This window comes from Panicum virgatum, chromosome 2N (assembly GCF_016808335.1).
Source record: "Panicum virgatum strain AP13 chromosome 2N, P.virgatum_v5, whole genome shotgun sequence".
NCBI lineage: Eukaryota > Viridiplantae > Streptophyta > Magnoliopsida > Poales > Poaceae > Panicum > Panicum virgatum.
In genome coordinates, this window is record NC_053146.1 from 57420806 (window position 1) to 57489026 (window position 68221).

The following is a 68221-nucleotide window of genomic DNA, read 5'->3' on the forward strand; positions in this document are numbered from 1 at the left end:
TTGGGCTGCCTATGCTGTGTCTGTTAATTCTTTTATTTTCCCTTTTTCCCTTTTTATTTTTTTTATTTTTTATTTTTCCTTTTTTCTATTTTTGTGATGTAAATGCATTTTTTTGTGCAACTAATTTTTTCGTAATGCCAAATTATTTATTCATTTTGTAGATTAAATTGTTCCGTGATGTTAATTTATTTGTTCGCAGTGTTCACGATGTGTAATATTTTATTCGTTGCATTATTATTTGTTCGTCATGTTTAACTATTTTGTTCGTAAAAAATAATTATTTATTTGTATTGTTAAAATATTTATTCTCGTAAAAAAACAAGCCACTTATACAAATGCAATATCTAAATCACCTGATGAGGAGACAGATTTTTTTTAAGCCTCTCTGCCCAATTTCGCACCCGAAAAATCTCGCCAGAAATTAGAATTCCTTCCACCTTTCTGGCTCGCACCCCCCCCCCCCCCCCCCTGTCTTCTCTCCGAGTCCGCTCCGATGCCGTTGCCTCTCTCCTCCACCTCATCATAAACGCCTCCGGCTCCGACGGCCTCTTCCCGGACCCAAACCCTAGCCGCGCACTCGCCGACCACGCCGAGCTCGCCGGAACCCGCCCGACCCGAGCACAATTCCGCTCGGGTCGCAGCCGATCCGGCGGCTCCCCTCCCGGACAGCCCGGGGCCGTGCCCCCCCGCGGATGCTAGCCTGATCGCGTCCCCACGGTCGATGGGTTCGCCGGGGTCCGCCAATGGCAGACGCGGCGAGTACGTGAGGATCCCGGAGGAGGTGGAGGTGGCGGCCAAGGGGGAGGCCGACACCGCGACGGCCCTCAAGGCGGCCGCCGCGGCGGAGTGCCCGAGGGTGCTCCGCTGGCGCGCGATCCGGTGGTGGGCCAAGGTCGCCGTGCTCGGGATCTTCCTCGCGGGGGCCGGAGCGGCGGCCGTCGTATTCCTCGGCCCGCTCGTCATTAAGAAGGTGCGCGCTCTCGCCCCGTCTCTCCTGCCCCCCCGTCCTCCCACCGCCGCCTCGATTGCTTCCGCCGCGGATCGTGCGGAGATTCGTCGCCAACGCGAGATCTCTCCTCTTTCTTCCGATTCTGCTCAGTTTATGTCCGTCGAATCGTCGATTCCGACGTGATTTGCGGGGTTGTGCGTGAATGTTTGGATATTTGCTGATATTTTTTGTTTGTGGTAGGGACATCTTCATTGTTCCATTTGTATTGTTATGGGTGTTTTTTTTTCCGTGGCTAGCTCATAAGAATAGGCGACTAATTTTCGTTTAGCCAATTAGCCTATATTATCAGCTGGAGGATCAGGTTGTGGAGCGTTTTAGGATCTCAATCTTTAGCAGAATTTAGAAGAGCCAGCTCTTTGAAAGTGGGAAGGAAGTTACCAATAGATTTCGTTTCGATTTCAATTTAGGATATGACTGGGTCGGATGGGGCGTCGCTGTTCAATGTGTGAATTTAGCATTATTCCCAGCTGGAATATGGGAGACGGAGAAATTCTTTGCCAATTCAACAAGTTTTGACATCGGCCATGCGTTTCACTAATATCTAGTGGACCAATATATGTGGGGTCTGCACTCTTGGTGCTTCGGTAGTTATATGCTTTCACTAAAAGGTGGATGGATAGGAATAATCTCACAATCCAACTGGTTCTTGATTTTTTTTTGGTTGTAAAGATGTGGTACTGTTACTCCTAGTTGTAAAGAACATCATGTTTTGCAATTCTTCCATAGCATTTTAATTAAAAGAGCTCACTTTGGTGAAGGAAAGCATGTCCATTTACAACAAGCAATGGCCCATGGAAGCTTCCACTTGAAAGAAGTACAGCGTTTCCTGGTGTTTGGGCTCTGGACCCACTTGATTATGGTCTTGCTTGGAAGCAAACTCTATTGTGAAAGCCATTCCCAGAAGTAGTTGTATATAAAATAGTTTTCCATTATTTTTCCATGCTCCTGTTATTATGGATTTATGGTTAATTCATGAGGAATGTGTTAGAAGTCCTTTTTGGCTTAACATTTTGGTTGGGTGTTGAGGTTGGCAATACAAGTTGTGTTTTGCTAGCTTATTTTTCTGTAGTGTGTTCAAAGATCTTAATTTATTATGTCTTGATAGATCTCTTTGGAAACCAACTTTTGGGGGTGTCCGGATTGGATGAGGATGTCATTGTTAATGATTAAAGTCGACTTAGAATTCTGCTACTGCTAGTGTGCATCAACTCTTGGAAAATAAGAAACATCATACACCAAGGAGCGATGGCTTTCTGTTAATGCTAGCCATTGCTTGTGACTGGCTTTTATATTTAAGATAGGGACCGGTGCTGTGTTATTGTCTGTGCTTGCGATACCACTTTTTATAAAAGGATTGGAATTGTTGTCAAATTCATGTTTACAACACGACCCATAATTGGTAATTAGACCTTATCATCCCTTCCAAAGGTTTACAATATCAAGTCAGATCAGACGCTTATGTACAAATAGGTCAATAGCACGTGGAAGGAGCAGCCCTAATTAGAGGTCATGTGCTTGTCAACACTGCTTGTTTGCGACCTTCAATATAAATTATATGGGATAGAGTTCTCCAAGGAAGTTGATGATGATAGGCATTATGCTAAAGGTTGGACTCTGACATCTTCAGTTCGGCAGACTAGAGAACTTACAGTATCATTCTGTTGAATCAAGTGAATTGGTTGCATCATCTATTTATCTGTTGAATTCAGGGTGACCACCTCATAATCCACTAGAGAACTGGTTACCTGGCTTACTTTAGTTGCTTTCAACACCCTATTATCCCTGGAATTATGTTCTTAGTTTCTTGCTGACCTTTATTTTCGTGTTGGCATTGACAGGTTGTTGCACCTATTCTTTACTGGGAATCAACAACTTTCAGCAGACCAGCTATTGCTCTAATATGTTTTGGCGCAATTGCCTTGTTCCCAAGTGTTTTGTTACCTTCTTCACCATTCATGTGGATTGCGGGGATGACTTTTGGATATCTTTATGGGTTTTTAATAATCCAAGCGGGGATGAGCATAGGCATGTCATTGCCTTATTTTATAGGCTCTGCATTCCACTGTAGGATACATGTGAGTCTCTTACTATCACCTTTTCTTCCTCATGTTTATATCCAAATTGAATAGCAGACTGATTAGCAAATTACTTGGTTTTGAACATTTGGTTGGTAATGGTTCTGCAGAGATGGTTGGAGAAGTGGCCAAAGAAAGCAGCTTTTGTAAGGCTTGCTGGCGAAGGAGATTGGCATCATCAATTTAGGGCTGTTGCTTTGCTCAGGATTTCTCCATTTCCATATATAGTTTTTAACTATGCTTCTGTGGCTACAAATGTCAAATATTGCCCATACATAGCTGGTTCAATGGCTGGAACCATACATGAAACTTTCCTTGCAATATACAGGTTTGTACATATCTCTTGCCCCTTCCATTTTTTTTATGCTGTGGTTGCTATCTTATTTCTGCATTTTGTGGAGCATGCCTGGTATCCAATGTGGTGAATTTGTGTTGTTATTAAATGAATATGCAATACTTTGTAAGCAACATTTATCATGTTACATCTGATGTACTTTTTTGTGTTAGCTGTTTTCGTAATCACCCATCAATTGTTTTTTCTAGTATTTATATATGATTACAGTTTGATGGTGTGGAAATATTGTCAATTAGCTTGTTCATGCATGAAACTGGAGTCATGGCGTGCATCCTATTCTGTACTATTTTGAGCATAAACTTTGAAAGTTGAGCTGCTGTAGTATATATTTTCTGTTTCTTGTTGGGAGAATCTAACCTCTTTTAATTTTCGAGAGCAGTGGGAAACTTCTTCAAAGCTTGGCTGTAGCAACTAGCGAGGGGTCCTTCTTGTCAGTGGATCAGATTATCTACAATGGAATCGGCTTCACAATCGCTGCAGCTTCCACTGCTGCAATCACTATCTATGCAAAGAAAGCGCTTCAAAAGCTCCAAGCAGAGGATGATATATTCTGAGCGCAAGAGGCCTGTGCTCCGGACCAAACTAGTTTCCAGTCAGATGTACTATATATAAACATTTGCTACTAATCTGGTTTCCTGTGTCGACTACCTGACTACAACCATCTGAGGGGATGAGAGTGCTGCAGCAACTGTAAAGAAAATAGAGATCCAGAGAACACTTATGTTTTCTGTTTTTTTTTTCTTGTTTTGTTTTCTGTAGAGAGAACCATCAACTTCGTCATTGTATTGCGTTACGCGATGTAAATTCCTATGGAAAAACTTACTTCCCTTCCTTTCACCAACTACAAAGATGTGCAATGCTTCATGCCGGGGGTAGCGTTGATATCCTGCCTGCAGGCACGATTCGCGTGCTCCATTGTGATGCATCGTTATGCTCCTGCAACGTTGGACAATGCATTTGGCGTTCGTTCCATGCTTGCAGAACTCTCGAACCGATACCTTGATACAACGCTCGTCCCACTGGCCCTCAAATTCAATGCTACGTTATATTTATGCAAGGACAATTGATTTTGAAATCAGGCGTCACCATCTCAATAAAGGAAGAAGTACCAGGTACAGAAATAAATCTAAATTGTTCCATTAATGATGTACGATCTCCCAAATCAAGCTTCAGTTTCACTAGATGCACGAACAAGGCAATATGGCACCATGTTTCAAAAAAAAAAAAGCTACAACAGGAATCTCTGCCAGTCCACCCAAACAAAACTGACATCTAATTGTGCAACCCAGAATTGGTTGCTGACATTCATAGATCAGAATCACTGCTCACATCCAAGAAGTTACCGAATCTCTCCACAAGGCATAAAATTAAGGATCTTCCACTTGTTATACAACTGACAAATCAGATAAGCGCACAGGCCATCAAAGGTAAACATAAAAAAGCACAGTATCCAGTCTCACAAGTTCTTCCATCGGCTTCTTGGATCACAATGCGATATTGTCAGTTCAGGGAGGATTTATCAGATCATGCCGCATCGCCTACCTGAAGGCCGAAGGCACGACAACGCTAAATCAAGCTATACACCTAAGAGTGAAATTTTCTGTAACAGCTAAGGGAAGTTCTTGCATCTTCCTCGCAGACACTGCGCTTGCTTAATGAGGTTATAGCTAAGACCACACTACAGTCTTTCATGGATTACATGCAATAAGAAGAGGGCGCTAGTTGCTAGCGCTGTTATGCTCTTTCTGCGACTACTAATGCTGCATCAATTATATAGACTGCACAGCAGCAGGTGCTGCCACTGCAAGCTTCTTGTTACTTGGGCTCTTGTCATCAGCCTTCTTGGCACCTTCAGTAGCCTTGCCAGCAGTGGTTTTTGATCCTGATGCAGAATCAGGCTCGTCGTCCTCGACAACAAGCTGTACAGGACGCTTGCGACCACGATGCATATGACGCTCACAGTATTTTTCGTTTGGGATAGTACTTCTCCAGCATCGCCACTTTTTACCATCTGTTCGCCGGCATCTCCCAGGTTCCGGCTCGGGGTTCTTCCCAAAGTCCAAGCACAGTGTTGCCAAGCCCATCACTGTTCAATCGAGTTATACAGATATGTTAGAATGCCTAAAATAACTCATATATAAGAATTTCCAACTTTATGCATTTTGTTTAGTAAGATGCCCTAAGCCTAATTCAACCAGGTTCCTCCATTAATCCCTTAGTAACATGTGCATCAAATTGCATTTCATCTTAACCTTGCTTAGCTAACAATATGAATTAACCTATACAAACAAGGACAACTTGAAATGACATTGATAAATTTATCTCTTGTACTGCCATACACATTGCAAACAACTAACACTGATATCTGGTGAACACTTGGTGAAGGTCCACCAAAAAATTCATTAGATTTTCACAAGAGGAGCACACAGATGATGAAACAGGTTAGAAGGCATACAGGTAGGGTACTTCTGGGCGCCTTCAGAGGATGCACCAGTTACACTCTTCCATATTGGAAAGACGAGATGAGTAGGCACAGGTACTCGGGCAGCCATGTATTGATATACCCGGGACTGCTGCTCTAGCTCCTGAAGTTGCATCGCTGTGAATGCTGCGCCAGCACCACCAGGGATCGATGCCACAAGCGCCTTCATTTCCTCCTGAAGTGCTGCTGTTGCTGCAGCTGTAACAGAATAAAAAAAAAAATCTCAGAGGCGCACAGGCAAGAATTTTAAGGGCAAATAGATATAAATACTCAATATGTAGATATATGCTCGAGTAGTTAGTTGGAACAGTGAGCACAAAAGCAGACCTGATTGGTTGGACAACATTAATAAGCTTCAAATTCATGTTCATTCATGTTCACTGTATAAGTGAAAATCAACATAACAGCAAAGGGAGTGAAAGGAAGGTCTTCAGTTTTCTAGCGTGGCTACAAGTCAAACGAACCTAATAAAGGAGCTAGAATAAAACAAACTACCTTTTCTGAAGCTTTCAAGCTTTAAGTAACATAGAGAATTAACAGATTTGTACAAGTACAACAGCAATAACTATTCCTCTTCAGCCTATGATGTTTTGCATCTATCCTCAACAATAGAACAAAGCTATGAATACAACTAGAACAAAGCAAGAGGAAACCCCCTGAAATCCCCTCGTACTTGACAACAAAAGGCGCTGTTAAATCTAGAAACGACAAGTTACAGTGTATATACACTGAACAAATAATCCCAGCCTTGCCAGATGAAACAAAACAGCTGTTCAAAATTTATTGGCAAGTAAAGTAACAAGCACCCAAAAAGAATATTTTCTTTTCTTTCTTTCTGTTTCATGGCAACTGTTTCAGTAGGGAAAAGACGTCAAGAACTAGCACTACCGTATCCATGCATCTGACAGGCCATACACTAGCAGCGACTAGTACCACGGCCATAGCCGGGGAGAACCTCTGCAGGAACAGGCACCGTACCTTCCTCCGGATCCTCGACCAGGACCAGATCTCTGCACGCGCCGTCGTCCTTCTCCCCCTCTCGATCCGCCTTCTCCCCCTCCGGTCCTTGCCCCGTCCCTTGCGCCGCCGCCACTACCGCCTCCCCCTCAGCCGGCGCCGCCGCCGACGGCGCCACCTCTACCTGGGGGTTATCCACTCCTCCTCCTCCTCCGCCGCCGCCGCCGCCGCCCGACGGGTTCTTGGCCTCCCCCTCCGCCGCCATGGTCGCAGCAAAACGGCGGCGCGGGGAAGCGGGTGGGAAAAAAGGTATCTTTGGGGGCGCGGATCGGAGGGGGACGGAGGAAAGGCCGGTGATAGGGCGCTCTCGCTTTGACGGGCGCGGGCGGGTGGGGGGAGAGGGGAGGAGGGAGGGACAGGGCCGTGCCGAGGGAGAAAAAAAAAAGATGGGGGCCGTGCTGTTTGTTATCAGGTGCGGCGTCCCGGGGGTCGGGGAAGCTCTCGAACCCAAATCGCTAGGCGCACCCGGGCGTTTTTTTTTTGGGAACGGCGCACCCGGGCGGTTGGGTGGGAGTATCAAGTATGGACCTGGATTTTGGGCAATCAATGGTGGCGCGTTGCAGGCTTGGCAAGGTTTTAAAAGGACATGCTTTCTACTTCTGGAGGTGCTGTGTGCTTGTGTGAGCATCGGTTTCTTTTCTGTTTTTCTTTTTCCATCAATCACAGTGCATTAGATTATTTGGTTGAGCACCAGAGTTGAGGATGGAGGCTGTACGGATTTCTTGGACTTTCTTCTTTTTGATTGATATATAAAATTGCGTGAGATTGTGTCCACCAATTGTGTATGATTCTTAGTACTAGTTTCATAAACTTTGGAGCTACCAACTGTGGAAATATAAATATGTGTTGGCCAATTTTTTAACACCTTCGGCATTTACCTCCATACTTGTTGGGCTAATATTTATTCTTTCTACTTAAATTATATTTGATACAAAATAGTTTTTTCTTAAAAATATGATACTCTTTTTTTTTGCAAGCATGATAGATAGAAAACCATGGCTACTAGCACATTTTTAGTATTTGTGCAATATGCACAAAAAACAGTACTTCCAAAAGTTTTTTTTTTCAACATTGGGCATATGACAAAGCACATTCTACTCCTGTAACATCATTTTAGTTTTGAACACAAATAAGAACAATAGCTATTAGTATCGGTAAACCGTATTCCGTACTTCTTTTCTGGAATTTAATTGCATCTCTCGGCTAACTTACAAAAGAACCTCCAATATTGCAAAAGGGACCACAATAATTGCGGTTGTTCGCTTAGCAATATGGTTCTAAGTTATGTCATGTCACATGTATCCCTAGCTAAAACGCAACAAAGCACATTAGCACTTGGCATGTAGCAATGTACATCCATGTAACTTGGATGTATTCCTATCCAACCAACCTTTCTTCCCTAGAACCCCAATTTTTAAATACTTTTACACCAATTGTGTGATGGTTCAAATTACCATACAAGTGTCACCTTTTATATATGACGTGGAAAACATAATACAAACTCCATAATTTGTGGTGTTGTATCTATGCTTACCAAACTGATGTTTCGTCTACGTCAACCCAAACTTTTTTTAAGTTTTTTGCCCTAGTTGTTTGATGGTTCAAATGACCATGTAAGTGTCACCTTAGATGGTACAGAAAACATATCATTGACTCTATAATCTGGAGGTATGCCTAACAAAATGACGCTTCTCCCACGTCAACCTGAACTTTTTAAGAGATTTGCACCAGATGTTTGATGATTCAGTAGACCATAAAAAGTTTCACCTTGCATGGCTTAGAAGACATATCACGACTTGACAATCTGGAGGTATGCCCTAACGAGTTGATGGTTCTTCCACGTCAACCCCAAGCTTGTTAAATTGCTTTACACAAGTTGTCCAATGGTTGAAATAGCCGTTCTTTGGAATTAATTTACTAATAAAATTCATAATGAATCCAAGCAATACAAGTCCATAAGTTAATGTTTTTTACATAATTTTTTTCAATCTGAGAAATTTTTTAGATGTCTCGACTCACACTTAGTTTAAAGTTTTTTAAATTGAGAGTACTAGTTATTTGGTCAGCTGATATGGAAGTGAGATAAAAAAAAAGAGTATTTTATATTATTGGACCCACATGCTCCTCTCACATGTTCTTAGACTACGTAAAATAGATTAGTTATTTGCTCGTCACTAGTGACTACTCTTTTTTTTTGCCACTGTACTATTAGACCCACATGCTCCTCTCATATGTTCTTGGACAACGTAAAATAGATTAGTTATTTGCTCGTCACTAGTGACTACTCTTTTCTATTTTTTTGCCACATCAAATCTAACTGTTCGGCTGGTGGCTGGGTGGTGGGAGTGTGTGGTACTGTAGCAGCATCCAGATGCTACAGTACTACGTGAGGGGGCTGATCCAGCCAGCGCTGGTGTTCGAGCCAGCCGAACAGGACCGTTGAGCCTATTCGGCTGGCAAGGTTTGGCTGGGCTGGAGCCATGGCAGGCCAGCCAGCCAACAAGCCACGGCCGGTAATCTCAGACAGGAACAGCATAGGTGACTGAGAAAGGAGCTACCGCGGAACGGCTGGATGGCTGGCTGGGCTTAAGCCCAGCCAGAATCACCCATCCGAACAGGCCTTTTTTTCATTTTTATATTTGAAAAAAACAAAATTTCAAAAATAAATGTCGAATAGGGAAATTTTCAAAAATGGGTGCCTGTCGCCCATCCAGTGGGCGACATGAACTAAATGTTAAAAAAAATTATATTTAGGTCCTGGCGCACAGGGCCCATTAAACAGTGAACTTGTAAAATCGATATAAAATCATATAAAAATAGGAAAAATAGAAATTCAACTGTTCTAGATTCTATGAAATAATATCTATAACTTTTTTTATATAAAGTTTTTTATTTGATCAATGTATCTAAATCAAGAAAAATAGTTCTTGTACCTAGAAAAATCTGAAATAATTCATTTGGTCTAGTTGTGCTTATCTAAAATTTACCAAACTTTTTTATAGCTCTTAAGAAATAAAATAATGGTACTGTAAAAGTTATGGCTTTTAATACTTATAGCAGCATGGATATATAACCCATTTAAACTAGACATATTGCAAGATCTAATTTAAAAACTTATTCTAGAAATGTTTTCTAGGCCTACCAATTTTTACAAGTCTATGCTCACCATATGAAACACTCTGACCAAAGATGACATGCATCCAAAGGATGGATCTTGAGATTTAAGTAAAAGTGCATTAAACTGGTATTTAAAATAGAGCAATATACATTGATCAAATGAAAAACTTTATGTAACAAAAGTTGTAGATCTTGTTTCATTGAATCCAGAACAGTTGAGTTTGTATTTTTTTTTATTTTTCTACAATTTTATATCGATTTTACAAGTTTACTATTTAATGCGCACTGTGCGCCAGGACCTAAATGTAATTTTTTTTACATTTAAGTCCTGTCGCCCACTGGTTTTTGAAAATTTTCCTATTCGACATATATTTTTGAAATTTTATTTTTTAAAATACAAAAATGAAAAAAGCGCTCCCGAACAGAGCGGTTGCTGCTGCCACGCGTGTGCTCTCTTCCTCGAGTCCTCCTCCACTCTGAATTTCAGCTTTAAAAAAAACTCTGAATTTCTGAATTCTGATGACCGTCACGGGTACTTCTCTGTCCTGTTTATTCTTTTTCCGGCCTTGAAGCCAGCAGCGATGTATGGAAGGTGAGGACTTTTTTATTCTCTTGGCATGTAATAAAAGTTTTAATAGAAAGATTAGTTTAGTAGTGTATAAAAATATCTCTTTACTAAAACACGTACAATAGCCCTTTTAGTTTTGGCTTGGCGACTAGCCGTGCACACGCCACGCTATGCATGCTGTGCGGCCTGGTTAAAATTAGGCTGCTCCAATTGGGTTTTAGAAGTTAAGACCTGTTTGGTTTCCAAAAATCCCTAGACTCTCCAAAAGTCTCTGGGACTAAACTTAAAACTCTCCATATTTGGTTCCAATAATTGAAGAGACTAACCTCATTAAATAAAGTGCTCAAAGGACTACTTTACCCCTAACCTTGCATGCATGCATGTGGACTGGGTAGGATTATGAGGGGTAGTAGGTGGGAATATGGGGCAAAAGTCCCAAAAAATTCCTCAAGAGAGTCTTATCTAGTTTTAGTCCCCAACACAAAAAAATTCCTAAAAAATACCTCATGTTTGGTATTTAAGTCCCATAAATCCCAGAGACTTATAGAAAAGTCCCACCAACCAAACAGGATCTAAAACCACCAACCTAATTCATCAGTGTATCCCAACCCAAAAAATGAAAAATATCAAATTTCAGAAAAATGCTTCCAAAAGAAAAAGAAAAGAAAAGAACAGAACAGGTCGTCCATCTGGGGCCGCCGCGGCTTGTGCTCGCCACACACCCCAAATCCTCCGCAGGCGGCCACGCACACACCTCCTCCCGCGACTTCAACAACCCAAAGCCATCCACAACAACTCCCAGCCTCCCACCAAACCAGCCAACAACCTGCTGGAAGAAGACCATGGCGACCCCGTTCTGCGCCGCCGCGTGCCGCTTCCCCGTCGCCGCCCGGCCCAGCGCGCAGGCGCCGAGGCCCCGGCGCGGCGTGGTGGCCGTGCGGGCAGAGGCGGCGGGCGCGGGCGGCGGGATAAACCCGGCCATCAGGAAGGAGGAGGACAAGGTGGTCGACACCGTCCTCACCGGCGAGCTCGCCAAGCCGCTCACCGCCTACTGCCGGTACGGCTAGCTTCTCATCGGATTCCCTTTCTCGGTTTCTGCCGCATGTCCTATGCTTCGCTAGGCGCCGAGGGAGGGAGGGAGGAGCAGAGGACCATCGCGTGTGGTGTGCTGGTGTGGTGTTGTGGAATTTGGATGGACGAGTAATTATTTAACCTTACTCTGATGGCATGGTGGGTACTTCTTCATTCTTCTTATGCTGGGGATGCGCGCCACTTGCGAGTTTGCATCCTGTTCGTTAAAATGCACAGCTTTAATACTTGATAGAATTGCTAATTTAACCTTTATATCTTGGCAGCCTGTTCAACTCAGCCTCAAACAATGCATTTCCATGATAACTCGAAGAACAAATCGATAAGCTAGAGTAGTTCTTCTTGTTAGCATAACAGAGATACTGTTTGCAGCTCCACGTGCTTGAAATCACTACTGCACTTTGATTCGTTTTTAATATCCTAAATGTGCTAGGGATCTTAACAGAAGCTTTAAATAAATAATTCTCTGTAGTCCCGAGAGGAGCTTAGAGAAAACTCAGAACAAGTACATAAGAAACATATATCCATCGTACTTCTGAATTTGTTATATTTAGTTCAATGCGACACCAGTTGTGCCGCTGAGGCGCTGAACCGGACTGTGTTCAGTAATAAATATTGAACTGTCGATGCAAGAAAGAACTAATCTGGAGCAGTTGATTCCTTGTGATCGACTAATACTTTTAATGCTCTGTTTTGCGGTCCTCACTCCTCAGAACTCTCTGGAATTTATTGTGCTAATATCAGAGATGCTGTGTCACAGAGAACAGTAAATTTGATCACATAGCATACTAAAGGCGTAAAAAAAGAGAGTATTCCACTGGAGTTAAAACATCTCTGTACACGAGCACAAATGCAACCATATGAATGATATACTGAGCCATACTATATGGAGTTGTGACCTAACTGCAGAGGAACTTGCACTGACACCATATGCAATTGTAAATACAGTATCTTCCAGTGAGAATATTTGCCACCAAAAAACAATCCAAACCAGGGGCGGAGCTAGGTAGACTCCGGGGGATGCCCGGGCACCCACGCCGAAACAAAAACTCAATACTAATCATCAAATTTCCACCTTATAAATTAGAGAGCTAGCAGCAAAACCATAGATAGGGCACCCCCCTCGATTCAGTTCTAGCTTCGCATTCCAAACAAGTTCTCGTGTCTGCAGTGGGGGTCATACACATCTTGCGAACACTTTATTTGTCTAAGTGAACTAACAGTGCTTATGATATTACCATGATGCTATTTTTTATATCAGATGGGCATATTTTGACCCCACCTGTCTATACATGAGCATGCCTTGCCTGGCACAAATTTGCATCAATTGAACCCAGTTCACCATGGATACTTTTACACAAATATTGAGCGGATTTTCATACTGCAGAGTACAGATGTACGCATGTTCAGAGTTCTGCCCGGTTTTAGTTATTTTGATTACAAACTTCATAATTATTCTTTAACATTGCATTTGCTCATTTTCAAACTGTTCTGACCTTGATTGCTTTCTTTGTATTAAGGTGCTGGAGATCAGGAACATTCCCACTGTGTAATGGAGCCCATGTGAAGCACAACAAAGCAACTGGTGATAATGTGGGGCCCCTGCTCGTTAAGAAGTAGATGGAGTTTCTAGTTCTAGGGTTATGTTGAGCGTTGAGCTGAGTACTATCCGTGTGTCATGATATATGATTTTTCTTAAAGTGTACAACTATAACATCCTATCACGGCTGCATCGATCCTTCAATCAGAAAATAAAATGAGTTGCTCATGATACGACAGCTTCAGGTCTGTGGAAAGCGTCGATGAGAGATGAGATGATACATGTAGCCCCGAGAGATGGATAATCATCGAAATATGTAGCACTCGGTGATGGCCAATGAAGTTATGAGCTTGTGATTTTCCGTTGTCCTGCTGCTATCTTGCGGTTCTCCTGGTGACGAAGTTATGTTGCTGATACATTCTCCTGATGGTTGCGTTACGATTTTTAAGGCCTAGGAACATCTAAATAACTGCATGCCTGTACCTGCTGCTTGCAGGAAGTTCTAGTACAATTGTACCACTTGTTCCTGGCATCTTGTAACGGCATTTAATGTGCCTTATTGCTGAATAACATGTGCTAGGAGGGAAAGGAAAAAAAAAGGAAAAAAAGAAGAAGAAACGCACGTAAATTTCAGGTACTCGAGATCTGCCGCAGTTCTGCACTTGTACCTCCAATGTACGGCGCTCAAAATAAAACCCCAGTCCTTACAGAAGCAAGCACATCTGTAGTACTGGCCATCTGGGCCGGAAGACACGCATTCCTCCCGCATGGAAAAAAAAAGTTGTTGTAATAAAACCCCAGTCCTTACAGAAGCAAGCACATCTGTAGTACTGGCCATCTGGGCCGGAAGACACGCATTCCTCCCACATGGAAAAAAAATTGTGGCATGTATTTAATTTTTCTTCCATCAAACAATGATATTATTTATTTTCTTTCAAAAATAATACACATCTTCTTTTTTTCATAAAACTATGATGTCAATTAATATCCTTTCAAAACCATCAAGCAACAATGCCATTTATTTTTCTTCTAAAATAATATACGTCTTTTCTTTCCTTCCATAAACAATGATGTCAATTATTATCCTTCCACAAAAGAAAAAATAATGTGAATTATAGGTCAATATATGTGCAAAGAAAAATATGTGTATGTTAAAGGAAAGTAATATATGAGTACAAGAGGTGGGTATAGAAAATTATTGATGTAAAAAGTAATAGAATTTGGATGGAAAACATTGACGAAACCAATCTCCCCCTCCCTTTCGTCAAGCCTTTTGGCCTGACAAGTGGGGCCTCTACGAGGGGCATGTTCGTCAAGCCTTTTGGCCTGACAAGTGGGGCCTCCGTGAGGGGTACCTTGGGTCTAATCTTGGTGAAAAAGAGTCTCAATTATTTCAACTTTTATAGTATAGATAGATTTGGCCAACAAACGGAGCCTCCACGTTCGCTCTCAAGGCCTATAAATTACCACGTTAATCAGAGAAAAAAATTAAAATTAAAATTACCCACTACTGCCATTACAAAAAATTAGCCTAAAGTACCCATATATATGTTTATAAATTACCCACCAGTGCCATTAAAATATATCTATATTTATTTATAAATATAAATCTATCAATTATTTTGCATATCAAACTACATATCGTGCATACCTATAGGATACTAGCTACACAAACAATTAACATGTTTTACCACACGTATCTTATTATATTACCAAAATCTCAAATGCACCGTCACGATTATATTATTATTAGTCAAAATAAATAAAATAATTCTAAACTTTGCACTATATTAGACTACCACACTTCAAAGATTCATTGCCGACATTGCGACAAGACACTACTGCACCTCACAATTAACACCACAAGCTAAAAAAATAACACCACAATCAGATCAGGAACCAGGACAATATCGATCAGGCCATAATTGGTATAGTAGCTCATCAGGCTTAAACATGAACATAGGTTGCTGAAAGTCTAAACGGAATCTTGTGCTCTGCACTACGGAGATTTGTTGGCTTCCAAAAAGCAAGAAACTTGGGTTGATTATTCCTCAACAGAAACTAGGCCATAGAAGCATGACGTCATACAACAGACGACAGATTTAAACATAGTAGCAACAGACGACCAAGAGAATCATAAAGTAGGGAAGCTAGCAAAAGAGCAGTGGATAATATTATTGCAAGGGCTGGCAGATAAGAAACATGTTACTATTACTACTACAACAAATGGTAGTAGCTAAGATCGAGAAGATAGGCAGTCGTGACAGGATTAGGGCTGTGCGCTTGCCATGCGGGCACATTACTGACAAATAAAGATGTAGGCAAAAGGAGCCACCACTGCACTAGCAGCAGAGAAGCACTCTTAATTACGGAAGCAAGTAGTATATGATGGGAAAGATTTAAATTTATGAATAATAATTAGATAAAGAATTAAGATATATTTAGAATATCAATACTAGCTACGAAAATACGCGGGTCACCTCACTAGTTAAAGATGAAATGGGTATCGTTGCACAGCAGCTGCAAGCCCACAAACTGCACATGATAGCTGAATCATCAGCATGGCAGCTCAACGTCTTCCTATCCTCTAGTGCAATCTATATATCATATATAGATATCACCCACTAACTATTTCTCTCTTCATGCAAGGTGTCTACATCATTCTCCACTAAGTGTCCCACTAACTTTCAACTACCTTATTAATTACAAAAAATGTTCATGTCATCTCTACAATATGCAATACTTTTAATCTTTAATTAACTAAAGTAAAATCATATACATACGCTATTTTTTCATCACCTATTCTTCTATAATGTGATCAAATATTCTATTGGTGTTTCTTCTTTTAGCTTATCGATTTTTACGAGATTCAATAAACAAGAAAATGTTCATATGATCTCTACTATATGCAATACTTTTAATCTTTAATCTATTAACGTAAAGTCATATACATACTCTATTTTTGTAATACTTTTAATCTTTAATCTATTAACGTAAAGACTCATATACATACTCTATTTCTTTGAGCACATATTCTTTTATAATGTGATCAAATATTCTATTGATGTTAGTTTATCGATTTCTACCATATTTTGATAAAAAATAACATGCAAGTAAAATTCATATCAACTATATAGCCTATATAGATGACACCTACTAAAATTATTAACTCTATTTCTCTTAACATGCAAGTTATCCGCATCATATAGGAACCCATTATATCAAATGTCACGTCAACGTCCACTAGAGTCATCTATTTATGTTTTCCATCGATTTTTTTTGTATATGTTGCCATACAATCATCTTAATTTTCTACTTTCAAATTTCACGTTAAAATTTAAGAAATCCCGCACCTAGTACATGATGTTTTCCAAGTCTGAGATTGTCGGTGTCCCGACCAAGGGTTCCGGATCCCAACTAGTAAATGTTGCGTGTTTCCTCGTCCCAAATGATGATGCAAGAGGCAACACAGTAACACACGGTTTATCCTGGTTTCGGCCGCGAGGCCGTACGTTCAGTAAAGGGGGCGTGCGAGAGCACTGTATTATCTTGCACCCGGAGTGCTTGAAGTAGGGGATACAAGCGAGGCGAGAGAGGGAGGGAAGCTCCCAAGTCTCTGCTAGAAGAGGGGTTGAACGTGGCGAATAGGGATGTCGGGGCATCTCTCTTAAAGGGTGCCCGCCTCCTCCTTTTATAGTCACAAGAAGGGGCGGCGTACATGAGCAGGGGAGCGTGGAAGTCGTCGTTTTCCCCCGAATCGCGGGGGGTACAGTGGTCGGACACTGTAGAAAGTACAATGTGGGGCATGACGACTGGCGAGGCGGTCGTCCTGGATATCGTCCTTGGTCCCGCGGAGTTCGCGCCGGTATCCTGCCAGCCCCTGCAGGCGGTGTGGTCGTCGCTGTCGGGTGTACGGTCTTCCATATGTGGTGCGGTCGCGTTCTGCGGGCCCTGCAGGTCAGTGGTCTTGCATGCACCAGCAGTAGCGGGGCACGTGGCGGTCCCGGACCCCCTGGACGGAGTGCGGACATGCATAATAAGAGACCCGGGAGACATGTGGAGGTCCCGGACCCCTCGAGGGGGGTCCAGGGCTCCGGCTGCGGGTGACGGGCATCCCTCTTTGAGGGGCCCGTGGCGACACCGGACCCCCTCCCGAGCAGGAGGTGGGCCTGGGGCCATACATATGATGAGGTGGAGTCCGGACGGCCGGAATTGGCGGAATAGTGTGGGGAGCAGTGCTGAGCCTGTCTTGTCCCGCGTCGCAGGTCCCACAGTGATGCTACAACGTCCGTGATGGCGGAGCGGTGACCCCGGTCACATCCACTGTGGGGAATGGCGGCCTGACGCCGCCTGTCCGGGGAGCCGTGGAGGAGTGGCTGGCCTTTATTGCCTTCGTACGACGGGCGGGTGAGCGGCAGGGTCGTTTGTCCCTTATGCCGAGAGGTGGTCTCGAGCGGGGCGGAGATGAGGTGCCCGCTCGAGGGTAGGTTCGTTACTCTCGAGCGAGGCGGAGATGAGCTGCCCGCTCGAGGATAGGTTCGCTACCCTCGAGCGAGACGGAAACACGGGGCGCAGTCGAGGGTCTCGATGGGAACCCTCGAGCGAGGCAGAGATTGCCCCACGGGTCCGAGGGGGATGCGAATGGGCCGTATGCTGGGCTTCTTTGAGTCCTTTATTTTCTTCCAGACTGGAAGGAGGCCGTGGGCCTTCGTGGGCCCGGTTGCCTTAACATGTGTTTGCGTTTTTCAGAGGGATCTTAGTACCCCGGTTAGAGTGTCCCTAATCTGGTAACCGACAGAGATTGACGCCATCTTAAATCATGACACCTTAGAAAAAGATCACAGACGAGCTTTTTCCAAACAAACACGACAACCGGTGTCGCTGGATTCGTTTCACAAGACGCCATCATCCAGACAATAACAAACCATCGCTACACGTCTGAGGATCTGATGCCTCGCTGTGAATGTGATAATGTGATGTGCGAATCTGAACCAGCGTGCCCGGAGGGGGGGGGGGTTATTTTTATATTTTTTATATTTTCGTTTTTTACAAAAATATATTTTTGTTTTCGAAATTTACAGAAATATACCCCGGCCGCCCCGCTGTAACACCTCAGGTGTTTAAAAATAATTAGCAAGGTCTTTAACCATGTCATCATGCATAATCATTAAGATTAAACTAAATAATACATTTCTTGTATGTTTACAAATGCATGTGTATGTATGTATGTGTGCAAGTATAGTGTGCCTTGGTAACTTTTTATAAATAACTCAAAACAATAGCTAGTAAAATGCATCTACACATCCCTAAGTACAGGGTCTACAAAAGCCTAATTGACATCATGATCAAAATAATAATGACTCCTCATAAAATGACAAGTATTTTTGAATCATAGTTTTTGAAAATTTAAAATAACTTTCAAATTATTGCTCAAATGAATTTTGTCCTGAAAGGAAACTTGTAGGATTTTGAATTTTAAACAACTTTAGTGTTCAAACTTTTTCGAGTTTCAATTCAAAATTTTGAATCAAGTTGAGTCAAACCTCGGTTGACTCTCTTTCCTCTCTCTCTTTCTTCCTTCTCTCCCTCTGTTTCACTGCCATGGCAGGCAGGGCAGCGCCACCTGAGCCGGGGCAGGCAAGCTGCTGCTGCCACCATCACCGAGCTCCCGCACGCCGTTGACAAAGGGGTGGAGCAGAGTAGCCTGCCGCCGCCGCTCGTCAACGCCGCCAGCTCTGCTCGCTGCGCTCCACTCATGGCCTTCCATGATGAGCACGCAGCTCGCCCTGTCCCGTCGCCGCTGCGGCGCCCCCAACCCTCCTCGCTGCGCCCTGACCCGGCCATTACTGCCGCTCGGTGAGCACGCAACCGCGACGCCGCACGCGCCGAAGTTGCTCCACTACTACGCCCCCCTCCTGCCGAGCTCTCCCCTCCCCATTTGCTTCGCCAAGAGGCGTTTCCACCCTCCCTCTCCACTCTCCTTCCCTCACAAAGCCGAGCCGAGCAGCCCCTGTGCCAAAACAGCGTCGCCGCCCAACATGGCCGCCGCCATCACCTTAGCCACTGCGGAGCTCTCTCTTCCGGCCCCCCTCCGCCCGAGCAAGCCCCCTAGCTAGCTTCTACATGGCTTGGTGAAGCTCTCCGACCACCCCACTGCCGCTTCCCCTCGCCGGAGCGCCGCCGCCGCGGCCTGCCGTCGCCGCCGCCCACTGCTCGCCGCGGGCAGCACACCTCTGGCCATCCCCAACCTCGTTTGAGCCTACAAACGGGTAGAGCTCAGTCTCCTCTAGCTCCTCCCCCACTCCCCCCTCGCCGCCGGCGACCGGAGCCGCCGGATTTCAGCAAGGAAAGGCCGCCCCTACCCACCCCTTCTTCTACCTCCGGCCAAGGGCCTGGTTGTGATTTGTTTTTAGATCCCAGGGGGTTTTGCGCTAAAGTCAAGGGCCTGTCTGCAAATCTCGTTTTTCAGTTTTCAGTTTCTAACAGCGAACTTGTAAATTCGTTTAAAAATCGTCGAAAAATCAAAAAAATTCAAACTCAACTGTTCTGGAATCATTGTGACTAGATTTACAACTTTTGTTACTTACACTTTTTCTTTTACTCAATATTTTTTGCTTTATTTAAAATACAAAGAAAATGTAGCTTTTATTAGATCTCAAGTTACATGCATGATCTGTTGGCCATTTTTTGTCAGTGTGTTACATGTTAGATGAATAGCCTTCTGTAAAAGTTTCGTGGCATTTGACATGCCTAGCTATCAGTTTATTTAAATCTTGCTTTGTGTCTTGTTTGATTAGTTTTGTCTGTACATGTTATATAACTTGGTTTCATGAGCTCAAACTTTTAAAGAATATTTAAAGGGATGTTTAGATACTGTACAATTTTTTTGAGAATTTTTAGATAAGTGGAACCTTCCTACTAATTAATAGTATCGATATTTACACTTAATCAAGAAAAATAGTTCCTTTGTATATAAAAATCTGATATTTTAAAAAGAGCTGTTATTTGAGTACTGTATATTTCTGGAAAATTTGAACCTCTGAAACTCGGTAGAACTATCTGTCGAAATTATTTTTTTACTGTAGTTATAATTGTACTATTTTTCATGCCCTGTAAAATGATTGTTTAATTGTGAAAAATTTATGGCAAGCTCTTCTTTACGTAGGTAACAGTTAGTTAAAATTTCATTACCATTACTTGCATATTTTGCCCTGTAAAAATTCATCTTATTTTCAGCAGAGGCTAGGTAAAAGATTTTTCATGGTGTTTCTGTTGCAAGAAATGGACTGAAATTTTTATGGTGGATTTATTATAATGAATTGCCTGCTTTGTAAAAATTTCATGACTAGTGAGTGAAGGAAACTATAGATTTTGATTTATACATGGATAACTAGTGTAAATAAAGTATTTTTTGAGTTGCTTGGTTGAGTAGTGTTTTGTGGAAAACCACCCCGGTTCCCTGTGAACTAAATCATGTTAGTTAATACCCGATAAATGATTGCCCCGTGAGATGATTTTGAAAATGGTTGTTTCCAAAGTTGGGTTTTGTTGGATTACAACTCTATAGTGAAGAAATGAATAAATCATTACCACTAAAATAACTCACGCATATGCATTCATGTAGATTTGACTACTCTCGCTGACGGTACGTACGAACTGGTGCCGGAGTCTGAGAGTGAGCAGCGTGAAGCTCAAGTTAATCTAACTGAAATTACTGAAGACCTGAACCAAAGTTCAGAAGAGCCCAAGGCTAGCTCCGCTCAGGAAGACAAGCCCCGGAGCATGTCCTATCTATTTTAAATTTATGCAACTGCTTATATTCCTATCTATTTGTTCATTTAAGTTTGCAGGAATTGTTTGGAACTCTAGTTGCATAATCTTAAGTACCGATGTTTGAATACTAGCATGTATAGGTCGCTAGTTGGCTATGCTAATGGTTCGGTAGAAGTCGAGTGATTTCCTGTCACTCGCGAGAATTATAGGAGCTGGATGCTTATTACACACTGCAATATAAGGTTTACGGGCGGGGTTGTTGTACTTGTGATACCCCTTCTATTTATTGAAAATGGATAAGGCCGCGGTGTGTGGTAGTGGTGGTTAAGCGTTTGAACGTACTAACCACATGTCGAGAATATGGTAATCGGTAAGCTTAAGTACCTGATGGAACCGGCTGTGGAACATACTCCCCACTGTCTGGTCTTTGGTCACGCACGGGTGCAGGGCACCCTAGAGCGGTGGGCCTGTTCCATGCCCGGGAAAAAAGGGGAAAAGTCGCGTGGGTGATTTCATTCCCCATGCGTGTGTTTAGGTCTGCCTGACCAGGTTAATAAATTTGATTCGAATCGTCCGTCTCTCACGGATATTGAGACTGCTTAACCCTTTTGCAACATAGAGTAAGAAGTGTAATAATGATGATGAGGAATATGGTTGAATGATGAAAAAAATAATTGTTTTTCACCATGTATGCTATTGGATAGATGCTAATGTAGAATGGTTATTCGAACTAGAACTTGAAAGCTAAAATCTGAAAATAAGGACTTACTCTTTGTTGTTTTTCGGCAAAAACAAACCCCTCAAGCCAAAATCCTTGCATGTCTAGTTAGAGGGCTAAATATATCCTAGTCGGGTAAGCTTTGCTGAGTATTAGTATACTCAGCCTTGCTTGTGGCTCAACTTTGTTTTCAGGTGATACGTTTGAAGATCAGGTAGCTAGCTTGACTTGGCCGTGTACTTTACCTCCTGGTTGGTCGGTGGAGTGGGATACGACTCCGGCCAACGATGACAATGCCGAGTGATGTTATGTACGGGCTTCATCATGACATCTTGTATGGTTGTTTAGAACTCGCTTTATTTCTGCTGCAGTTGAACTCTGAACTACTTTCAATTTGAATTTCAAGTACATTTCTGAGATTTCGAACTTGGTTTGTAATAATTAAGTTAAGACTCGGTAATGTAATATATTTGTGAAATGTTGTACTCTCTGGACTCACCTTCGTGTGAGTTGCATGTAAGCTTTGGGTTCGATCGACGCTCAGGTGGATTCTTCGGGACTTTACCCGACAGCACTGCCGGATTACTCCGTTTGAAGTGCGTGTTAGCCGGGATTACCTTTAGGGTGATGGTTAGCGCACTTGAGACGGATTAATTTGGGCGGTTCTGCCACACCCACTGCCGGGCGACCGGGACCTGGTCGCCCCGCTGCGGGGTGGTAGGGGCTTTTCTGCAAAAAAATCACGAAAATTTTTGCAGAAAAGCCCCTGGAGGACCGGTCGCCAGGCAGCGGGGCGGCCGGCCCCCCCAGGCCGCCCAACAGCGGGGCGGCGGGCCGGGCAGCTGGGCGACCGGCTCCCCCACCCTTATAAGGGTTGGCTGGTCCCCCACCCCTCATTTGCATCACTAAAATTCCAGAAGTCCTGCCGGAGAAAGGCGACGCCCCCACCCCTCCCTAATTATCAATTTTGGCTCATAATCAATTTTGTCGATAATCACCCATACATCTTCTTGGCCACAAAAGTGGATGTGATGTACAAAATCCGGCAGGGCTTTGCCTCTCTCCCTCCCTCTATCTCTTTTCTTGGTTTCTGGAATTTTAGTGATGAAATAAGGAGTTGGGGGACCAGCCAACCCTTATATAAGGGTGGGGGAGCCGGTCGCCCTGCTGCCGGGCGGGCGGGGCCGCCGCCCCACTGCTGTGCGGCCTGGGGGGCCGGCCGGCCCGCTGCCGGGCGACCGGTCCTCCAGGGGCTTTTCTTCAAAAAAAATTCGCAGAAAAGCCCCTGCCGCCCCGCAGCAGGGCGACCAAGTCCCGGCCGCCCGGCAGCGGGGCGGCCGGGGTATATTCCTGTAAATTTCGAAAACGAAAATATATTTTTTTGTAAAAAACGAAAATAAAAAATAAAAAAACCGGGGGGGGGGGGGGGGTAGCTCTTTCGAGCCTAGCCCATGAAAAATATAACACGGCCCAAATATAGCCTCACGAAGCCCAATCCGCCAAAGCACCATAGCCCACAGCAGCGCCGCCGGACGGACTCCGCCGGAATCCTGCGGTCCTCGGCCTCCCACCCCCGACTGCCTCCACCCCTTCTCCCACCGCGCCGGCGGCCTCCTCTACTCTCCGTTCACGACACGCCCCCCCTTCGTCGCCGGCGTCGACGGCTCCCGGCAACTCCCCCCCACAGCTTAGAAACCCTAAACCCCCGGAACGAATTCGCAGCCCCTCAAGACCTCAGTCCTCAGGCGATGCATCTCACTCTCGAATTCGGGTAATCCGTCTCCCAGCACCTTTCGCTTTCCTCCCGATTCCTCTTGCCTTAGCGCTTTAGTCTGCGAGCGCGCGGTTCCTGAATCCTGACGAGCAAAGCTTGGTTTCGGGGTTACAGGGGCGGGCTGGAGCTTCTCCTGGAGAACTCCACCAAGGTGCACAAGGTGGAGGTCCCGCCCAAGGACGGCGAAGGCAAGGTTACGATGAAGGGTTTGCTCTCCTGGGTCAAGGCCAATCTGATCAAGGAGCGCCCGGAGATGTTCGTCAAGGGAGATTCCGTGTATGTATCTGCTTGGCCCCCGTTTCTCTCTTCATCGATTCGTGCAGTTGTAAATGATGATATCCAATTGCTATCGTTTATCTTATGGATGGATGACGATTTCCTGATAGCAGTAGTGCGGATTCTTGGGAGATAATGTGCTCTGATGGTACTCTAGTTCATTCCAGTTATGTTTGCTATTCACTTTAAGTTTTGATGCTGTTATGTAGTCCAATTTTTTTTTTGTACCTCTCTGTGATTTCATTTGACTACACACACAAAAAAAATTTGACACCAATTAGACAAGGCTTTAACTACAGCCAGATGTTAGCCTCAAGATTAGAGCTTCATAGCACTATTACCCATTTGTAAAACAAGAGGTCTTCTCATGGACTGTAGTTGGTGCAGAATACCTGGGAGACCATTCAGCCCTGAGCTAGGTAGGCTTTACTAGCTGTTGTTATTTCTTTCTAGTTGCTTATTTCGAGAATGTTCATGCCGTGTGATGTAACTTATCTACATGTTCCTTCTTTGTTACAAAGATGCTCAGTCCTCCCATGTATTCATGCAAAAAGTAAGAAAAAGCAACCAAACTTATTTACGGAATTTTAAAAGTTAGCATTCGCATAATGTTCATCTAGATGTTAGCTTTCACTCTTCTGTTTAAGGAGGGGCAAATATAGATATAAAGCCAACCCACAAAGCTGTAGAGCATTAGAGCTACCTGCCAAGCACAACTAGGTGTTGAATTTGGATTTCGGAGCACAGGCACAAGCAATCTGCTTATTAAGATTTCAGAGCACACAATCCAGTGCCTAGCATATCAGTAACCAGTACAGTAGTAGAGGGCAATACAGCATGTACAGAGGCACAAGCCAGCGTGGGGTTGGAGGCAGAGGACTAGAGGAACTGCAAAGCTTTGGTGAGGATTTACCGAAAGGCAACCCTAGGAGCATCCAGAAGTATCCAACTGAGATGTCTAGCCATTTCTTGACGAAGTTTGACCGTCTCGTCAGTCTAGCTTTCTAGCATTCTAGCTCTACATTTAGCCCCTAAACTTGTTATGGACACGCTGGCCAGTGATTAGTGACCCTCTAGATGATAGGCAGACAATCATCCAGGTGAACACTGGATTAACTTCAGCTCATTATTTCATTTTTTTTGTTGCAAAAAAAGTGAGCAGCCATGAAAAATGATACCTGACCTCCTTTTTCAGTTATTTGTTTTCCATGCAAATGGTTTGGTAGAAATTTATAGGTTCCTTTTCTTGCCCATTTAGAGGTGTGTATGCTTTGTCAGTTCAGTAATGTTAGAGCGTATTCAACTATTTCAAAACTAACAGTAGCCCCAGGTATTTGGCTCTCATGGTTTTTTCTTTGCTTCATGCGTGCAGGAGGCCTGGGGTTCTTGTCCTTGTAAATGACTGCGATTGGGAGCTGTGTGGTGGTCTTGATGCGGAGTTGGAAGAGAAGGATGTGGTGGTTTTCATATCCACTTTACATGGTGGTTAGTTTAATTATCGGGATGTTACATCTTATGATTTTTCTGATAATCGCATCTTGTATCATGTTGGAAAAGGATTGCAAGTCGTGGAACTGAACCTGATGATATCAATATCATGAAACTATAGTTCCATTTTCCTGATTGAAACACAGTCACGGAATATTGTACACAACTGATCATGTATTTGCAATACTGCTGCGCTACTCCTTGTATTGCTGTATACATATGTGGATGGTCAAGTGACCGTATTTTAGCACTGTTCCTTCATGACTATGGAGTTATCCTAAAAGTGAACAGTTTCGATGTACGGACATGCTATTACTTGCGCTGATGCTGTTTCAGTTTTAAAGCTAGTGAGTACTCTTCTAGGGATAATTGCTCATGTTGTTTTGTATTTTACTCCTGAGCGCCATGGGTTTATTACTGGTGCGGTGGTGCCTATGCCTCAGTTATGAAGCAGGGTCAAACACTGGACAACCTCTCTGCAATGAAGCGTAACACGCTGAAGTATGGAGAATGTGACTCGCGAATTTGTTCATATTTGAGCATGATTTGAGAATCAGTTATCCTGTACTGCAATAAGTTCAACTGAATTTAATCTTTGTCATACTGTTGACTGTCGTGCAAAATTATTGTCATGGAGATTGAATAGTAAACGACGAGACCGGACAATGCAAAGAGATGGGCACAAGATGAACAAAAGGAGTTTATGATACAAAGTTTTGGATTCATACGAGCACCCGCAGTACTAGAACTCGAGAACTCCCTGGTGGGGAGCTTCCTCTTGACGGAACACAACTACTAGTTATTTCGTTGCTCTTGGGTAATGAAATTTTGGATTCGCCCTTGTTTTGGAAAGAAGGGGCTCTCTGGTTGAAGCAGACTCAGGTTGAGATGGTGGGCAAGCTCTGCTCGACCGTCTGAGGCAACAACTGCCTTGAGAAACAGAAACGCACAAGCTGACAAGATTGTATTGTTGGCAAGCTAGGAATATTCACAATTTTTTTTGGTAAAGTTCATTTTTGACCATTCATAGTTCGATTTTGGTTATCTAACTCTAAAACCAGATATTCTTGACCATCAAACTACAAAAACCATTCATATTTGGCCATTGGACGGTTTTGCTAGGTGGTTTGAGTGACGTAAATACCATGTGGTGATGGGCCCACCTGTCAACCTTCCTCTCTCTCTCCTGCTGCAATGTTTTGACGTGAGCACTATTCTCCCAGGATCTTCAGCACCAGCGGGCGTAGAGGAACGTGGGACGTTGTCGTCGTCGTCCTCATCATCGTCAGTGTCGGGGACGCGCTGCTTAGCGCGGAGGAGAAGTTCGCGGGCGGGGAGATTGTGGCAGCACAGCGGGCGATCGAGAGGGTGATGAAGGCGGCGGTGAGGCCGGTTCCAGCGGGGGTCGTGGCTAGGGTGGTAGCCAGCTCCGACGGTCGGGCGAGCTGCAGCTCTACCACGGACCAACGCAGTCGGCTGGGTGAGCTTGAGCTCCGCCACTAGCTCCAGTTCCGTTGCGGGCCAGCGCAGCCGGGCGGGCGAGCTGGAGGCGTGGGGGAGGGCGGCAGGCGGCGCAGAGTGGGAAGAGAGGGAGAGGACAGGAGAGAAGAGAGGGGAAAGGGAGAGGAGAGAGGAGGGCCAAAAGGTGGGCTCTACCGCCATGTGATGTCAGCAAAACTACTACTACATGGCATCCAAGTCACCCAATAAAGGGTAAAGTCCGTTTTTCAACCCTGAACTATCACGATAGTCCGATTTTGGCCCTTGAACTACGAAACCGGACATCCTACACCCCCAACTAACGAAACCGTTTGAAAAACAATCCTGGCTCAGCCAAAGGCGGTTTTGCTACAGTAAACCGCCTTTGGCTGAGCCAGGGTTGTTTTTCAAACGGTTTCGTTAGTTGGAGGTGTAGGATGTCCGGTTTCGTAGTTCAAGGGCCAAAATCGGACTATCGTGATAGTTCAGGGTTGAAAAACAGACTTTACCCCCCAATAAACCACCCAGCAAAACCATCCAATGGCCAGATAAGAATGGTTTTGGTTGTTTGATGGCCAAGAACACTCAGTTTTGGAGTTGGATTACCAAAATCGAACTTAGATGATAGTTGGGCGGCTAAAAATGGAGTTTACTCTTTTTTTTCTTCTCGAATACGCAGGAGAGTTGCGCATCTTTGTATTATGTAGAAGAAATAGAGTTTGTTACAACAGGAGGATCACAGGCTCGCCACGGCTATGAACACTCACAAATTATGTACTTAAGTAAATAATATATAATCATAGTCGTGTACATTTAGCCATCGTGGCACGCGGAACCCGTGCATTTAGCACTTATTTGACCAAACAAAAAATAACCAAATCTTTTTGTATATTTGGAAAGGACTTTCGATCCACACGCTGAAAGGGTATCAATCTATCCTTCGATCGGTGGATAGTAGGAATAAAAGCAATTAGCTAGGTAAGGAAATTAATAGTGTAGCTTCACGCAGGAGCATCAGGTGCTAACCATGGGCGTGCGCAGCCAGCCGATGATGCATAGGTGGCTCACTTCCACATCATCCACGTTTAGGAGCGTTGGCGATAGTGGGCGAGGTGCAGGACTTCTTGCAGGTCTTGATGCGAGAAGGGTCTGTCTCTCCCGTACCACAGATGGTGTGGCACGCCTTGATGATCTCCGCAAGTCCAGCCTCGTATTTTTTTTGGCATCCATCCTCGCAAGCCTTGATGGAAGGGGGTTCCTTTAGCTCAGGGCATTTGCTATTGCACGTGAAACCCTCGAGGAACACCGCATTGGCCCGCTGTGCAAGGCTGCACATCTCAACGCAATGGGGGCCTTTCTTAGCTTTGTCCTTACAAAGCATGTCACAGACTGCTAATAAAGCGGCCTCAGCTCCTCCTTCACTAGTCTCTTTTGCCTGCAACACTTTCTCTGGGTACGATCGAGTTTTCTTCCAACTAGCACAATGCACGCTCTTTAATTGATCTTTTATTGCATTTGAAGTTTGAATTTACGCTCGTTTTTTGTTCGATGTTTTGATTTTGTTTTCATCATCAGGAAATGATATTCAGAGGCGCCGACACGGTGGCGATCCTGATGGAGTGGATCATGGCGAGGATGGTGCTGCACCCTTCGCCAGCCTCCCCTACACCCAGTGCATCGTCAAGGAGACGCTGCGCGTGCACCCTCCCGGGCCGCTCCTCTCATGGGCGCGCCTCGCCGTCCACGACGCGCACGTCGGCGGCCACCTGGTCCCCGCCGGCACGACGGCGATGGTGAACATGTGGGCCATCGCGCACGACCCGGCCGTCTGGGCCGAGCCGGAGGCGTTCCGCCCGGAGCGCTTCCAGGAGGAGGACGTGAACGTGCTCGGGGGCGACCTCCGCCTGGCCCCCTTCGGCGCCGGCCGCCGCGTGTGCCCGGGCAAGATGCTGGCGCTGGCCACCACCCACCTCTGGACCGCCCAGCTGCTGCACCGGTTCGAGTGGGCGCCCGCGGCGGGCGGCGGCGGCGTCGACCTGTCGGAGCGCCTGAACATGTCGCTGGAGATGGCCACGCCGCTGGTGTGCAAGGCCGTGCCCAGGGTCCAAGCCTGACCAGCCCAGGCCAGCCGCCGCCGCCAGGTCTCCGACGATCCACCTCCATGCATGGAGTGGTCGCCATGGGTGCCGCTGAGTACCTCCTAGTCCTTTATTTCGCATGCACCCAGCCGCTAGGTTGTGGGTGGTTTGTGTGCTCTGTCGTGTCCGACAATAATGTGGTGTGATCGTTTGTGACCATGATTGTATGGCTGAACATGAGCGGCAACATTATGATAAAAATTTGGCCCCAGTCCCATTTCTCTTTTTTATGTTTACGTCTATAATTCGTTGATGGTTCAATGTTCCTCATCCTCGCGCATGCAAGACGAAATGCAATGCATCTGAAATCAACAAATAAATCCTTAGCATTTTGTTGAGGGGTTCTTGCAAGTTACTACAAGGCAACATGCATGCATGCAAGACGAAATAATGCAAGCAGCTAGCATGCTATGGGACTTTGCTGAATTTCTTGATGGGAAAAACCCAACCTGCAACAAACTAAGGCGGCGTTTAGTTCCAAAGAACTTCCTACAATACCTGTCACATCAAATCTTCGAACGCATACATAGAACATTAAATGCAGTCGGAAAAAATAATTAATTGCACAGTTTAACTGATTAGAATGAGAAAAATCTTTTAAGTCTAATTAATTCATAATTAGATATCAATTACCAAATAATAACAAAATGTGCTACAGTACTCAAACCTAAACTTTTTCACCAACTAAACACCCCTGTCGCCACAGTGTTCATATCTTCCGTGCCGATCGAATCCTCAAGAATCTAAACCAACAACCCCACAACAAACAGCTACGATCACATCCAAAACCACGAGAAATCTAACAAATTTTATCTGCACGGAACCATTTCAACAGAAACTATCTTCTACTCGAAGCATTATATAAACACGCCTGTGGACGGAGGTCGCACGCCCATCGCCCCCATACACGCGCACCAAGAAGCCTCCGCAGCAAGCAGCCATGGCGTCCTCGAAGCTCGTCGCCAGCCTCTTCCTCGCCTTGGCGCTGGTCGTCGCCACCGCGCCAGGGCCCTCGCAAGCCGCCAGGGCCGAGCCCGGCTGCTGCGCCCCGTCGCCGGCGCCGTCGCCGTCGCCGGGCGAGGAGCAGGCGACGGCGTCGTCGTGCGTGTCGTGGTTCATGGGGATGACCCCGTGCCTGGACTTCCTCACCGACGCGAGCGTGCCGGCGCCTTCGAGCACCTGCTGCAGGGGCCTCGAGTCGCTCGTCGACGGCGCGGCCGTCTGCCTCTGCCACGCCACGAACGGCGACATCGACAACCTCATGCCGGCGAACACGGACTTCACCCGCGTGGCGGACCTCCCGGCGACCTGCGGCGTCGCGTTGCCGGTGGAAACGCTCTCCAAGTGCCAAAGTGAGTTGACTACCGTCTAGCTATGCCCGTGTCTTGCTAATTAAGCAGTTTCATGTTTACACACACACACACACACACACACACTCACTCACACACACACACACACACACACACACACACACACACACACACACACTGTAGCATCTAATCTGTGATGAACATTGGTCTCATTGATCAGCGGAACCGGTGCCGCCGTTGTTGCCGCCTAGTCCTGCAACATAAGCATCTCACATGGTATTGATTTCTTCTTCGTTTCAACTAATTTTTCTAGCTAGCAATTGTTATCGTGTGATGCCAGGGTTGTTAGTGTTCTTATCGAACCATGTATGCTTGTTATGCTTTTGCAGGAAAGCCACCGTACCACCAGTAGCAGCAGGCGGTTTGGAATAGATTAGCTTGATTAGATTGGATGCGTAGATTAACTGCAGAATTGCAAATAATGCCGGAGGAAAAAAAGAGTTAGCAGTTATATATCTAGTGTATTATGAATAAGAGTTAGCTTTGTGTTAACAGCACGTGCAGATTGCATGATATGATAAAAAAATAAATTGCCCTAAGTTTATCAGATTCGATTTGGATTCTCTTAATTAAAGATGATTACGCATTTACGCTCGATAATAGAGATGCATCTGTGGTGACTGTCGATTTACGTTCCGAGGTTCTTATAGGAATGGGCCGGGTCTATGCAGATATCCTTGTGGTAGTACTAATGTCATTTTTTTTGAAAGGAACTGATACTGGTGTTTTTTTTAGAAATATAGAGTTAAAACGTTTCTGCCATTTTATCTTTTCCTCCTTTCCGGATCTAGCAAAAGTGTTCGGTTATGAGTTTTCTAATTCTTAACTCATCTCTTTTCCTACTTGCTGCTGGTCCCTTTTTCTTAATCTTACACGCAGCGATCACTGCTTACTAATGTCAGAACTGCTCCATGAAAGCAAATAAACATTGTGATGCAATCACATTCTTGTAAATTTCGGACACTGTTTGGACTGCACTGTGTAGGGTAAAAATATTCTCAAGTTGCTCACTGCTTCAATTTTTTTAACTGAACGGCAAGAGAATTGCTATAATTTTTATTAGAAGAAAGTTTTTTTTAAAAAAATACAAACAACACCGAACCCCCACACAACTGAAACCGTTCTAGGTGTAAGACAGACTACAGAAGAACAACAAAAACAGGGGAGGAGAAAAAGAACAAAAAACGGAACTCCAGCAGACTATGCTAAAATAACAACAACATTTTCTAAAACGTAATCTGTAAATTCGAAAATCAAATTATGTGGTGAAATCTATTTACATCGATAGGTTTAATCTTTAGATAAATCGCCACGCATAAGAGTAGAGGTGATAGAGTCTAATATTTTTGGAAGATAGAAAACCTCGAGGTAAACTGATCTTCAGAACAACATGGCATATGTGGTGATTTTCTCAACCTCAAAATTTGGTTGTCTGTCCTCCCATACAAGTATGAGTTTGATTGTTTGCTTTATCTACAGTGCACATATTTATGTACTGCATTCTCTTTCATAAAACCAAATCTTTATATTATATTCTAGTTAAATTATGCAACAGGTACGTGCTAGAGTCCAATCTTTTTGGTACAAGAGAGGATAGAAAACCTCAAAGATACATAAAGAGCAACAAAAACATTATTACCGTTTACATTCTCTATCTTAAGAGTACTTGGCCATCCAATAAATAGGTGTGCGTGCGTACCAGGGTCTGTGTATCTTCTATACTATAAAAGTTGAAATAATTGAAAACATTTATCACCAAGATTAGGCCCACCGTACTCTCATGGAGGGCCCACTTGTCATGCCAAAAATCTTGACGAAAGGGAGGGGGAGATTTGTTTCGTCCATGTTTTCCACTAAAATCTTATTACTTTTTACACCAGCAATCAGTGTTCAAAATTTCGGTGAAATTTCACGAAATTTGGTGATTTTGCCCCCTTCGAAATTTAAAAATTTCGGAAATAATAATTTAAATATATTTAAAAGTATTTTTAAAAATAGTCTAAAATGAATTTCGGCCTAAATTTCGCGAAATTCGATGATTTCGGCCATGTCCGAAATTTTTTGACAAACGAAATTCAAAACTCTGCCAGCAATTTCCTATACCCATCTCTTGTACCCACGTATTACTTTCCTTTAGCATACATATATACTTTCCTTTGCACATACATTGGCCTCATAATTCACATCATTTTTTCTTTTGGAAGGAGCTTAATTGACATCATTATTTATGGAAGGAAAAGAAAGATGTGTATTATTTAGAAGAAAAATAAATGATATTGTTGCTTAATGGTTTTGGAATGATATTAATTGACATCATTGTTTTATGGAAGAAAAAAAGATGTGTATTATTTTTGAAAAGAAAATAAATAACATCATTGCTTGTCTTCCCTTTGAAAAAAACAACCCTCCGCACCCTAGAACCAAAATTTAGCGATTAAACTCATGATTAAAGCAGAGGTGATAGAGTCCAATCTTGTGGGTACACGACACAATGGAATAATCTGGAGATAAACCCATCTTCCGAGCAACGGTTTTGCCGTTTAAATCCTCTATCTCAACACGACACAAGTCCAATAAATAGACGCCCCTTGTACCCGACACAACGAAACAACAATCCCACCTTGGCATCCAAGCGATGGCGCCGTCCAAGTGCACGATCGCCTTCCTCCTCCTCTTCGCCGCCGTGGCAGCCAGCCTCGGCCCCTCGTCGGCGGCCAGGGTCCAGCCGCAAGCGGAAGAGGCTGCTCCGCAGCCGCCGTCCTTCTGGCGGCCACGGATACCGATCCCCTGCATCCCCGGCCTGCCGCGTCCCCGGTTCTTGCCACCCTGCGACGGCTCCGGCGCGCCGCTGCCGCCGCTGCGACCACTGCCACCAGCACGACGGGTGCCGCTCCCGCCAATCCCCTGCATCCCGGGGCTGCCGCGCCCCCGGTTCCTGCCCCCCTGCAACGACTCCGGCGCGCCGGCGCTGCCGCTCCCGCCGATCCCCTGCATCCCGGGCCTGCCGCGGCCCAGCTTCCTGCCACCCTGCGGCGGCTCCAGCTCCGGCGCCGCGGCGCCGGCGCCGCCCTCGCCGCAGCCGGCGGAGTGCAGCACGCCCCTGTCGGGGCTGGCGGCGTGCGCGGACTTCCTCGGCGCCAACGCCACCAGCTTCCTGGCGGCGCCCGCGGCGGCGTGCTGCGACGGGGTGAGGTCGCTGGTGAAGGACGCGCCCGTCTGCCTGTGCCACGTGATGAGCGGCGAGCTGCGCCCGCGCGCGGCGGCGCTCCCCCGCGCGTGCGGCGTCGCGGTGCCCTTCGGCACGCTTCGCCAGTGCCTCAGTAAGTCGTAGTACTACTGTATATGTATAGTATATACTACATATACATATCCATGCGCATGCCTGTTAGGAAACTTATTTATCCATGCGTTGTGGTTTGGATTGAGCAGGGGGGCCCGTGCCGCCGATGGACGCGCCAGCGCCGCCGTCGTGAGCGGAACCGATCGACGACACCACCGCCGGCAGCAGCAGATTGATACTATGTTCATCAGGTGCAGAACGAAAGCGGCCGGCCGGTTGGATTATTTTCGCCATCAGGAGTAGTTAGATTAGACTAGGTATAGATGTGTGGCTTGCAGAATCTTAGTAGACAATTATACGTCGTAGCAGTGTGTTAGGGCTATCGTTCATATACGTTCTTTAATTAGGTAGATCATCAGGCAGTTTGTTAAGAAGTAATTGTCGTGGCAATCTAGCGAAGTCGTTGCACTGAAGTCATATACACTCCACCGTTATCATCCTCGCTCAGTTTGTGTGGATGTTATTTTTGCGATTTAATCTAGCTACTATTTTAACCGTGAGATCTGGTTTGTATATATAGAGTACAGTGCCATTTTTGCAAATATTTTTTAGTACAAGTTACTATTGTTCGATGTTGACACTCATAACCTATGCACGTACGTACGATAGTCCGGTGGGTTGTGTAAGTATTTTCCGCGGACATGTTGGGTGCTGCCATGACATAGGCAGGGCTTGCCCTTTTGCTCGTGACATACGCGTACGTCGTCGTCGTTACTGGCCTAGGAAGCAACGGTGTCCAAAGTTAAAAAGAAGGGATTAATTCTCAAGTGCTCAAAACAGATCACCCATGGATCCTGGGCAAGGTTGGCGATATATATAGACGCGCTCCCTTACAAAGTATTCTTTAATTATGCGGCGATCCTACGATGTGGTACGGTGTGCGGGGGTCAAAGAAACACTACACAGATTCTGAAAATATTGTACAGAGTATATATAGTTTTTTTTGAACTGTAGAGTATATATACTTCATATATATAATAAACATATAAACAAAAGCACTATGGATACCGTAGAGAAATCAAACACGACACCAAGATCATCAAAGAGGGTGACGACGCATCAGTTTGTGTGCCAGAGCTATAACAGTTGCAGGCGCTGAAGCGCAAAGCTCCTCGAGCACATCCTGTGCCACGCCGGCGGCCACCGCGGGGAGGCGGGTGGCGACGGAGGAGAGCAGCAGGAGCGCCGTCCCTGCCATCCACGGCAGGAAGCCCACGACGGCGCGCTCGCGGTCGTGGTCGCCGGCGGCGACGAGCAGCGAGGCGCCCAGCGCCATGTACGCGGCCGAGCAAGCGCGGAGCCGCCGAGCCACGTGGCGCCCGGCCGGGTCGAGGTCGCGCGCCATCGGCGGGTTGCGGTGGTGGTTCAGGGGGTACGAAGCGCCAGAGATGAACGGAAAGAAAATCGCATATTTGTCTGACATATACCGTTTGGGTCTCATAGTCCTTAGTATATTGAAGATTACATTTACATGGTGGAGGCAAGCGATGTGGATTATGCTCGAGTCATCTTCCAAACAAATGAAGAGATTAAACCAAATAGCTTTAAGCTGTCTGGATACGTGGCTATATATATAGTCGCGGTAAATAAGTCATTCCCAGCTGCAAACTTTTTTGCCACTTGATAGTAAAAAACGTGAATTGTTACTCCTGCCCGCCAGTGACATACGCATTGTTACCTAGCTACTGGGCGTTCAAAAAGAGCCATTATATTTCAAAATTATACATGAAGCAGTTCCATAAAAATAAAGAGAAGTAAATTCTATTTCCACACCAAGGAAAGAGTTTAGCTAGAGTGCTAAATCCAGTTATCTCTAGTTGTAAGTTAGAAATCTCCAAGGGCAGTTTCATATCCCATATAGGACATACTATAGAGATATAGCAAGTTAACAAACTGATCACTAATAAGAGTCCCTAAAAAATCAGGTGAAACGCGCGAAACAAAGACACTTTTTGTCAGTTGAAAACTATCAAACCTGAGTTTCCTGGTGTTCCGTACCTAAGTGATGAAAAGAGAACAGTGGGACTGGATAACTACTATATAATGTGACGACATAGCCAAAGCATATAGGAGCACATACTTGTCATGGAGTTCTTTTTATGCGGCAATTATACGCTCCTGGTGTGGGGATCAGAGCAGTTCGAGAGGATCTTTTCTTCTTATTGTTTTTGAGAAAAGGCGCACTTGTTCGTATCTAATTAAAAAGGCTGAAATGATGCGCGTTATAAAATATATAGATCTGCATCTGGTGACATGATCACTGCTTTGAATTTCCCCTGGAACATTAAGAACTTACCATGCAATTACCTGAGCTTACCATGGCAATAAAGCTACACACGTTAATGAGCATCTCCCAACGTCTTTCTAAATCTTACTCTCTAAATTATCATTTGGAGGCCTAACAATGGGGAAAGATATAGTCTCTTGGAGTTGCTAGAAAAGTTCATTATATTTCTCATACAGCAATACAATAAATAGATGAAATTAAGATCCAATACTATTCATCATTACTAACCTAATTGAATTTGATAAAATTAAACATGCACTCCATGTTCCTTAACGTTAACGTACATATCAAAATTTAACTATAGTATTATATGAATTGTAGTCAGGTGGAGAGCCAAAGAGGATTTTAGGTTTTCCACAGAAATTCATATTACGTAGCACAATTATTTAACGTTAGTACAACAAAGCAAAATGATGCGGCTGTGCAGATATGTGTTGTTTCTCTATCAGCTAATATTCCCTCTGATTAATTATTTGTCCCATGCAAAGTTAATGAACTTTTGTTGTTTATTGGCAAATGCTTGGTGACAGAACGCAAGGGAGGTTTGTCACAAAGTTGTCTCCACTATCTCCTCCGTCAATCAGCATTCAGCAGTAAGCTTTGTCTTTGGATGATGCTCAATTCTGCGCGGTGACCTGCCGCCGGCCCAATGCTTATGTAATGGCTTGAAAATCAGGGTTCCAAAGAGTATAAGTGGGCGTGCCTTTTGCTTTTCCTAACTTCACACATATAGGCTATGGGTTGTTTCTTAGACATAAAGGTTTTTAAGTGTGACCTGATAAAACTAGAGGCAAGTGGATGGACCAAATCTGCCAAGAAGCTCACTTGAGGTATTGCCATTCGTGATTTGGCTCGGTAAAAGTGGATAGATGACCAATACTCGACACTCAAGCAACATATGTTGCGTTGCGAAAGGCCTTAACCAATAACCATGCTTGTTTCAAGCAGGATGCTGCTCCATGACATCTCTATATACAGCCAAAATGTGTTCATCGCTAATGTTGTTAAAGAAGTTATTGATAATGGATCGAGGACAGTTGCTGCCGTTATGAATCACAAAAAGTTTACATACCGTGCTGTGCGAATTGACATGATGACCGCTACTTAGCTTACAAATGTTGCATCCCTAAATCTTAATTTTATCAAATACTATTGGTGAAGATACTCCTTCCCAGTACATATTTGTCCATTTCTGTATTTATATAACTACGCTTTAGTTATTTCAGCAACAACTGATCGATTAATATCCTCTCAATTAATTTATCCCATTAAGTTTTACTGAACTCCATTGGTAAGTGACCACTGTCATGCTTCATGATGGGATGATAAAGAGGTCCGTCAGCAAAAGAGGATGATCTGATTGAACAATCGTGCTGCAAATATGTTATTTTGATAAAAAAAATTGTCTCCATTATTGCCACAAATTAGTGGTAAGCTCAGGCACAGAAGCTAGGATGATGTTGGTTTATGCGGTGACCAGTCGATGGGGTGGTGCTTACGTAGATACCATGAAAATCAAACAAAATTCTAAACAGTACAAGTGGGCATGACTTTCTCTTTGCTAGCTCCAAGTATAGGGGGACTAAGGCAGTTTCTTGGATGCAAAGGTTTCAAGTGTGCCTTTTTGGGGCTTAAGTGGAAGAAGCATTAATGACTCATTTTTTTATCTATTAACCTTCTATGGTTCGGGGGGGGGGGGAGCTCTTGACTTGCATAATGTGTAGTTTTTATGACTCAGCTTGATGAAAAATTTATATATGATAAGTACGCCACACTTGATCAGTTTTGATCCATGTGACCTAAGCTTGTCCAGAATGGGAGGCGTTGGGAAAAGGTTGATTATCAAGACTCAGGAGAGGCTATGACAACGAATTACTCAAAACCATATGTAGAAAGAGCTATACTATGGCATGTTACTCTGCGCCATCAGAGTGTCATTAAGTATAGTGCAGGATGTTGAGTCAGTGTATTACTGAATGTTATTTCTACTAGTATTGGTGATCCGTCCACACATTCACTGGTCTGACCTCAGTATTTGCAACAAACAGAATCGTACTAGTAATGTCATGACGATGTTGGCTGACCTGCAGTGACTTATTCATCGTTCCCTGTCCCTGCAATACAACAGAGGAGTGAATTTCATTAGACAAATCAGAAATAATCATTGTTACATAAATACTTCTGATTTTTTTCTTCAGATAAGCCCCTCTTCCTCTTCGCGTTTGGGTTGCCCTGTCCTCGTCGCGACGATCTGCCGATGCCGGCGGCCGCCGCACCGTACCTCTCGCCCAATGTAGGCGCAAGGTCAAACCCATTGCTTCCCCTCAAACCCCATAACCAACTCTTCCATCGCCCGTCCCACTTGAGATTTGGTCAGCTCGATCCCGTGTGGCAAGGACATCGGAGCCGCGAATCGCCTCGCCGGCTCCGGCCGGTCAGGCTCCGCTGATCCGCCCGCATGCCTCGTTTGATCGTTGGCGTGCGGGACGAGATCAGCTCATTCAGATTAGGGCTGGCCCTGTGCAGGTACATCAGGGATTCAGGGATGAGCATTTTCGGTTCCGGCAGCTCAGGAATACTCAGCGTAAGCGGGCAGCCATTTTACCGAGGGCCTGCGCTCCGGCGGACGGCGGTGGTGGTGGCGGTCCGGGACGGTCACGTAGACGAAGCAGTAGTCGTGCATGCAGCCATGCACCGCCGCGTTGAACGGTGTCGGGTGCTTGTGCTTCTCGGTCGACTCGAGGAAGACGGAGCCCAATCCTGGGGAGGGGGGTGGAGGAGAATGGAGGAGACGCGGATCGAACTTGGGCTCTTTTTTATTGAGGGCGTCGAGCAGCGAGCCGGGTGGCCTGAGGGGGATCCACTAAGAAAAAATAGCTAAATTGGTCCATGAACTCTTTTCAAATGATCAACTTCATCTCTGTACTTTTGTTTAGGCCAATTTAGTCCTCTAACTATTAAATTTGGGATCAGTTACATCCTTCATCCAAATTGCTGTTACTAACACCGTTAAAACAACTAACCCCCATCAGGAAAAGACCCAATTGGCCTTCTTCCAGCATTCATCAACCAGACCATTCTTCCAGCGTCAAAAAAATAATAAAAAAAAGAACCGCAGCATGTTTGTAATTGAGAGCAAAGGGGATCCGTGAGACATACGGAACAAGGAGACAACGGGAAGTCGCTGTTGGACGCCATGACAGCGAGTAGCTGCCGTGAAGAAAGCCTGGGCGAGACCCGCAGGCATCCCGGGCACCCCTGGCGGATCCTTAATCCGCATGCCGCGAGGAGGCGCAACACCATTCCCTTCCCCCTGCCCACGACAGGCAGAGGAGGAGCAGCAGTGGCGGATGGCTGGTGGTGTGGAGGATCTTGGGGATGACGAGCTTCCTTCCGCCATCGGTGTTGCGGTTTTTTTTTTTTGACGCTGGAAAAATGGTCTGGTAGAGGAACGCTGGAAGAAGGGCAATTGGGTTTTTTCCTGAAGGGGGTTAGCTGTTTTAACGGTGTTAATAATAGCAGTTTGGATGAAGGATGTAATTAACTCCAAATTTAATAGTTGAAGGACCAAATTGGCCTAAACAAAAATATAAGGACGAAGTTGACCCTTTGGCAAGACTTCAAATATCAATTTGGCTATTTTGCCATCCAATAATGAACGGCACGGGCCCACGACGGGGGAGGCGGCCCAATAAAAGGCGGTAGGTGGCGAGCTGTCTCTTCTACCATCCACTCACTCCCTTTCTCCGTGCGAAAATGAAGTGGTAAAAAAAGAAGAAGAAAAACCTTGTCGGCGCTACAGCTAGTTCATGAGAGGCAACGAACACATCCTTTTAGGAATAGGAATCACCGGGAAAACCCCAGCCAAGGAATGCTTACGCTTCACCTGAAATGCTCCAAAGATGAGGAGTCCCGTCTCGCAACCAAGCATTCAGATGGCAGGAGCGTTGGTTCACATGACAAGGCGGAGCACTGCCGACGAGCGAAGTGTAGGGGCCTTGTGGGTTTCAGCTCCAAAAAATATCCTACCTTTTGCAATCACTCTGCGTCCCGCGCCGCCGGAAATGCCATGGGAACCTTCCATAGCTTGTGGCCTTAGCTAGTTTCTTAGGTTTGCGGATCATCAAGCTACAGCCTCTTAGGTTGGGTTGTCTTAGATACGAAGAAGAGAGTTTACAAGTTTTAGAGCATCTCCACGAGTCTCTCTAAAATGTCCACGAGTCTCTCTAAAATGGGTTGGTTAGCTAAACATAGCGTAATTATGGTAAAAAAATAGATCCAACAGACTGTCCAAAACCTAGTGCTCAGTATCCAACTCACTAACCCACCCTCTCCGCTCGCTTTGTTTGCCGAGCGGCGCGGCTCGCCGTCCTCTCCCAGGTTCCCCGCAGGCCCGCACCCCCTCCCACGCGCGGCTTCCTCCGCTCCTCAGCGACGACACAGCGGAAGCGGGAAGCCACCCAGTCCATGGAGTAGATGCGCAGTGGCGTCCAGAGGAACTGACGCGGAGTTCAGGACGCACGGCTCCGAAACGCTAGCGGAGTTTGGCATGAGCGACAGTCCTGCTGGCGGGTGCGGCCATGGAGAAGGGGATGGAGTGGAGGAGGGGATAGATGAAGAAGCTCTTGGATTTCCTACCTTTTGAATAATTAAATGGGTAGCTAAATAGAATTTGGCTAGTATGATTTGGAGAAGCTCTTGAAGATGCTTTTTAGATTGTTGTTTCTTCTCTACGCAACGGTACGCCACTTGTTCCGACCAGGTCTACACTCGGCATTGGGCTTTGTAAAAAATGTTTTTTCTCCTAATCAATGATGCGCAACTCTCCTACATATTTGAGAAAAAAAAAACTACCGCCTCTTCTAAGAAACCCCACGGGCGCCTTTCCGTGTGCGAAACTCCATAATATTAAGGAGTCAAGTTTGAAGGATTGGTCATATGATCAAGGTGACAGGGTCAGGAATAAGAGGTATTGGGAAGCTTAGTTGCAGCCACACGATTGGGTGTCGAGTAACATATAGCCAGTACGAGGAGCAAGCGCTGCCCTTGGTACGCATACATCGGCAGAAAAGACTGCGATGATGAGGGACATCGCACGGAGTTGAGCCGACGTTTCAATTGAGACAAACGAGAAAAAAAAGGCTACCAAGTGTTATATTGCAGCATTGTTTACTCGTATAATAACAACTCGTAAAACACTACATGATCATACAATTGATACCAATCGAATAGTACAACCTTCGTTCAATCTTGTATGTCTGGATCGGAGCTAGTTACACGCATCTTAATGGAAATTCTTAAACCAAGTATCTGTTCGAACTGTAAGACAGACAAAGCTCATGAAAAATTACATAACCTGGAAAAAAATTGCAGACCCTTTATAGTCATGCTTTCTGACATTATTTAAAATCACAATTAGCCCCGCAGTCACGGGTAGTCATGAGACTGCAAGATGTTACCAACAAACAATAAGCTGGTGCGATCCAATCCTTAAGTTCAGAGATCCTAGTGTTCCTCTTATCAGCCGTAAGATGATGGCCTGGGGGACAGTTGAACATGAATGTATGTTACTATGTTTAAAGAACATAGTACATTACAAAAAAGCAGCAATATCGAGTAGATCTGTAACGAATAAATGCAAAGGACAATGAAATGAAAGAACAACTGACCACTTGGACACATCACGTAGTCTTGATGCAATTGCTGGTCTTCTGTGCCAGTCTCTGAAGTCTGAACATGAGGAGCACATGGAAAGATCACAAGGATAGCCTCTGTCACTTGACCCTGCCAGCAAACCACCGGAGATTGAGGATGTTGAGTGAGGCCCCGTTTAGTTCGCGAAAAGTTACTGTAGCACGTTTCGTTGTTACTTGACAAATAATGTCCAATCATGAACTAATTAGGTTTAAAAGATTCATCTCGTGCTAATCAGTTAGACTATGTAATTAGTTATTTTTTTCAACTGCATTTAATGCTTCATGCATGTGTTCGAAAATTTGATGTGACGAGTACTGTAGAAATTTTTTTGGGAAGTGAACGGGGCCTGATGCGGGCATGGCTACTCATGGCCGGAGTAAGATCAGAGGAAAGCTAATTGATTTTTTTTCCAACAAAAATAAAGAAGAATTTAAGAACGTCAGCCATCCACAGATTGACGTACCTGACTATTTTTGTAGCTAAATAGCTGTTTACATTATGCTAGCTTGTCACCTACAAACTTGTACGGTTCTCAAGTTTAAGGACTTAATGTGTACTAGTACATTTCAGGTTCGACGGCCCACAATACTTATACACAAGCTTAGGTGGTGTACTTATTATGCCTACGCCCTCCGGTGCACTTCACTCCAAGCAAAAAATGAAGCTGCCCTGTATGTATATGCCTTGTACCAAGATTGTAGACCATGTTTGATTCCCTTGTGCACATTTACCTCTAGGCAAGTGCAAGCAAGGATTTGCTTTGATTGACACCAGAGCTTCCGAAACCAGTAATTTCTGTGCCAGCCATCCTGACTGAGAAAGGGTTGGCAAGGCAACCCAGCATGCCTTACTTTCCCTGAAACTTTGCAAACGCACAACCCCTATATAGTTCTAGGCACCATTCTCTCTTCAGCTTTTGTATTTATATTCTCCAATCTAGCATTCTAGCTGTTGGTAACCACTGTATAATGAGCTAGAAAAGACATGATGCGAAGCAAAAAACATATGACAATAAAGGGCAAAGGATATGGGCAAAACATAAGTACTCTGCTGTCAACTGCGTATATATTCTTGTGCCATCCCTTCCTAGAGTTATCTTCCGCATTAGAAGAAACAATAAGAGGGAGGGAGGGAGGGGGAGAGAGAGAGAGAGAGAGAGAGAGAGAGAGAGAGAGAGAGAGAGAGAGTGCACTCCTCTTGCAACCAGGTAGGTGTTTGGGAATAAGTGGCATCAGGAACAATCCAGCTACATCAAGTTTTTGGAAGTGCATAAAGCCTAAGCAAGTCATCACGCTGAAGACTGCATAATGCAAGAAACAACGCGATGGACATATCAAACAGCAATGCTTGTTTGTTCTTAGTAATTGTGAACTCAGCTTGTGCGTCCAGCCACATAGCCGTTACAGAAATCACTTTACATTATAGATTGTAGTCTCAAGGCAGATGAGCAAAAATTGTGTGATTTTGAACTGCAAGTGGGGAATAATGAATTGACGAAAAGTGACAGATACACAGATAATCCTTGAACAAATCTCTTTGGCCAGTCACTGGCTGACGGCTCCCCAGCCTATATCTTTCATATGAATCAGCAATTCATTTGAACAGCCGTGATCCAACTAACCTTGGATTGGACAGTTAGATCCCATACTTACTCGTTCCTATCCAGCTATCCTGCTAGATAATCTTGGATTCGGATCCGTACTTACACATACATTTTCTCAGGTCACAATCGGGGCAGAAAAATGGAAAAAATACAAACCAGAAGAGAAGAAGAGTGGTGGTTAGTACCAGCAACGGGGCAGCAATTTCAGTTCAACTAATCTTGGTGCCGACTTCGGTGCGAGCTCCGGCGGAGGCCCAGGGCGGGGAGCACGTACAGCCACGCCACGGAGGCGCAGCGCAGAGCACAGCCGCGGCGGCGATCTCCGCCGGCAGCGGCCGCTCGGCGAGGCCGCGCGCCACCGGCGGACGAGGATGTAGGCGGAGGCGACCGCCAGCGCCCTGAAGAAGCGGTCGGTGTGGTGGCCGCCCATCGCCGAGGACGACGCCGACGCGAGATCGGCGCCGGCAAGGGGGGCCGAGCTCATGGCGAGATTTCGAGGGGGAGTTGAGGACGGGCGAGCCAAAAGGGAGTTGGGCTAAAGTGCTAAACAGTCTGCTTTGTTCAACTCTAATATGCCCATTTTCTTTTTTTTTTTACTTTTTTTTTAAAAAAAGTCCATTTTCGAGATTGGCCATATGGAGACTGATGCCCCGGCCCCGGCATGTGACACTGAGCTAGCTAAAAAGAAACAAGCCCCAGAAAAGGAAGCAACAAATAAATTACACAATTCAATTGTGCAGACAATTATTTTCCTTCAATTATGTTCTGAAACAACACAAGATAAAAAGACTATGCCGACCGGATATGTGCGTGCTTATTTCTCGGTGCTCTACTCTCTTTGTGTTCATTTTTTCCCCAAAAGATGGGAGCATGCATATCTTATACTCCATGCATCAGACTTTGCTTAAGAATGAGCGGTGTCAGGAAGTCGGAGCACACCTCGTCAGTAGAAGGAATTGTTTCCTCACCTACTACTAGTGTAGAATCGGGCTGGTGGCCTCGAAGAAACACTTTGGGACCACCGTTTTGCAGTGCTCTACTCAGCACTGCCTTGTGTGTTTAGTTTTCCGTTTTGGAATTTTGAAAGGAATCTTTTCATATTTGAAGTATTAAACATAAACTAATCACAAAATTAATTATAAATCTCATCTGTAAACTACAAGACGAATGTAATGAGCCAAATTAATCCATCATTAGTATATATTTACTGTAGCTTTACTATAGCAATTTAGTATCTAATCACGACCTAATTAGGTTCATTAGATTCGTCTCGCGATTTAAAGTCCATTTGTGTACTGCGATTTTTTTGTTTACATTTAATACACCATGCAGGCGATTTACAAATCTTTTGAAATTTTGAACTTTGTATGTAAACAAGACTTTATCCTCATCAGCATCGCCCTGTTTGGTTGAAATTAAGCGGCTGGGCTGGAGTTAAGCTGCCAAGCAGCTCCAGCTAGCCCCAGTCAGCCCCAGCCGCGGCTCCCCGCCAGCCGAACAGGGCGAACATTCTTGATAAATTGCGGTACAGATACAATTTTGCGATTGTTACTCTTAAGTAAATCATGTGTAATGAAAGGTATAACATTTTTTTCTCTTTTCAGCTATGACCGTTCAATTTTTCTGGAACTCAAATGCAAGTAATTCATCCATGTTTTGACCAATTGTTTTTCTACAGGAGGTTTTTGCATGTGCCTTGGGTTTCTTCTTTACCATTTCGTCCGTGGGAAAATTAGTATTATATGTGCTAGACAAATTAGACTCAGGTTTTGTTTATTACTTTGCTTTGATAATGTATTAATATTTTTCAAAGAATCATTCTCCTCTCTTTTGGAAATGACGTCTAATATACAAATACAATGCATATATACTACCAGTTCATCGAAGACATGGTAAGATTACACAGACCTTCCACATGGATCGTTCATGCAAGCCACTCGTCTAACTTTATGCCTACTCTAACCAATTCAACCGTACAATCATAGTACTATGTAACCTGAAAAGATTTTAAGGATGCAAATTGGTGATCTTTAGGTGCACCTCCAATCCTTTTTAGTTCAAAATTTTGTACTAATTTTCTAAAATAAAATTTGATTTTGGAGAAGTAGTACAAAATTTTTAATTAAAGAGAGTTGGAGGTACACTTGAGGGCACCCCTACTTTTACTTATTATTAAGTTGCTCACCAACTTTCCATCAATTATTGTGTGTGTTGTACATACATAGTCTCCTCCTTCAGTATTTAGAGAAATTTTACACACCCTTAATTTGGTACCACAATCCCATCACTCTAGCTGCCTTCGCTCTCCACATTGTGAGGACACAGATCAATCATGCATGGGTGAAAAAGTATGAAATCTGTCTGTCAAGCAATTTCTTTGATTTCTCCTTGAGGCACAACAGCGTATAGGTGTACAGTCGCATGGTAAATCTGTGAATGGGTGGCATCGAGAAAACCAAGTCTAGATCATCATCTCGACAAAGCTAAGGTGCAGCTATCTCGTAAAGAGCTATGGGTGTGGTTCTCTAGCAAGTCTGGAACGCGCCACAAATAGAGAGCGAAATCGACTATTGCCACAAAAGGACAACCAGCAACCATGACTGGTGCTAATAGAAACACTAGCAACCCTTAAATTTTTTTGATCAACAATTGTAATAGCCAATTTTCTTCTTTTTCTTCTTTTTTAAAAAGCCCATTTTCGAGATTGGCCATTTGGAGACTGACGCCCCACCATGTCAGGGAGCAAACTAAAAAGAAAAAAACACAGGAAAAGAAAGCAATTTCTATGCCATGACCGTGCAATTTTCAAATTTTAAAAAAATTGCACGGTCATGGCATAAAAATTGCTTCCTTTTCTTATGTTTTCTCCTTTTTAGTTTAAGGTCTGTGTATTTCTAGAGTGGGCATAAAGTCAGACGAGTGGCTTCCACATGGATCGTTCATGGCTTGCATCAAACCAACCACTTAGATGCAAGCCACTCGTCCGACTTTATGCCCACTCTAACCACTTAAATATAATCGTACAATAACCACTTAAATTATGTTGCTCACCAACTTTCCATCAATCATGTGTGTACAGTACGCACATACATACTCTCCTCCTTCAGCGTCTGTATTTATGCACACCCTTAATTGGGCACCACAACCCAGGTCACAAGCTTCCTTCGTTAAGTTCACCACATGAGGGCATTGTGAGGACACGGCAGATCGATCGTGCATGCATGACCGAGAAAAACCATGAAATTTGTCGTCAAGCAGTTTTCCCTTTTATAAACTAAGGCAATTGTCACCTCTCTTCGATTTCTCCTTAATTTGAGGCACAAAGGTGTGTAGGCGCATGCTAGTTTTTGAATGGGTGGCATCAAGAAAACGAAGCCTGGATATGGTTTGAATCTGCTCAACGAGCTGCAGCTATCTCCTGCGGAGCTGTGGGTGCGGTTCTCTAGCCGTTCTGGTGCACGCCACAAATGGACAGCTGGGAATCGAGTGGTAACACAGACCAGCGCAGCAGCCAGCAACCGTGACTGATGCTGGCACAAACATAGACATAATCTCATGCAAACTTGTTTGAGCACACAAGAAAAAAGAGTAATCCCTTTGCATTGCACTCTGACGTAATTTTAATACCACTTCAGAACTAGTCATTAGTTGGGGGAGGGTCCAAACAAGACCTTAGTCACCTATTTTTTAGATAAAGGATGAAGCATCCGGCCTCTACGACCGTAGGCGTACACAGCCAATTATTACAGAGTTTGCTAAAACACAAAAAGAGCAAGACCAGTATCTAAGACGGACAAAAGAACTATAGACTCTACGACTGTAGGCGTACACAGTCAATTATTACAGAGTTTGCCAAAACACAAAAAGAGCAAGACCAGTCTCTAAGACGGACAAAAGAACTATAGCAAACGATATATATACTTCCACCCTCCATTGGACAGCTCCAAAGCAATCATCTCAATATTTTTGCTCGTCAAGGAGAGTGTGTTCTTGGCTTGCTCATCACGCTGTAGCTGCGCCCAGAAACGTAGCCAGTACGTTCCCCTGAAGACAACCTGCAAAATCGAATTAACTTTAATTTTGTTAAAAAATAATATCATTTCGATATCGCCAAATGGCCCAGCATACAGCAGCGACCCCAACCCAAATCAAATTTCTAGTCTTTTTATGTTGATTAGTAAGCCAGGTGCTAAATATATAGCTTATTGATCTAGCTGGATTCAGACCAGTAGCAAAAAAGATAATACTCCAAACCATACTCGCATAAGAACAATCGAGGAAGAGATGTTGGATAGTCTCAGCACTATTACAGCCACAACATTTTTGGTTCCCTTTCCAGTTTTTCCTAGCGAGATTATCTTTAGTTAAAATAACTCCCCTTTGTAGATACCAAAGGAAAATCTTAATCTTTAGAGGAATTTTTAACTTCCAGATCATCTTATGTTGAAAAGGTGGCTGTGTGTCAATAAGATGCAAATACAGCGATCGAACAGAATATAACCCAGGTTTGGTTAAGTTCCATCTAAAAGTATTTGAACCCTCCACCATTTCAACATGAGCAACTTGTGCTACCAGATTATGCCATTCCACACGTTTGTTATCCACCAAAGCCCTCCTGAAAGAAACATTGAGGGGACTTTGTAGCCATTACTCTTGCCACAGTTGCATGAGGATCACGCACAATATTATAAAGGGATGAATATTTAATTTTGAAAGGCAAATCCCCTACCCAAGTATCATCCCGGAATCGAGTTTTGCTCCCATCTTTAATATCGAAGGAACCTTTGGCCAACACTTCATCTTTGATATGCATAAGACCCCTCCAGAAATGGGAGTCATAAGGTTTGGCCTTTACTTGAGTGAGGGACTTAGACCTTAGATATTTATTTGTTAGTAAAGTTTGCCACATGCCATCAGTGTTAAGCAAATCTACCAACCATTTAGCCAATAAGTATTTATTTTGCAATTGTAAATCTAAGATACCTAGTCCCCCTTGGTCCTTATGACGACACAAAATGTCCCATTTTGCAAGTCTATACTTATGTTTCTCAGAAGATCCTTGCCAAAAAAAATCTTGATCTGAAATGGTCAAGATTTTTTAGTACCCCTTTAGGGATTTCAAAAAAAGGACATCATAAACATGGGTAGACTGCTAAGTACCGAGTTTAGCAAGACAAGACGTCCACCATAAGAAAGATACTTAGCTTTCCAGCAAGAGAGCTTTTTCTGAAAACGTTTTTCTACTTTTCTCCATTCGGAATTAAGGAGTTGCCTATGGTGCATTGGAATCCCTAGATATCTAAAAGGGTATTCACCTGCATTACAACCAAAGAGATCGGTATAGGACTCCTCTATCTCTTTAGCCGCACCATAGTAGAAGATTTCACTCTTGTGGAAATTGATCTTTAGCCCTGATAATTGCTCGAAAGCACAAAGCAAAAGTTTTAGATTCTTTGCTTGTTCCAGGTCATGATCAAGAAAGATAATTGTGTCATCAGCATATTGTAAAATTGATAAACCATCATCTAAAAGATGAGGGATGACGCCTCTTATTTGACCATCGGCTTTTGCTCTGTTAATAAGTAGAGCTAGCATATCAGCAACGATGTTAAATAAGATAGGCGACATAGGATCTCCCTGACGGAGCCCTCGCTTAGTTTGGAAGTAAGGACCAATTTCGTCATTAACTTTGATCCCCACACTTCCACCAGTCACCATTCCTTCAATCCATCTACACCATTTCGAAGAAAAACCTTTCATGCATAGAGTTTGCTGAAGGAAGGACCATTTCAATTTATCATAGGCCTTTTCAAAATCAATTTTGAAAATGACCCCATTTCGCCTTTTGGTATGTAACTCATAGATAGTTTCGTGTAGTATAACTACTCCTTCCATGATATTCCTACCTGGCATAAAGACAGTCTGCGTTGGATTCACCACAATCTTAGCTACTTTATTCAGTCTATTCATGGCAACTTTGGTAAAAAATTTAAAGCTGACGTTAAGGACACAAATTGGTCTGTATTGCTGAATTTTGGTAGCATCTTGGATTTTGGGAATTAGAGTAATAATCCTAAAATTCAAATTGTAGAGGTTTAAATCCTCTCTATGAAAATCTGAGAAGAGAGCCATAAGGTCGTCCTTAATTACATTCCAGAAGACTTGGTAAAATTCAACTGGGAATCCATCAGGACCTGGAGCCTTGTTATGCTCCATTTGAAAAACAGCATCCCTCACTTCAGATTCAGTGAACTCACTAATGAGCACATCATTTTTCTCTAGGAACACTTGTGGAATATCCAAGATTTGATCTTCCATAAGTGTAATCTCCGAAGTATCTGGAGCCCCAAAGAGTTTTTTATAATACTGAGTGATATGGCTTTTGAGTTGGTCATCTCCAACAACAACACCTTGATCATTTTCAAGTCTATATATATGTTGTTTTCGATGCTTCCCATTAGCCACTAGATGGAAGAACCTCGTGTTATCATCTCCCTCTAAAAGAGTTTTGACCTTAGCTCTCTCATACCACTTGATTTCTTCTTCTCTCAAAAGAAGCACTAAATGCTCTTTTAGATAATGTTTAAGATTAATGTCCTGATCGGACAGAGGGGCATTCTCAGCCTTCTTATCTAGATTGTCTAAAAGAGCTAAAAGTCTCTTCTTCTCTTTTCTGTAAGCCCCTGCTGTATGCTTGGCCCAACCTCTGAGATGTTGTCTGAGCCTACGAATCTTATCCTGCCACCGCTCTAGTGGAGAACGTACAGAGTTCTCTGATTGCCAAATATTTGCAAACATATCATAGAAACCATCCCGAAATAACCAACCTCTCTCAAATTTGAAAGGTCGTTATTTGGTTTGGTGAGTTGACGCCCCCGTGTTGAGAACTAGAGGGGTATGGTCAGAAATATTTCTATATCTTGGTTCAACCGTCGATAGAGGGAATTTATCTTCCCAATCCGTAATGACAAGAACTCTATCAAACTTCTCAAATGTCGGATTGTCTCCGGGTCCCACCCAAGTATATTGGCGGCCCGACATAACAATCTCCTTGAGATCAAGAGATTCGATAACAGCATTAAACAAAGTTTGTTCATAGCAACTTCACTTCATATTTGTCTAGTAGAACAACAAAGAAAGGATTGCTGGATCTTGTGAACCAGATTGCTGTTTGGCAATAGGTGGCATGGAAAAGTTGGAGGCCAGATCCCCTCAAAAGGAGGAGGAGAACGAAGAGGGGTGGTCGCCAGCAACCGAACGACAATCTCTGGTCGACTAATAATCTTGGTGTGCTAGAGTCAGTACGAGCTACGGTGGAGAGCCGGGAGAACATACAGCTAGCCACGCCACTTCATAAATAAAAAAAGTATAATCCTGAAAGAAAATATTGTTGGCCAATGGCTTATTTATAGTTAAATGAAATAAGACTTATAATAATTTGAAACAGAGGGCATGATCGATCCATATTCTTCCTATGTGCCAGAAAACTTTTTTTTAAGGAAATGTGCCAGAAAACTTTGTTACAAGCGAAACGGTGAGCACACTATAGGATTCCATCCTACAATCGGTTTCCTAGATACTACTCCAAAAATGACAGTAATTTTAGTCTGCCTTATTGGCATATGAACACAACTGCACCGAGGTCGGCCTTCTGCTCCATCTCCTTTTGTCCTAGTATCTATATATCATGGAAGCCACTAATACACACCGCTCACATGCATGGGCATATGGCACTCTATTCTAGGAATAGGAGGCTCAGGGAATTCACCTACCTTCCTAATAACAATAGTGGTTAATACCTTTGCTTTTTCGACATGAGGATCCACCCCATTTCCATTGCATAATGGAAATTCCGAAATTACAAAGTGTTTAAGAGACAAGTTCAGGGAGGAAGAAACATAAACCGGAAACAGGGGGGAAGGGGGAGCGACCTGCTAGACTGATTCAGCCTAGAACTCGAGAAATGTCTGACCCAGGATTCCCAGGTCGAAGTCCCCAACAAAAGCATACAAGAAGTCTCAAAAGCCTAACACAGCGCAGTATAGCATAACAGACGTACAAAACCATCAAGACAACCGGAGCCATCCGATCATTCATCTCCTTCTTCATCTTGTTCGCCCACCGGGGGGATGGTAACAGCCTCAGGGTTGGTGAAGCACCTTGTGTGCACAGGCCATAAGCTTCTGGACACCCTCGAGAATCCTTTTCTGCGTCGCCTCATTGTATTAGCCTACCCAGTAGGTTAGAAAAGAACAAGCATATATTATAATCTCGCAGGGGCTTTTGATAATTTTTTTTGTCAAAGCAGGCTCTGTTCCTGCATTTCCAAATCGCCCAGCATATGGTTGCACATCCACTGGTGTAGACAGAGTTCCCACCAAGGAGCCATTTGGCAATCCAGATTTTGTATTGTTGTAGATCCCTTGGTATGTCATTCGCTTTGAAGCAGTAACCAATGATGCCCCATGTTACTGTGGCAATCGGTCAGTGGTTAATACCTTTGCTATATGCTCGTGATTTGAGTTTCCACGTCGCTAGCTGCTAGGCAAGGTGCACACAGACACACCTATATATCCACGTGTGTGCTCGCATCTCTAATCTTTTTCCATATTTTTAGATTATGGAAAAAGAGTTCCAGCCTACACGGTGAAGACAAGTTGCGGGGTGATAAGGGTCTTAAAATTTGACATAGATAATTCAAGAGCCAGACTCTAATTCTATATAATTTTAAGCTAAAAATATATAAGTGACGAGTTGAATTGTGAAAAGACCCCTAGGTCCATGACCCATTACCACCTCTGCACATCGCCACCCACGGAACACGGCGTCAAGGCGAAACACGTCTATATATGCAGTGCAGTGCAAGCCGGTCATTATACATGCGTCCAATTAATTTAGCGAAGGGCATTACCACATTAGTACTACCAAAATCTGAAACTTTACTCCTTTGCTTCCTCACCAAAACCGATCCCTATCATCAATTACATGTACTATTTATATCAATCTTCTTGGTGATGGTAGGTGTTCGGCTATCCATCACATTACTACCTACTACAATACAATCCCTCCATTCACTGCACACCATTGTCAAGTGTGTGGCAATTGGTCTTGGTCGTCCCTGCAACTTTATTTCCCCTTTGATTTTCTTTGAGAATGGGTGGCATCAAGAGAGCCAAAGGTTACCCAACTAACAATGGCATGTTGTAGCTTTGTGCTTGGATGCTTGCACGCATGTTGCACGAGTGTCGTTGTCCGGAGTGAAGTGGACGAAGAAGGAAACATAGCTAGGGAGATATTCCTGTAGATCTCATATTCTTTATTTACTTGACTTATACCATAACAGTGCAACAATGTAACACTGCCGGCGGTTACCTTCTTCATGCGTGTGTACCTGGAAAGTTGACTTAGAGAGGATAATTACCGGCAGTACGTAGTAGTAGGCTAGTAGCTAAACACTACTAACCAGGGAATATCTTGAGGTTATTAGTTGTTGCAGAAAATTCATACGCTGTGCAACGACGTCGTCATATATAGGGCTCCAAGCTCCTAGCATATCCAGCAGAGGAATTCTTAGTTCAGATATTATCAGCACGATCAATGAAATTGTTTTCAATTCAATCATTTCGAATTTTACATACTTGTTCCAGCACTTAAATTAAATTTATTTGATCAACTAACTTTTCATATATGGATGTACGCGCATATACACACCTTGAAGTACGTCTTAATACCTTTAATGTTCAACATGTATATATGAAATGACCCATTTTTCTTCAACAAACAAAGCTTTGTAGACCACACAAATTAACACGGAATTTTTTTTTCATAACATGCTGACGTGTCCAAAGACATTCAGATGTTCATTTGCTATGTGTTGATTGTCAATTCGCTTTTCATTTGACGACGAGCATTTGCAAACCTACAATGAATGAACCATCCATCAATATTGTCACCAGCTCATCGCTGAAAAAAAAAACCAATAAAAAATTAAAGAAAACAACCATGACAGGGAAATCACCTTTTTGACCTTTGATTGCACGGCAAGACATTTCATCATGAGATATTGAGATCCAAATCAATCGTAGAAATCCCTACCAAATCAGTCATCAAAATCCCTATGTAAACCATGATCCGCAATTTTTCGGATCCCCACGTTCTATTGGAACAGGCGACTAGTGCCCATTTGGCATCAACCGGCAACAAGCAGAGTGAAAAGAAATCATCGATATTGTTGGACTTGCTAAAAAGGTTAGGCTGTGTTTAGTTTCCCCAACTTCCTCCAAATTTTCACGCATACATGAAGTATGAAATGTAGGTAAACAAAATAATTAATTTCACAGTTTAGATGTATATTTTGAGACGAATCTTTTGAGCCTAGTTACCTCATGATAGAATAATATTTATCACAAACAAACGAAAAGTGCTACAATTCACTACAGTGCCAATTTTACAGGATTTTGCAGGATCTAAACACACCCGCAGAAAGAAATGAACAATATTCAAATCACAAATTTCATACGCGTCCGCGAAGAGGTGATAACAATTGCGCGGCCACCCGCTCCCGCCGTGTGGCGCTCGTCTAACACGACGCGAACGGTTTCGATCACAGCCGCCACCCAGGCGTGAGCGCGAACGCGGGCCACGAACGCCGCGCCCCATCCCGATTCCCACCCAGCGCGCGAGCCATGGCCGCCGCCGCAACAGCAGCAGCCGGAGGCCTCGTCCACCTCCGGCCTCCGCAGTCCGCCGCGCCTCGCTTCGGCGCCTCCCGCGCGCCGCCGCTCCGCTCGCGGAGGCCGGGCCAGCACCGGCGGCCTCGCCGCCACGGGGCCGGGCGGGTCTCCGCGGGGTCGGTCGCGGTCGGGGAGGCGGCGTACTCGGAGCCCGAGGCGGCGCTCCTCGAGGCCCTCCTCGGCGTCCAAGGCCGCGGCCGCGCCGTCGCGCCGCGGCAGCTCCAGGCAAGGAACCTTCGCGGCTGACTTGAGCTGGTGACAGCCTCCCCGGCATGCCAGGCGCGCGCCACCTGCTTGATGAAACGCATGTAGGCGTGCTACTGATGGATTTCTCTGTGGCCCGCGTGTGTGCAGGAGGTGGAGAGCGCCGTGCAGGCCCTCGAAGCCCTGGGAGGCGTGCCTGATCCGGTACCGTTCGATTTCTATGTGCTTTACCTGGGATCGCTCCCTTAGTGGCTGGTTAGTGAGTTCAGTTGTCAATGATTCAGGCTTCATACTCCAATGGCTTAAACCTTTCTTTGTCAAGTTGAAACCGAACTGAAACCTTCTGCTGGGGTTTACCGACGTACAGAAATAATATGCTGGAGCTGAGTCTTGACTGCTTAGAGTTTACCTGCACGGCAATATTGTTCGTTTTGGCAGAATTTGATTGTGGTGACAGTGAATATATGGAATAGCTAAGCACTAAACTCGGTGACGTGCTATATTTCTTTTTAAAATTCAAGAGATGTGACCCAGAGAAGTTGGAAAAAATGTTAGCATGTCTGTGCCCAATAAATCTGAAAAGGTTTAGAAAAAAGCGTGAGAGGAAAGCTGGCTTCCCCTCTTTTTTTTTTTAAGAAAGAAAGATGATCCAAGGACAGCCTTTTAGATCACTTCATGGTTTCTCTGCAGACAAGTTCAAGTTTAATTGAAGGTAGCTGGCAGCTCATCTTCACTACGAGACCAGGGACAGCATCCCCTATTCAGGTTAAGGAACAAAAATCGCTTATGTATAAGGAGAATGGTATATTTCATCTACTATTTATCCGGTCTCTAGAGACATGACTAAAATTGTTGTCATTTCACATTGCCTGCAGCGGACTTTTGTTGGAGTTGACTCTTTCAGGATCTTCCAGGAAGTTTACCTCCGGACAGATGATCCAAGGGTGGTTAATGTTGTACGGTTTTCAGAATCAGTTGGTGATCTGAAAGTAGAGGTAATTTCTGTGTCAATATCACAAAAGTTTTTAACTCTGCACAGGGCTTTATAGATTTCCATCCTTCCTATGTGATCCTACATTTTTTATGATTTTTCCTTTACCAATGCCACCACTTCATTTATTATTATTTTATTTTGTGTTTAGTTATGCCTTTTGGAACTTGGTTTGCTGAATTCATAATGTATCTACATTAAATAAAGAGCTTTGCTGGGATGTTGCGCTTATATACTATAGTAATGTTTTAGTATCATGTCCTTGGGAAGTCTATTTATTCTTTGATTTCACTCCCACAAAAATGAAGAAAGATTCCATTTCAGTGTCATGATGGTACAAGCCAATCCATATATAGACTGATGATCCAACAATCTGTTAATACTTGAAGTCTTGAACAGATTGTTGAAGATTCACTAACAGATTGTGGAAGATTCACTAAGTGTTATATTGTCAATAATAAAAAGGAGTTTGGAAATAAAATAAGGACTTGTACTTCCATAACGAGAGTTAACTGGAAAGAAATCTGCTGATTTTATATCGGGGCAAGAAATATGCTGCCGAAAGAAATGTACTGATCTTATATCGGGGCTAATGATACATGCTTCTATGTTACTGCTAACTGCTACTTTGTAGTGCTTTTATAACACTTGTCCATGACCTCATGGTGAGGCATTTTCTGAAAATAAAAACAGGCAGAAGCAACTATTGAGGACGGAAAGCGCATTCTTTTCCGTTTTGACCGAGCAGCATTCACCTTCAAATTTCTGCCATTCAAAGTTCCATACCCAGTGCCATTTAGGCTTCTTGGAGATGAAGCAAAGGGTTGGCTTGACACAACATACTTATCCCATGCTGGGAACATACGTATTTCAAGGGGAAACAAGGTACAATTACACAACCTTGATGTTATTTTACTATTGGCAACATCGGGGGTGTTCATACATCTGCCTGAGGTCATGAATTTAAGGTTTCCATGCTTGTATTTCATCGTCTTTCCAAAACAATCTGTAGTGCAGGGAACCACATTTGTCCTACAGAAGAGTCCAGATGCAAGGCAAATTTTGTTGTCAACTATATCTGCAGGGACAGGAGTAGAAGAGGTGCATCATTGCAAATTGCATTATCCATTGTCACTCTAAATGAAGAAAGTTATATATGCAATTTATGTTTTTGGCTAGACAGGTCATTGATGATTTTATTTCAAGCCAAAATGGAGCTGAAGTTGATCTGGACATTCTGGTGGGAGAATGGCAACTACTGTGGGGCACACAGGTTAGTCAGAATGCTTACTCAACTGGACTCTCATACTACTTATTTGCATATATTTAGGATCCTCAAGGTATTTAGCCTTTCTTTGGGTCTAGACTGAAGGTGAAAGTTGGTCAACTCTTGCGTCTGCCGGTCTCAAGGACTTCCAGGTTAGTTTCAGAACATGTCAAGCCTTGTAAAATGATAAAGTGATAGCGCAATACTGTAATGTGTTTATTGGCTTAGGGTACCTCACATGACTAACAGTAAAATGGACTTCCACTTAGATTATAAAAGAAGGCGGCCAATTGAAGAATTCAGTGAGCCCGTTTCCAGGCGTTAGCCTCAGTGCAAGAGGCAACATTTGGTAAGTCTGTAGATCACGCATGAATAGTTGCAACATTTGGTTATATGTGTTTCCTGTCGAGGATAGTTTTGCATAGTTGCATCTGATCTATACATCTTAACGAAGAAGAAATGGAAATATTTACTTCACCTCTTCAGTATGTGCGATCTATAACTGTTAAAGCAATCTGTCTTATGTAGTCCTATACGGAAAGAAACACTAGTCTGCTATACTGACAGTGTTACTGTAGTACTGTAAGTGCAAACATGCAAAACAAGTTGTATGCTGTGCATGTACAGGGAGGGAAAATTGAACGTTTTGCATTATATGGGTGAAATTATCACACAAATTGTGCTTTTTAATTTTCGCACTTTGATTCTCAGTTCTGACTCAGAGCTTTGCTTCGCACTTTGATTCTCAGTTCTGACTCAGAGCTTTGCGCTGCACATGTAGCAAAACAGGGAATAACAATACCTTTAGCGTGTCCATGAAGGAAGGAGCTATTCGATTTGGTGGTGTGCAGTTTCCCTTGGATGCTGAAGGAGAATTTGTCATGGAAATCTTGTACGTCATTGAAATCCGAAAAACACAAGTTGCATTTACGAAATATGTGGGTCACTGGTCACTCAACATAGCAGAGAACTAATGCTTATTCTGAATGAGTTTTCTTTTGCAGGTACATCGACAACAAGATAAGGATATCTAGGCTTAACCAGCACATTCTAGTCCACTTGCGCATCGCAAATGCAGCATAAACAACATAATGAAGGATATGTGGCCATGTTTTTTTTTTAATCATTGTTGAGTACAGCTTGAATCAATATGATTAGTTTGAGCAATATAATTTTGATTTCTAAGATTGTTCATTGGTGTACAGCTAACCATAGTAAAGCAAAACTCAGATTGGTGTATTCTGTGTCTGCATGATTTACATGTACTCAAAACGTTTCTCAAAAATATGGAACCACAGTCCACAGTTGAGCATTTTCCATGTTGATGTTCTGTAAGGCCTGTTCACAGGCAGATTTCTCAAGGAATTTCTAATGTAACTTCAGACCAAATGAAAATGGCACAAATCTTGAGAACAGTGAAAATTCATTAAAAAACACCCAACAGGTGTATCTCTGCAAAACGGGCAGAATGTAGACTTTGAATGCCTTTGTTGCTAATTTTTATTCCCTTTTCACTGTGCTGCTGGATTTCTGCAGCAGGGTTGAACCGTTTGAAACTGCTTGCAATACTAATCGTACACAATTGTGTCTGAATTGAATATTTGAGATCGCATGGCAGCCCATAACCTGACGAACTCTGCTACTGGAACTTGAAAGCCCTTCAAAATCAGGTTGTCCATAGGATCCAGTTCTAAACAAATGGAAGCATTGAAACATTGCCAAAATCAGGAGGTCCACAAGAACTTTGTCAGCAGCAAAGATAGTAATGTAATCAACTGTTAGCCTGTTGAAAACATTCAGACCTAAATTGCAGTACAGTAACTCAGCCAAGATAAAATAATGACTGGTATAAACAATGTCTTCCTATCACTAAAAAAATACAACAATGACCTGTGAGAAAAGATTTTACATGGTACAGTACTCATATTATTTGGTCAATTTTGGGTTGACTCAATTTCCCAAGAGCCAAGAGCAATGCTACTTTTGGGGTTGGGGTGGTAACGGCTACCACAAGCACATGGTAGCTCTTCAGAATTTGCAGCTACAAGTTTGAAAGGGACTCATGCAGCACCTATCTTCATTCAAAATTATCTATGCAGCAGCCAAACTATCACATAAGGTCTGGTATGCTGCACTGCAATGCTTGAATCTCTCCGCTGTAGCCTGTCCATCGAACAAAACCAATATGCTTAATAATTAGCTAAATAGAACAACAATAGTTAATTACTTGCACACTAATTGAAGAAAAAAGTCCAAAACATTGTCAAGAAAAATTTAACCTGTCCCAGATACAACATTGCAATTGACTCAATCCAAACCAGAATCTCATATCATGTCTTCTACTAAATCAAGTACAGGGTAGTTCTGAAAACATGAAACACTGACACGGTGTGCTGCAGACCAATCCTTATTGATCAAACATAGTGAAGATTTATTTGCTATATAATTATATATATATGATTTAGTGCATTATCATGATCGACAGAGATGCAGCCCGAAATTAATTGGATAAAGAACAGAAGGCGGGGGGAACACAATCTGTATCTTCAGTGTCTAATCATTAATTCATATAGCCATACTGTTTGATGTTCAGTTCAATCCTACCTGAAAGTGGCACCTCATGTGTGCTCAGGACATGTGCCATAGACTACCAGGTCCAGCACATTACTCAGAGAAAAAAAGAGAAGTCGCACATAATTTTGGAAGCACATTATTCAGAGAAGAGAAGTCACACATAATTTTGTAAAGCAAATAAAAGATAACTTTGGCTGTTGAACAACTTACCTTAGATGATCCATTGTGGCGATCTGGGTGCCATCTAAGTGCGCATGCTCGGTATCTAGTATCACGAGAAAGGAAACAAATGATGAAATAATCTTGGAACAGTTCACAAAGGAACTAAATTACACACTTCATGGCGCAACCTCTGCCAGAAAAAAAAAGGACTCAAAGCCTTGGAAGTGTTCAAAGATCTTACGCGCTTTTAACATCTTCAAGTTTTAGCGGACCAGAGGTTCTCAATCCAAGAGCTTGCCGTGCTAAAGATACCTCTGATGGAGTGGATTCTTCATCCTCATCATCCGTTTCAGAACTCCAGTTTCTGAATTTTTCTGAGTGAGCACGTCTGGAGTTCCTCCACTGAAAATTATCAGAGGAAAAGGACCAATAATATGTGTGCTGGTCTCGAAAAGCATTACGAAACAGAATCTCTGGTTCATCCTCATCACTCGTGCAAAACTCAAATCCTCCTGTTGCCAAACAAGAAACGAATGTACCAACTTCAGAAGGTTCATTGTAATATCATCTACGGGTTTCTAACTTTCATAAGACTCAAATAGATCTGTAACACTTCTAATAAAAACAGTTAGACATGGAAAGCCCGCTGAAGGAGTTTTCAATCAAGTTAAGATTTATAGAGAAGAATAATCCAAATATGCTTATAATATAGGAAAACAGAAAAGCACTGGACCTCTGCTTCTGAAATTTCCGTAATAAAAATCATGTGTACGGAAACCATTGTTGTTAGAATTCCTAACCCAACGATGTCCTCTAAACCATGAAGGTCCACTAGATGCATCAGTTCTCTCATCTTCATCCCGCCAACTCTGAACATCAAGAAAAAAATAAGCCATATATAAATGGACCAGAACACTATATCTCCATTAAGCATTTGACAGACATTGTTATTGAAAGCTACAAACCAATGTTGTAGTAAGAACAAATTGAACACAAATGTCTTAATAAATGGAAAGCAGAAACAGAACAGGTGATAAATAAGAAGTTTCTGTTTTATTGTATCACAAATTTCACATCACTATTGAGTTCCACACTCCTTAGACATAAAAGCCTCTAGAGTCTAATGTCTTCCAGGAATATAAACAGATGATTCCGAACTACTAATGTATTCCAAAATCTTCAAGGATTCAATTGGGATTTTAGGACCTGATTTGCAATTATTGTACTGTGCTGTGGAATCTGGCAAGAGTTTCTGAGAGCAGCACATGCCTTTTAGGATCCATTCATCTCTACTTTGCAAAGGAATATGATAAAACGTAATAATTAATATGTTGATATAGTTTTAATAATAAAGAGACCACATACTTAAAGGATTTATCGGAGCTATAAGCTGCCTACTCCTATGTTTCCAAATTCCAACATAACAGGAACATAATTGATATTAACATAACATGAAAAATGTGAAACGTTTCATTACACTGACCTGGAAGAGGTACTCTGCATACTCCGACATATTCCGTACCATCGACCTTTTATTTTCTCTATTCCTCCTACGTTTTGCGTAATAGTTGAATCTCTGCTCAACAAAAGATAAATTGTGTTGGTTATTTCTCCATTCAAAGCACAAACTATTTTGCAATAGGGAACCATATATCTTGTGAATAGCCAGTTAGCACAAGCTTCTAGCCAGATGCAATGCTATATATTATAGTAACTTAAGTAGGCAAGACACAGAAACCAGATGAACTAAGCACTGTTCACAAAGTTTCACTTACATCACATCTGTAAATAAACAAGAAACCTGAAAATCACAGTGCAATTTTACCGCAGCCTTAGCAATCTGATGAAATTTGGTGGCCAAGTTCCACATGTAGCATCAAGCACGAAATGAGCAATGCAGAAAGCAGCGCACGTGCACCCAGAGGAATAGAAGATTCGCAAGCATCAAATATCAAGCAAGAGTATCCCCAAATTCCGCATCTATCGCCATGTACAGAGCATAAGTAACGCCCCAAATCCACCTGATACCGTCCAGTAGCATAGTTCTATAATGCAAAATTGATCCAAAGGGGTCGAGCAAGAACACTGATCCAACGCGGCAATCCCTCCCCAATTTATAATTTTTACCAAGCTCGTGACTATAAAAGAACACCAATGGTAACGCAGACCTGGCTCCATACAGGCATTTCATCAAATAGATTCCCGGCCAGATACGAACCACGCTCGGATCAAACAAAAGGAGGCATCTTTTTACATAAAAGAAAACGAGGGCCTGCTACTGCTACATCACAAAGAAGGGGCGACGGATGGAGGCGGGATTACGTTGTGCCACTGCGTCTTGCGCTTCCGCTGCAGGACGGGGGTGGAGTGGAACGACGCGGCGCCTCCCAGCTGCTGATGCGGGGCCGCCACCGCCGCCGCCGCAACGAGGGGGTGCCGGCGTTGGCCGGAGAGGAGAGCCGACTTGATGCTGTTCATCGTGGCGGGTACGGCCGCCCCCGGAGACGGCGGAGGAGGAGGGCGGCGTTTACCTCCTGGGGGACGGCCGGACGGGACGGCCGGAGAGGGGTTGCGGTGGCGCTCGCTCCGCAAGAGGGGGAGGAATGGCCTGTTTGGGCATTGGCAGATAGCTGGGTCCGGCCCGTTAGAGGCCCAAACTCCCTTGTATATGCTTTACCGCTTTTAGAGAGAGAGGCCCTTTTTTCCTTTTTATATTTAAAAAAAATTAAAATTTCAAAAATATATGTCTGTTTTGAAAAATTTCAAAAATATACCCCGGTCGCCCTATGGGGGCGACGGGCCCTAAATGTATTTTTTTCTTCAAATTTGCAACGAGGTCCCTGGCCGGGGGCGCACGTGTGCAAGGGGGGCCTGTCGCCCCCCCAACGGGCGACAGGGGGGCGCCTGTCACCCCCCTCGGGCGACCGGTGGGCCTCGTCCACAGGCGCGACAGGGGGGGCTGTCGCCCCCCTCGGGCAACCGGGTCATGCCCCTCTATATAAACATTCTACCCTCATTCACTCCTCATTTGAGCCCAAAAATTTCACCAAAAATCCAGAAAAAAAAAAGAGAGGGGTGAGGAGAAGGGAAGCGGCGAAGCCCTGCCGGATTCCGCACTTGTGATCTGCAGGTTAGTACATTTAGTTTATATATTTTTCCATTGGTATTGTAGAGTAATTTAATTTATTTAGTGCTATAGTAGAATCATTTAAGTAGGAGTTTACTGATATTTTAGTTACGTAGTAGTAAATTAATTTAGAAAATTAGTACTACGCGTTTATTATTACAATTGCAGTACTATTAGAGACGTGTTTATAAATTAATTACGATTTAGAATAGAATTTTGCATATGCAGTATATAATTTGAGTGTCATCACGTAGTTATGAATACTTATATGTTGTAGTTGAATTCCATACTTAGTTTTTACGGATTATTGAATAAGGTAGTGAAGTAAAGAGTATAACTCGATAAGTATTCTGTGATATACAGATATATCGAGCAAGATGCAGTTTCAAGTATTTTATGGTGACTACAATGTTTTGTATGGACCAAATGGAGTAGACATTTCTGCCTTTAAGTGCACATCTAGCGCCATAGATAAACCTCTGGAAAGGAGTTTTGGTTCCATATGTAAGTGGCTGCAGCGTGGGTTCTGTGTTGATCCGTTAACACATGTGAAGACCGTCCAGTCTCTTGTTAATTGGGAGGTAGAAAGTGATTTATGGGAATTGATGATGATACACAGCACTGATGACTGGCAGAAGTAAATGCAAGCAGCTCTAGAGCGTGGGTGGCCTCTGGCCATTCTTGTTCAAATCCGGGAGAAGACACAAAATCAAATCCAACATGGTGCAGATGAATCAACTCCGAGTATTCGAAGAAAGACCAACTATGTTGAGCAAGATAAGTCAGAAGAGATAGAGAACCAAAATATCGGACCACAAGACCTTGCTGATGAGGGAGAGAGGATACATAGCATTGTGGACGAGATGGAGACAGAAGACCAAACCGCAATAGAGATGGAAGAATATGAGGGCTCATCTGATGACGAGCAGTACTCATTGCCAAAAGAGTGGAAGGAGCATGATTTTGGCAGTCATGTCGCAGAAGACGTACGAAATCAGGAGTGGGAGTACAGAGGGAATGAGGTAGTGCAAGGTACAACATATCCAAACATTGAAGTCGTAAAAGATGCTGTGAGACTACGGGCAATATCATTGAAACGAGAATTTAGAGCCGTAAAATCTGGCAGTAAAGAATATGAGGTGAAGTGTGTGAATGATGGATGTCCATGGCGAGTACATGCATTCAAGGGAAAATGGAAGTCGAACTGGAAATGTTCCATTGTGACAGAGCACACTTGCTTGCTGTCAGAAGTTCTTCCCTCGCATCACAATATATCATGCGACTTTGTTGCAAAGCAAATATATGGGTTGATTATGGACAACCTAAATTATGAGCCAAAAATAATTGTTCGATACATTGAGCAGACTTACCAGTACACCATTAGTTATTTGAAGGCATGGCGGGCTAAACAAAGGGTGTTCGAGATGCGGTTCAGCACATACGAGGTATCTATGATAACCTACCTCGTATGTTATCCCAGGTTGCTGCTAGAAATCTTGGAAGCTTTTATGACACATACCTCGTACCAGCCGTGACTAGGGGCAAAGTATTCTGCAACGAGCCTTCTTTTGCCTAGGTGCCTGTGTTAGAGCATTTCATTGTTGTCTTCCGGTGATCTGCATTGATGGCACATTTCTGACTGGAAGGTATAAAGGTCAGATACTCACCACAATCGGGGTAGATTGCAACAACCAAATAGTTCCGCTCGCATTTGCATTTGTTGAGAATGAGAACTTAGACAGTTGGTATTGGTTTCTTGAACGAGTGAAGGTTCATGTTGTTGCTGCACGTCCAGATGTGTGCCTTATTAGTGATAGGCAAGTAGGTCTGCTGCAATCAATACTGAAATTGCAACGTGGAACTGCGACAACGCCTCCATTGTGGCCCGATGTCCAAAACAGGTGGTGCATTAGGCATATGGGTGCAAACTTCTATGATCACTTCAAGAACAAGGATCTTAAGAACATGTTTAAGAGGTTGTGCACCCAAAATCAACAGAGAAAATTCAATGCATTATAGCAGATGCTTGATCAGTTGACTGCAGAGCTAGTGAAGGTAAGGGCATCAGGACCAAGCACGAGTCAAGCTGCAGAGGCTAGGGATTCAATTGAGAAGCCATTTTCACAATGGATTCGAGGTGCACCTAAGGAGAAATGGTCATTCCTTTATGATACCAACGGAATACGGTATGGTATTCAGACAACGAACCATGTAGAGTGTTTCAATATGATTATGCGTTCTTGTCATGCCTTTCCTCTTGTGGGAATTGTTGAGTTCATCATGTATGGGTGCATGAAATATTTCAGAGAGCGTTACATGGCTGCAAGCATAAACATCAGCAACTCCCAAATTCAGTTTTGCACAAGAGTGACACAATATATGCAAGAGAAGATTGAAAAGGCCAAACTGCACCGCGTCATATCGACAGGTACAATGGAGCATAGATTTTATGTTTCATATTTCGGTTTCTACATGTCATGACGAAAGACACGAGCGTACGCTAACATCCGCATTTTATGCGTAGGATTCTACCCCGATGCGGGCGCCGGACCTTCTTCTTCCTGCTTTCGACCTGGTACATAACACTCTTGTAAGGATCGTGGCCCAAGAAGGGGGGGTTGAATTGGACTTTTTCAAATTTCTATCTAGTCCTTAACCTAGACTAGTATTGCCCAATCTACAAATTTGAAATCTAGTCACTAGAGCAAGCTAGCAAAAGGTCCTTAGGTAGGTAAGTACACTATCATGATCATTTTGTCTTAAAGGTTTCACACTAGCAAGATCAAACCTAAGCAAAAGATCACACTACCAAGCAAGTTGTCCTAGTCAAACTACAAGCAATCAAAAGCAAGAATAACAACGAAAGGATTTAATTGCTTGAAATAAAAGTAAGGGACACGAGACAACCGGATTTTTTCCCGTGGTATCGAGGAGTTGACGCTCCCCCCTAATCCACGTTGGAGCACCCACACAAGGGTATAGCTCCCTTGCTTCACCAAGGAGCAAGTGATCACTAAGAATGCTCTTTCTCCATCTCCGGAACGGCAAGCTTCACATCGTGTACAATCTTCTTGTCTTGGGGCTCCCACAAACTCCAAGAGCTCACCAAGAACCTCCCGATCACCAAGACCGGCTAGGTGCCGTCAAACACCAAGAGTAACAAGCTCCTAAGCCTTCACTTGACCTACACTCAGTTGGCCCTAGCTCAAGCACACTTGCTACACTTGCAAAGGTTGAATTCTTCAAGGTTGAAGCACAAACAATTCACTAGATCTTCTCTTGTTTGCTCAAAGCACTTTCTCTTCTTCTCAAGGGTGGCCTCAAATATTCAGGGTGTCAAAGGCAACTGAAATGAGCCATGTGGTGCCCTTATATAGAGTGGAAAGAGTTACATAGCCATTGGAAGTCCACTGCAAAAAAAACCGTGAGCACCGGAAGAACCGATGGGTGTCAGATTTGAGGCGTCGGTTCAACCGGTCTCTCTGTGTCCAAATTTTAGCCGTTGGGGTTCTGACACAGTATCCAGGCTTGCGTCATTGCACCGGTGCATGCTCCGTAGGGGCATCGGTTCAACCGGTGCTGAAGAGGTTCACTGATCAACTCAAACAAGCTCTCTGGAACATAGGACATCTAATGCACCGGTGCTTTGATTCTGAAGCGTCGGTTCAACCGGTGCTGAAGAGAAGTTGAAGTCCACCAAAAACATGCTCTCTGGAACAAGGTACATCCAATGCACCGGTGCTTATCTTTTGACCGTCGTTTCAACCGGTGCTATAGAGTTTTTGACTTGATTCCTGCCTGCATCTAGAGAAGATAGACCGATAGGGCATCGGTCCTTCCGCCAAGCATCGGATGATCCGATACTAGGGCACCGGTTCAACCAGTGCTGCTGTTTTTCTTTGTTTTCAGCTGAATTGACTTGGATTTGAATGTAACTTCGATTGTTTCTTCTTCCAAGCGTCGTGTTAACTTCTATTGACCATTTTGGGCTATTTTTGAGCGAGTGTGCAAGATTTCTAAGGCCAACTCAATTTCGATCAAGCTACTAACTCATGAACCCCTCTTAATAGTACGGTCAAAAACTAAAAACTATAAAACCCTAGCTAAATCAAGTGTCCTTCATCTCCTTGTGACACTTGAGACTAGAAGGGTCCTTAATCTTTAAAATTGAGTCCTTGGCACGCATGGCTGTTCCGAATTGAGTGGTCTCTTTTCACATTTCATATGAGACTAATTTAATCATTAATTTTTCCTTCAAAACACACGTTAGTCGCATACGGTTGTCATTAATCACCGAAACTTACCATTAGCATCTATCTACCTAGATGCACTTCAACCTCCCCCTTTTTGGTGATTGATGACAACACAAAGTAGAGATACAAAAGATATGAAAGTGAAAGCGATAAACAAGCATGCATTACTCGAAATAAAACACATGTAGGGACATGTCAACACAGAGCATACACAATATCCAAATAACATGTCCATACACAAAAACCATGAAGATCCAAATCACGCCACAAACCACCAAGCTCCCCCTATCTCTACTCCCCCTATCTATCTCCCACTTTGGCAACAAAGCACCAAAAAGAAAGGCGATCTAATCCTGAGCTGGAGAAGGCGGGGTCTTCAGACTCGGTCCGGTGGAAAACTGAGCGGCGGAGTCGTCGGCGTCGTCGTCCGTCCAGTCGTCGTCGACCGAAGAGAACTTCTGCTCGACCGGAGTTGTCGGAGCAGCAGAAGTAGCTGGAGTAGCGGTAGCAACTGGCTTGGCGACGACCGTGGAGTCCGTCGGAGGAGCAGACGTGACGGGAGTCAGGTCTGGCTGAGTGGGGCGCACGACGGACGGACGGAGCACCTCAGGCTGTGAAGGTGACTCGAAAGTGAGTGACTGAGCTGAGGGGTGCTGGAGCTGGTGTAGGATCTGCTGCTGCCTAAGGAACTCTGCATGCTATTCGGCAGTCCAAACACTAGGTTGTGGAGCAGGAGCCGGAGCAGAAGTAGGAACAGGACTGGCAAACAACCCGGTCTGAAGAAGTGGTGACATCGGGAAGGATGACAAGGGTGTCTGCACAAAACCGCCAACAGGTGGAGCGGGAGCAGTGAGGTCGAACTGGAGCTGTTGGGGTGTAGGGAGCTGAGGCTCAGGCAGTCCAGTGTGACGGTACAGCTGACCGAAGCATCCCGAGAAGAAAGTGAACATCTGCTGCTGGATCTGGGATTGCTGCTGAAGCTGTAACCTCATGGCCTCTTGCTGCTGCCGAATTCCCTCAAGTACTAGAGTCTGGGCCTCCTGCTGGCGAGCCTGCTCAGCTTGCATACTCAGCTGAGCTGCAGCAAATCGGTCCTACTGGTCAGATAGCCTCTGAAGGATAGTAGCGAGTGCATCGGACCGAGTGACCTGAGCAGTGGTAACCGGAGGGGCAGGGGTGCGGGCTGCACCAGAGGATCCTGCCTCATCGTCATGAGCACCTCGAGGGACGGTAACTGTGGGTATGAAATCCTTGTCATCCTCCGAGTCCTCTGAGTCTGTGACCAGGTAGTGTGGGAGCTGGGCCTCTGCTGCTGCTAGTGAAGCGTCCTCGGCTGCTGTCGGATCATCTGCAACTCTGCTCTCAGCCAAGACACGCTCATCAAGTATCCGCTGTGCCCTGTGCTGGCCTCTCGAGCCACGACGACCGTCTCGAGGAGTAGCAGGTGAGTAAAAATTGAAGTGTGTCCTCGACTGCTCCAGCTCATCCATATGCTCATTCTGACTGAGCTGAGCAAGTATCCAGCAGATCCAATGAGCAAAAGAATGGCGACGGTGAACTGTCATCCCATCCAGAATCACGTCCTCTAGCTCACAGATAAAGAAGTCGACTAGGTCAAAGTCACGACCTGTCATGATGTACAATAAGAGCCACTACTGCAGAGTTGTAATCCCCTCGTTGTATCCAATCCGGAACAACAGACTCTTCCTCAAAGC

The 68221-nt window shown here is 44.0% G+C and overlaps 9 protein-coding genes and 1 long non-coding RNA gene across 11 annotated transcripts; 7 read left to right on the forward strand and 3 right to left on the reverse strand.

The window, feature by feature from the left end:
* The first annotated feature begins 403 nt into the window (after positions 1-403).
* Positions 404-4288, forward strand: LOC120658389. The gene is made up of 4 exons (XM_039936663.1): positions 404-970; positions 2848-3084; positions 3195-3412; positions 3819-4288. Exons 1-4 carry the CDS (start codon positions 722-724, stop codon positions 3991-3993), a joined length of 879 nt encoding a protein of 292 aa, XP_039792597.1. The 5' UTR covers positions 404-721; the 3' UTR covers positions 3994-4288.
* Positions 4289-4705: 417 nt separating this feature from the next.
* LOC120658403 (GRF-interacting factor 10-like) lies at positions 4706-7322 on the reverse strand. Its single transcript, XM_039936677.1, has 3 exons — positions 6900-7322; positions 5895-6119; positions 4706-5525 (listed from the first exon to the last, which is right to left on the reverse strand). Exons 1-3 carry the CDS (start codon positions 7141-7143, stop codon positions 5209-5211), a joined length of 786 nt encoding a protein of 261 aa, XP_039792611.1. The 5' UTR covers positions 7144-7322; the 3' UTR covers positions 4706-5208.
* Positions 7323-11365: 4043 nt separating this feature from the next.
* On the forward strand, positions 11366-13613 carry LOC120658437 (CDGSH iron-sulfur domain-containing protein NEET). Its single transcript, XM_039936718.1, has 2 exons — positions 11366-11680; positions 13233-13613. Exons 1-2 carry the CDS (start codon positions 11466-11468, stop codon positions 13330-13332), a joined length of 315 nt encoding a protein of 104 aa, XP_039792652.1. The 5' UTR covers positions 11366-11465; the 3' UTR covers positions 13333-13613.
* Positions 13614-23254: 9641 nt separating this feature from the next.
* Positions 23255-25582, forward strand: LOC120658457 (ubiquitin-related modifier 1 homolog). Of its 2 annotated transcripts, XM_039936738.1 has the most exons (4): positions 23264-23514; positions 23632-23793; positions 24181-24212; positions 25166-25582. In XM_039936738.1, exons 1-4 carry the CDS (start codon positions 23492-23494, stop codon positions 25189-25191), a joined length of 243 nt encoding a protein of 80 aa, XP_039792672.1. In that variant the 5' UTR covers positions 23264-23491; the 3' UTR covers positions 25192-25582. The 2 variants fall into 2 exon arrangements, with proteins under 2 accessions (XP_039792671.1, XP_039792672.1); XM_039936737.1 differs by lacking the exon at positions 24181-24212 and having other exon boundaries at positions 23255-23514.
* A 144-nt stretch (positions 25583-25726) lies between these two features.
* On the forward strand, positions 25727-28874 carry LOC120662804 (cytochrome P450 78A5-like). The gene is made up of 3 exons (XM_039941874.1): positions 25727-25782; positions 26505-26761; positions 28336-28874. The coding sequence occupies exons 1-3, from the start codon at positions 25727-25729 to the stop codon at positions 28872-28874; spliced, it is 852 nt and encodes a 283-aa protein (XP_039797808.1).
* Positions 28875-29838: 964 nt separating this feature from the next.
* LOC120662805 (non-specific lipid-transfer protein C6-like) lies at positions 29839-30620 on the forward strand. Its single transcript, XM_039941875.1, has 2 exons — positions 29839-30250; positions 30598-30620. The coding sequence occupies exons 1-2, from the start codon at positions 29839-29841 to the stop codon at positions 30618-30620; spliced, it is 435 nt and encodes a 144-aa protein (XP_039797809.1).
* A 2283-nt stretch (positions 30621-32903) lies between these two features.
* On the forward strand, positions 32904-33741 carry LOC120662806 (vegetative cell wall protein gp1-like). Its single transcript, XM_039941876.1, has 2 exons — positions 32904-33588; positions 33698-33741. The coding sequence occupies exons 1-2, from the start codon at positions 32904-32906 to the stop codon at positions 33739-33741; spliced, it is 729 nt and encodes a 242-aa protein (XP_039797810.1).
* Positions 33742-41076: 7335 nt separating this feature from the next.
* LOC120658479 lies at positions 41077-43708 on the reverse strand. Its single transcript, XR_005668692.1, has 3 exons — positions 43381-43708; positions 41565-41679; positions 41077-41434 (listed from the first exon to the last, which is right to left on the reverse strand). It is a non-coding gene; the product is annotated as an uncharacterized LOC120658479 (long non-coding RNA).
* Positions 43709-53784: 10076 nt separating this feature from the next.
* On the forward strand, positions 53785-57707 carry LOC120658359 (probable plastid-lipid-associated protein 12, chloroplastic). Its single transcript, XM_039936626.1, has 11 exons — positions 53785-54153; positions 54283-54336; positions 54823-54897; positions 55008-55127; positions 55817-56008; positions 56141-56224; positions 56307-56396; positions 56489-56542; positions 56660-56739; positions 57172-57282; positions 57395-57707. Exons 1-11 carry the CDS (start codon positions 53881-53883, stop codon positions 57471-57473), a joined length of 1212 nt encoding a protein of 403 aa, XP_039792560.1. The 5' UTR covers positions 53785-53880; the 3' UTR covers positions 57474-57707.
* A 426-nt stretch (positions 57708-58133) lies between these two features.
* Positions 58134-61755, reverse strand: LOC120658404. The gene is made up of 6 exons (XM_039936678.1): positions 61449-61755; positions 60610-60702; positions 59860-59995; positions 59368-59638; positions 59175-59229; positions 58134-58553 (listed from the first exon to the last, which is right to left on the reverse strand). Exons 1-6 carry the CDS (start codon positions 61602-61604, stop codon positions 58482-58484), a joined length of 783 nt encoding a protein of 260 aa, XP_039792612.1. The 5' UTR covers positions 61605-61755; the 3' UTR covers positions 58134-58481.
* Between the last annotated feature and the right edge of the window lie 6466 nt (positions 61756-68221).

Excerpts from the sequence above, each read along its gene's own strand:
- LOC120658389 (XM_039936663.1), top strand. The coding sequence starts at position 722 with ATGGGTTCGCCGGGGTCCGCCAATGGCAGACGCGGCGAGTACGTGAGG. Across the intron at positions 971-2,847 it reads GCCCGCTCGTCATTAAGAAG|GTTGTTGCACCTATTCTTTA; the intron begins GTGCGCGCTCTC and ends TGGCATTGACAG. Across the intron at positions 3,085-3,194 it reads CATTCCACTGTAGGATACAT|AGATGGTTGGAGAAGTGGCC; the intron begins GTGAGTCTCTTA and ends ATGGTTCTGCAG.
- LOC120658403 (XM_039936677.1), bottom strand. The coding sequence starts at position 7,143 with ATGGCGGCGGAGGGGGAGGCCAAGAACCCGTCGGGCGGCGGCGGCGGC. Across the intron at positions 6,120-6,899 it reads GGTCGAGGATCCGGAGGAAG|CTGCAGCAACAGCAGCACTT; the intron begins GTACGGTGCCTG and ends ATTCTGTTACAG. Across the intron at positions 5,526-5,894 it reads CGCCCAGAAGTACCCTACCT|TGATGGGCTTGGCAACACTG; the intron begins GTATGCCTTCTA and ends TCGATTGAACAG.
- LOC120658437 (XM_039936718.1), top strand. The coding sequence starts at position 11,466 with ATGGCGACCCCGTTCTGCGCCGCCGCGTGCCGCTTCCCCGTCGCCGCC. Across the intron at positions 11,681-13,232 it reads CCGCTCACCGCCTACTGCCG|GTGCTGGAGATCAGGAACAT; the intron begins GTACGGCTAGCT and ends CTTTGTATTAAG.
- LOC120658457 (XM_039936737.1), top strand. The coding sequence starts at position 23,492 with ATGCATCTCACTCTCGAATTCGG. Across the intron at positions 23,515-23,631 it reads CATCTCACTCTCGAATTCGG|GGGCGGGCTGGAGCTTCTCC; the intron begins GTAATCCGTCTC and ends TCGGGGTTACAG. Across the intron at positions 23,794-25,165 it reads TTCGTCAAGGGAGATTCCGT|GAGGCCTGGGGTTCTTGTCC; the intron begins GTATGTATCTGC and ends TCATGCGTGCAG.
- LOC120662804 (XM_039941874.1), top strand. The coding sequence starts at position 25,727 with ATGAAGCAGGGTCAAACACTGGACAACCTCTCTGCAATGAAGCGTAAC. Across the intron at positions 25,783-26,504 it reads ATGAAGCGTAACACGCTGAA|GATCTTCAGCACCAGCGGGC; the intron begins GTATGGAGAATG and ends CTATTCTCCCAG. Across the intron at positions 26,762-28,335 it reads GGACCAACGCAGTCGGCTGG|GAAATGATATTCAGAGGCGC; the intron begins GTGAGCTTGAGC and ends TTTCATCATCAG.
- LOC120662805 (XM_039941875.1), top strand. The coding sequence starts at position 29,839 with ATGGCGTCCTCGAAGCTCGTCGCCAGCCTCTTCCTCGCCTTGGCGCTG. Across the intron at positions 30,251-30,597 it reads AACGCTCTCCAAGTGCCAAA|GAAAGCCACCGTACCACCAG; the intron begins GTGAGTTGACTA and ends ATGCTTTTGCAG.
- LOC120662806 (XM_039941876.1), top strand. The coding sequence starts at position 32,904 with ATGGCGCCGTCCAAGTGCACGATCGCCTTCCTCCTCCTCTTCGCCGCC. Across the intron at positions 33,589-33,697 it reads CACGCTTCGCCAGTGCCTCA|GGGGGCCCGTGCCGCCGATG; the intron begins GTAAGTCGTAGT and ends TGGATTGAGCAG.
- LOC120658359 (XM_039936626.1), top strand. The coding sequence starts at position 53,881 with ATGGCCGCCGCCGCAACAGCAGCAGCCGGAGGCCTCGTCCACCTCCGG. Across the intron at positions 54,154-54,282 it reads TCGCGCCGCGGCAGCTCCAG|GAGGTGGAGAGCGCCGTGCA; the intron begins GCAAGGAACCTT and ends GCGTGTGTGCAG. Across the intron at positions 54,898-55,007 it reads GGACAGCATCCCCTATTCAG|CGGACTTTTGTTGGAGTTGA; the intron begins GTTAAGGAACAA and ends CATTGCCTGCAG.
- LOC120658404 (XM_039936678.1), bottom strand. The coding sequence starts at position 61,604 with ATGAACAGCATCAAGTCGGCTCTCCTCTCCGGCCAACGCCGGCACCCC. Across the intron at positions 60,703-61,448 it reads GCAAGACGCAGTGGCACAAC|AGATTCAACTATTACGCAAA; the intron begins GTAATCCCGCCT and ends TTTGTTGAGCAG. Across the intron at positions 59,996-60,609 it reads ATGCAGAGTACCTCTTCCAG|AGTTGGCGGGATGAAGATGA; the intron begins GTCAGTGTAATG and ends CTTGATGTTCAG.